Source organism: Cajanus cajan, chromosome 3 (genome assembly GCF_000230855.2).
Source record: "Cajanus cajan strain Asha chromosome 3, NIPB_CcT2T_4, whole genome shotgun sequence".
NCBI classification, from domain to species: Eukaryota; Viridiplantae; Streptophyta; class Magnoliopsida; order Fabales; family Fabaceae; genus Cajanus; species Cajanus cajan.
This window is the reverse complement of record NC_138519.1, coordinates 806250-878338: the sequence shown is the minus strand read 5'-3', so window position 1 is coordinate 878338 and position 72089 is coordinate 806250. Positions and strand designations below refer to the sequence as shown.

The following is a 72089-nucleotide window of genomic DNA, read 5'->3' as shown; positions in this document are numbered from 1 at the left end:
TTATACTTCATTTGAAATTCATTGGACCCCACAAAGCTATGAAAACAAAGGTGTAGCTAGGTCGATCTATTAGTCAAACACTCAAACGGCACTTTTATTTGGCAAATGAAGTTCTTTCTTAATGTATTGGTTGCTTTCATTCTGATGTAGCTAGCTTTGTGATCGATGTGTTAAGCTTAATATTATAGCACCCTTCTCCTATATTTTTTTTTAAATAAAATATCAATAATTCGTAAGTTATGTTAATAAAATTTGAATTCATTATTTTTTTTTTATCACTTCAGTTTTATGTTTTTTCCTGCACGCATCACCCAAATCACTATAACTCTTCCATTTTAAGGTTAATGTTCCATTATTTCAGCTCAACCACCCATACGACTCAATGCCACCAAAGCTAGTGAAAGCAAACAATCCCTCTATATCTATTGTATGTATACACACACGAGTAAAGATATAACTAGAAAGCAACCCTCACTTTATAAACCGGTTTTGTAGGGTTGAGTTAGGCTCAAATTTACTATTTTAAGATGGTATCAGAGCTATCTAGATTCATTTTAAGTGAGTCACCCACCATTAGTACATGCAACAAAAGTGTGAGGGGGTGTATTGAGAAAAAAAAAACAAGTCTCGCCAATCCTAGATTATTAAAAGGAGGTCACAAACCATTAATTTATTTACGTACCAAACCAAATAATATTGGACGTGAGGAGAGTGTATTGGAAAAAATTCAAGTGTCACATTAACTAGAGATTAAGCAATTAAATAGTATATAAGTGGAAAACAACCCTCACTTTATAAATCAGTTTAATTTGTAGGGTTGATTTAGACTTAAATCTACTATTTTAAAAAAAGAATTTTCCATAACAAAATTGATTGACGACTAAACCTTTATGATCCTCAAGCAATTAATATTGTTTTATTTCCCCTTTTTAAAGCTTCTTTTAAATGTAAATTTAGATGTATGTATTTATTCTTTTATTAAGTTGTTTGATAAAATAGCATTCACCAAGTTTATATCAAACTTGATCTAGTTTTCTCTCCCTAAAATAAATTCGTGTTCTAGTTTTCTAAATGATAATTATGGTTTTCGCATTAGACATACTGGATTGTGAAAAGAGAAAAGCCATATTTTCCTTGTACTAGTTTTCCCTTCTTTTTTTTTTCTTTCCCCATTATTCCTCTATCTAATTAATTGGAAGATTTTCACGAGTATGATTCTTTAATTTCAACTGTAGCTAGATAGAAGCTTACGCATTACAATGCAGCTATTTTTACTGTCATGTGTGTAAGATATCATTAAATGTGAAATAGACATATTTTAGCTTTAGGGGTCTAATATATCTCTTATATCTTTTAAAGTCAATGCAAAAGATATGAAGGTAATTGAAAAGAGGATCAAAATGAAACCCATGTCTAAACATGATGCGAGGCATAAATGACGAAAACATGTTTGAATTTAAGATTATATATATATTTATTTATTTTTAATTTTCATAATTTTATGAATTTATAATTTTAGTTTTTTTAAATAATTTATTGTAAATTTGATTTTTAGTTTTTAAAGTTTATTCATAATTCATACGTCATTCAATATTAAAAAAAATATATGGATGACTATCTACGAATGATACTACCTTCAAACATTAGTCGGTTAATTAAGAAAATAAAAGTATTAAATTTTTTTTAAATCATCTTAGTAAATTATAATTTTAATAAATAAAATGTTTGTAGTAAAAAGTAATGTTTTTTCTTATATGGAAACCAGTGTGATTAAATAATTGTCATGTAGTGTCATATTTTAATATTTTTTAAATTTTAAATGACATGTTAATAGGACTGAATGTTATTTAATTTCAATAAAATATACAATAAAATTTTTCAGAAAATCAAAATTGCACGTTTGCGGGAATAAAAGTGAATTTATAACCTCATATTATTACTCAACAAAAATGGTCCTCGTCCATTACTCAACTACCTAAATAATTAATTGAGCATGTATGCAGCTTATTAAATACCTCATTCGTAGTTCATTGAACATTATTTCAAAATGTTACATCCTAATAATCTTCCATTTATTTATAATATTTTTTCTTTATCACGTGTTGTACAGTAGGTATGTCATGTAATTTATAACGGTGTATTAAATGAACACTAAACACGAAATTCGAGATTCTTAATATATTCATTCCAACAAAATTTTATATTATCGATAATAATAAATTAATTGACTTTATTTTATTATCTAATATTAATAATTAATATATAATGATTATTAAAAATATATTTATATCAAGCTCATTGAAGAAGGACTATAAAAACTTGCCACGTATATATCTACGTGACATTCACGTTATCTACATTTGACACCGTTTATAAAATTTGAACCGAAAGTCCCACATTGACATTTTTTAAATTATTGAAGATCAAATTGAAACAAAAAATTATAGAAGGACGAAATTGAAACTATTAATTATTATTTATAAGGGACCAAATTAGGTGTTTTGCCAAAATTATATAAAAATACACGCTTGAAATAGTGGGGACATAACAATTAAAAAAAAATTGGGGAGAAGGACGCAGTATTTAAAAAGTACGAAGAAAAAACTGTAATTAATTAAGTTAATTATATAAAATATGAAAGAATTTGAACTTAATTAGACAAATTTAAAAAATTGAGATAAGGAAAACAAAATTACACATACACATACATAAATACATATAAATACAAGATCTTCGTGAATCAACTTAGTTTAAATATGAAATAACATAAAATTTGTACTAATCAATTTTGATTTTTTAATTTGGATCGAATTATTGATAACTTTTTACCAATTCAAACCAAATCAATTTAAGTAACAATGGATTGATTTGATTTAAATTAATTATTTGATTTCCTAAAAAAAATAAAAATTTCTATAATTTTAAACATAAAAAATACCTGACTTCATCTTGATCTTAAATATAAATATGCTAACTAAATAGTGTAAATGATATATTTGAGTGCAAGTAAAAAAAAAAAAAAAAAAAAGAAGGTAACAATATGTGTTAAAATAATGATATAAATTTGTTTGTCCCTCAAATTTAATGATTTTTTTTAAAAACCTTCAATCCAACCTGCTTAACTAAATGTTTATATATATATATAGAGACTTGTTTTTGTTAAGATGATCAAACCTTAAAAAAAAAAAAAAAAAAAGCAGATCAAACCTTAAATATAACTCTAACCGCGGCTTAGCTTATTTCCACTTCCAATAGTCATGTTTAACATCATATTCACAAATATTCGAATTTGAAAACTTGCAGAAAATAACGTTATTAGAGTAAATAAATAAAATAAATCAGGCAATAGTAAGAAAATAATACATAATGACAGATATTCTCCCAACCATCATTAATTTCATATTTTGAAAGGTTACATACCTTCCCAAAACGAGATTCACGTGGCAGCTTGCGATTCGCTGACCAGTAATAATAATAAAACAATGCATATTTAATGCTTTCGTATGGTTAAGAAAACCGCTTTGTTTAATCTGTCATACTTGTGACCATCATGGCGAAAGATCAATGGTTTCTAATTAATTGCATCTGTATGGAATGTGGCGTGCAGTGATTTGTTTAGTTGGCATTCTCAAAAAAGATAAGGTGGGTTTCGAATACCCTGTTTCTGATTATTAGACTTAAAAGCTTTCACCAATACTCTTACATTAATTAGAATGATATTGTACTTTGAAAAATTGTTTGATGTATACCCCATATTAATAAAGGTTGTCAAAACAGCCATGGCATGTAGATCTGCTTGATAGCAGTGTCAAAAATTAATAGGTTATGTTAGATATTTTATCCTGTTCAGTTTAATTTGTCAGGTTAAATCATGGGTTAGATGTATCTTTTTTAAATGTTTTTTCATTTAATATTTTATATAAAGATTTAATTAATTTACTTCAAATTTTTTTATATATGATTTATATTTTATTATACAACAAATTTATTGTGTATTTAATTTATTTTATTATATGTAAAATTAGACTTAATATAATTTATAAAATAAATTTGAGTTATATTTTGAGTCATTTTTATTTGTCTTATACTTTTACATATTTTTGAAAAAATTATATATTAATAATAAACTTTATAATAAATAATATATTTTTATAATATAATATTATTTATGATGATATTATTTATTTTAAAATATATTATAAAATATAATTTACTTTTATTTTTAAATTCTTTGATTCTATACATAATATTAATATTGATATATTATATTAGAAATTATGTTGACTTAATTTTATTTTATATATATTCTTGATCTAGTCGGAATAAAATTTAATTTGATCAAATTTTTAGACCAGAAAATAACAAAAATAAACCAGTTCTAACTCGTTCCTTTGATCATTAAAGATACTTTTGTATTTTTTATGATAATATTTATGGATTTAATATTTTTTAAAAAAATTTAATTAATTAATAGTGTAAAACTTAGTTCCATGAGGTATAAAAAAAATTCAGAATTGTATTTCATGGGTCCTGTTCATGTTAATTTATACGGACAAGCTTGGTTAAAGCACTCAAATCAACAGAGTTGTTAAATAAATATATAATTGGATCACCACCAAAATGACAAATTCATTGTAAAGCGTGGGTGTGAGTTCCTTGAATTATATTCATATATGTCATTTTCAGCTTTCGAAAATGACCTATGGGAAAATTACAAAAGCACCTATACATGCTGAAGATCCTTTTTCAAGTGACCCAATCAGATTGTAGGCAACAAGCAAGTTACTTTTGAAATAGAGTATTCAAAGAATAGGCCGTGAGTGAAAAGAAAGTCATTGTTTCATTGACGATTCATGTAAAGCAAAAAAACAAAACTTTGATTAATTTGGTTAGCTATATAAAAAAATAGAAAGATATCTGAAAAAAGGGAATGTACCTACATATAAGCCTAGTGACAAGAAAGCACGTACGCGCGACACAAAAAATATCTTTGTATATCAGTAACTTAATTTAGAGATTTTAATTGGAAAAAAAAATATTTTTATGAAAATATTATTCAACTCCTTTTATAATCAAGATAAGAATGGATGAGAGGGAAATATGAATTCAGATGATCATATAAAGACGAAAGATTAAAAAACCACGAGTTACAATAAAAAATGTGTAAAAATAATTCCCTTTTAGTTAAGAAGGGATACAGTTACTTATTGAATTATTTATTTGAAACATCCACCGATTACTTAGAATAGTTTTTTCTAAAGCTTTAATTATCTTTTTATCCCTATAATTTCATAAATTTTATCTTTTATTTCTTGTAATTTAAAACATTCTATTTTAGTCTTTATATATATTATTTTTAGTGTATTTTAGTCATTATTATATATTTTTATAAGGATTAAAAGATAAAGTTTATATAATTATATAAACTAGGTTAAACTGAATTCTATGAAATATATGTATAAAGTTCATGAAATATATGATCTAGATGGTAAAGGTTATACAACTATATATATAAATATTTAAAATTTTCTATATTAAACATATTACTTATAGAGATTATTAATTTAATCATAATACTTGATCGAATAATGAATAATTGTTATTGCAATTGGTCCGATGTAAATGACTTATATATGGACTAGGTTCATCACTTAGTATCCAATGAAGGGTTGAGACTTAATTATAAAACATCTGTAATAGTTTGATATGTATTATTGTTAAGAAAATAAAAACTAGCCATTAATTAGACATAAAGTAATTATCTCTTTTTCTTTTTCTTTTTTTAATGGGGTTAGGTAAAAATTGCATGTTAACATGAATTCAAGCTTGTCTATAGGTACATATTGTTCTATACTAGCTCAACGAGAATGGATTCTTAATTAGTTGCATATAGATAATTAAAGATGAAGGTATTTTTATTTTTTTGTTCTTTTATATATTCACCTCAATGGACGACTGCAGCAGTTCATCTACACAGACTCCAAACGTATATAAGTGAGAGTACGGGTCAAGAGATCACAAAATTTCACTAGTATAAAAAATGGCATTTTACAATGTCTTTCTACCTTAGTTTATTACACAAGTGATTTAGAAACCAATATCTTCAACGTTGCTCTTTAATATCACGATACTCTCTAACGGTATAGGGTTCCAAGACGACAAATATGAAAAGAGAGTATTATGATAAGAAAAATGATAATTATTTTATCACTACCCCTAATACTAAACTAAAAGATGTGAAATTCTTCATTGATATGGAGGGATACAATATATTTATAAAATAATATATGTGACACCCTTTACTTTAAAATTTTTAATATAATTATTAAAAAAATACATTTCTTTATAAAAGATTAAATAAAATAATTTTCATTGTTCGTATTGTAAAAGAGGTTACATGTATTAAAGTATTGAATAAAAATCCCAATATTAAATAAAGAAAATAAAACAAGATATAGGTTGATAAGTAGATGTACAAATTGGTGACATTTATAAATCATCAAAGAAAATGAAACAAAATTAATTATTATAAGGTCAACTCTAACTTTAAAAATGTGATTCACAGAAAATAAATAAATAAAATATAAATTATATCCACTAGTCTTGAAACACTCCTATTTTTTTGAAAATAAAAATAAAATAAAGTTTTTAAATAATATTTATAATATGTTTAATTATTTTATTTAATTGAGATTATAATATAAATAAGGATATTTTGAATTGGATGAATCTCGATGAATTGAGATTATAAGGATATTTATTGAGTGTGATTCGATTAATTGGACGACTAAATTGTATGTGTAAGTAGTTGTTGTATTGGTGTGGAATTTGGATGAGGCAAATCACAAATCTATAATGTAGTTTTTGTGACTGTGTCGAGCGTAAGAATGGCCATGTTGGGTGTGAGGCTACCAAAAAGATGCCAAACTTCTTAGCGTTGGGCGTGAAGTGTTGCACCCAATACAATTTGATGTTGATTTTGTAAGCAAGGTGACGTTAGGCATGACCTATACCACACTAGGCGAGACTAAGACAAAGAGGTCCCAGACCTCTCCAAGAGGGGCATAGGTGATTCCACATTGGACGGGAGTTTGGCAAAAAGGTCTCTGATCTCTCCATGTCATGTGTGAATCCATTCTTGTCAAGTGCCACACTTTTTTTCTATTCTGAGATGTTTTAATTACCTTATTGACTAAACATTAAATGAGGAACCATGAAGAAAGATTGATAATGTATATTAAGAGAAGGAATTATTGAGTATTGATATGTAAGTTTATGAAATCTATTGTGTTATACTTGTGATGATGTTATGATATTTATGATATGTGATGGATGAATGATGAGAATGCATGATAATGATGATGTGGGTATGAGAAAATATTGATGTATGGGAAATTATAATGATGCACGATGTGATGAATTAATATGAATGTTGATGAGGAGATATGATGAACAAGTCCAATGTTGCAAGCTAACACTCGAGGAGTTGAGTATACGTACTTTATTTTGAAGGATAGTGTGAGTCTATGCAGGTGGGATATCATAAGTCATCTACTTGTACCTCGAAGGGTGTTATGGTGGAGAAACCTTTAACAAGAATGAAAGGATATCATGACCAACTGCAACAATTCGAGAACATCCTAATAGACATCTCCTGGTTGAGGTGGTTTAGGGGAGGTCATTATTGATGAGTGATCCTTATACTATTCGATGGGGTGGTCCCACTCCAATATTAGTCTTAGGCTATTCTATATTCTCGATAACAATGATGAGATTGGTACCACAAACATATAGAGTTAAGAGCATGCATTATATGAATCTCAAATTGTAGTTATATTGTATTTTGTGATTGAATGTTATTGGATGATGGATGAAGATATATCAATTGTTATTATTATGGTATTGAGAATGACTAAAGGTAAGTGTGATTAATTGATATTTTAATGTGTGTGTCAACCATTATGTCTTGTATATGTTGTTTATGGATGAGATGTATTCTGTGTGTGCATGTTTGTGTTTGAGCTAAATGTCATTTATAAGATTAGAGCAAGTATAAGATGTGTTTGATGAAAGAGAGACATAAAGAAGGATTTGCTATGATAGTGACAGAGTTTTAATTATAGGGGTTGATGAACTGTTGAGCTTCTTTACAATTATGTTTTATTATTGAAATATTATTAATTAGAAGGTTATGTCTTATTTTGATACAAACAATATTTTCTTCTTTTAATTAAGCGATGAATATGGTCTTGTAAACCCTTTTACTAGTGTTGATGAGAAAAGTTCTATTATTAATTTTATTTTATTTTCAATAATTTTTATATTATATCTAATTATTTATTTAAGGGTAAAAAGTGTCACATTTAGTAATATCAGAGCGGGTTGATTCACCCAACTAGTGTGTTGCGTACTTATCATGCTATTTGTGCGTTCTAAATTGTTTAATGTTATGTTGATATTGTTGATTGAATTGTATGATTTTCTATGAATTAGAAGAGTATGACTAGGAGGAATATTGCACACTAGCTAATGGCTTTCAAGTGATAACTCATACTTTGGGAAATGTGAATGTCGTTGAGACCAATGAGTGAAAAAAAGGAGGTTTGGTTCTTCCAGAGTAAGTCATATTTACCATTTATGAGCCAATCTAGTGCTCGACCAGGAAGTCAACAATCTCAATCGAGGAGCCAACAACTAGTAGTGAGTCAGTTTGTGTGAGACAGTAGTGTGGGGTCCGCTCTTGTAAGACCACTAAAGTGTTACAAGTGTAATCATCCTAGTCATAAGTTGTATGATTGCCTAAAAAATGAGATAGCCTATTACAATTGTCAAGAGAAAAGGTACATTTCAAGGGATTGTCCCAACCCTAAGAAAGGGGGTGGCAAGCGTTTAGCTCCCAAGCCAATCGATCAAAGACTATTGGGAGAATCTTTGCTTTAAGTGATGTTGAAACCTCACAATCCAAAGACTTGATCTAAGATATGTGTCTCATGAATGGAATTCCTTTAATTATTCTACTTGACTATGGTGTGACTCATTCATCTATATCACATGCATGCTTATGTGTCAAAGTTAAAATTGCCCGTATCTGTTCTAAATTTTAAACTTGTAGTAGAGACACCAACTAGTGAGTTAGTTTCTACTTTTGATGTGGGTCTAAAGTGTCCTTTAAAATTTTTTGATACAGATTTTGTAGTTGACTTAATTTGTTCACCTCTTAGTCAACTAAAACTTATTTTAGGTATGGATTGATTATCTTCCAATCATGTCACATTGAATTGTTCCAATAAAACTATTGTCTTTGGTCAACCTGTCGAAGGAAAGAGTAGGACTTCTTGAATGTCAATCAAGTTAAGGTGTCTTTAAATGAGGATGCCCAAGTATAGATGATGATAATCTCTTTGAAGTTAGAAAGTAAAACTGAAGTGAATGAGATACCTATAGTTAAAGAGTTTCTTGAAGATATGACTAGTCTAATGCCTAAGTGCGAGATAGAGTTTGTCATAGATATTGTACCAAGAATCAAACTCATCTCAATAATACCTTATAGGATTTGTCCCTTAGAATTGTTTAAGCTTGAGAAACTATTGGAGGAGTTGTTAGATAAACAATTTGTGAGGTTTAGTATATTACCTTGGGGAGCACTCATAATTTTAGTGAAAAAGAATGATGAAAATATGAGGTTGTTTGTAGATTACCACTAATTGAACAAGATAACCATTAAGAACAAGTATCCCTTACCCAGGATAAATGACCTTATGGATCAATTAGTTGGGGCATGTGTGTTTAGTAAGATAGACCTTAAGTTGGGGTACCATCAAATTCATGTTAAGTTAGAGGTTGTTCCAAAAACTGTCTTTAGAACCCATTACAATCACTATGAATACTTAGTTATGTCTTTTAGTATGACTAATAGATTTGCAGTATTCATGGACTACATGAATAGGTTCTTGCACCCTTACTTAGACAGATTTGTAGTTGTCTTCATAGATGATATCTTAATATACTCTAAATCCTAAACCCCAAGATAAGAGAGGAACATGAGGAGCACTTAAGGATAGTATTGCAAACCCTTAAGGATAAGTAACTTTATGTTAAGTTATCTAAGTGCGAGTTTTGGCTCAAGGAGGTCAATTTCTTAGGACATGTCATATCTGGTAGGCGTATAATCCTTCCAGAGTAGAAGCAACTTTTAAGTGGGAAGCCTCAAACTCTATAAGTGAGATTAGGAGGTTTTTTTTTTCTGGGTTAGAAAAGGTATTTATTGTAGGTTCATAGAAGGTTTTTTTTTTTTTTTTTTTTTTTTTTTTTTTTTTTTTAAGTTAGCATTACTTTTGACCAAATTGACTAGGAGAGAGAAAGTTTTCCTTTAGAGTAATAAATGTGACAATAGTTTCTAAAGCCTTAAGGAGAAGTTGACTAATGCACCAATTTTGGTATTACTTGATCCTAGTAAACCCTTTATAGTTTATTGTGATTCATCTAAGTTAGGTTTTGGGGGAGTGTTAATGCAAGATGGAAAGGTAATGGCCTATGCTTCTAGACAATTGAAGAGCCATGAAAAAAACTACCCTATGCATGACATTGAGTTAGTAGCTGTAGTTTTTGTCCTTAAACTTTGGAGACGCTATCTTTATGGCTCTAGATTTGAAGTATTTAGTGATCACAAAGCCTTAAGTATTTATTTGATAAGAAGGAACTCAATATGAGATAGAGGAGGTGACTAGAGTTCCTTAAAGATTATGATTTCGAGTTGAGTTATCACCCTGATAAAGCTAATGTGGTAGTCGATGCCTTGAGTAGAAAATCCTTGCATTTGTCAATCTTATTAATAATTAGGGAGATGAACTTGATTGCAAAATTTAGATATTTGAGCCCAACATGTGAGATCACCCATAGTAGTGTGAGCTTGGCATGATGAGAGTGACTAAACCTATTAGCTAAGATCAAGAAGAGTTAGAATGTAGATCCATTTTTAGTAGCTAGGATAGAAACTATAAGACAAGGAAAGGATATTGAGTTTAACTTAAGAGATGATGGAATTTCGAGCTTTAAGGATAGGGTATTTGTAGCTAGTAACCCCAAACTCAAAATTTGATATTGGAAGAAGGACATAGGAGTAAGATTAGTTTTCATCGAGGAACCACTAAGATGTATTAGGACCTCAAGAATATGTTTTGGTGGCCTATAATAAAAAGAGCATAGTTGAGTTTGTAGGCGCTTTCCTAGTGTGTCAAAAAGCCAAAATAAAGCATCATAAACCTTTAGGTTTATTGCAACCTTTAAGTGTGCTTGGGCGAAAAGTAGGATAATATTTCTATGGACTTCGTGGTAGAATTGCATAGGACTGCAAGAAGGTTAGATTCCATTTGGGTTATAGTGGATAGATTGACTAAGTTTGTTCATACTATTAATATCGGGTATTCCCTAGAGAAGTTAGTCAATGTCTACATTAATGAAATTGTTAGATTACATGGTGTACCTTTTAACATTGTTTTTGATAGGGATCCTAGATTTACCTTGGTATTTTGGGGGAGCTTACCAAGCCTTTGGAACCAAGCTTAGGTTAAGTTTAACTCATCACCCACAAATTGAGAGGACCATTCAATCGTTAGAGGGTCTGCTTAGAGCTCTTGTTTTAGAACAAAGGAGTAGCTGAGATAGAATTTCATGCCTTTAATAGAATTTACCTACACTAATAGCTACTTTTCTAGTATTGGGATGACACCCTATGAAGCTTTGTATGGGAGGAGGTGTAGGAAACCCCTTGTGTTGGTGTGAACTTGGTGAGAACCTTGTGTTAGGGACTGTTGAAGTGCAACAAACTACGGATAAGATTAAGATGATACATGATAGGATGAGAGTAGCACAAAGTAGGCAAATAAGTTATGCTGATAGAAAGAAGAAGGACTTAGAGTTTCAAGAAGGCGATCATGTATCCTTGAAAGTCACTCTATGGACTGGGGTTGGTAGAGCCTTGAAGTCTAAAGAGCTTACCCCTCATTTCATTAGTTTGTATCAAATCCTTAAAAGATTCGGTGAGATAACGTATCAAGTTACTTTACCTTCATATATGTCCAATCTTCATAATGTGTTCCATGTGTCTCGACTTCATAAATATGTTCATGGTCTATCATATATGATTGAGTCAGATCATCTTAAGGTTAAAGAAAACTTTAGAATGGAGACTATATAAGTGAGGGTTGAGGACCAAATGGTTAAACAACTTTATGGCATGGATATTCTTTTGGTCAAGGTTATTTGGGGAGGAGCTTCTTCTAAGAGTATTACTTGGGAGTTGGAAAGTAAAATGAGGGAAGCATATCCATAGTTATTGATGAATTTTCTTATAGGGGAAAAAAGTTGTAACATCCTATATTTTTTTAAATAAATAATAAATAAGTTAGAACAATTAGAAAATAAAAAGAGGAATATTTTTTATTAATAAAAATAAATGGGGATAGCTCATTAGAAAAAATTAGGCTAGACTTCAGATCCAACCTAGAGACTAATTCAAAAGAGGAAAATAAAGAGAGGTTCTTATGCTCATTCTAAAAAAGCTAGAGCACGTGTAGGAGGAAACTTAGAGGAGATCATCACGGGAGGCACAAATTAACAACAAGAACTACCTAAGTGTATCGTTCCACGAGATCGTTACTCTAGGTAGGGGGACTGATATTTTCAAATTCATAGATAAATATGAGGGATAAGGGTAAAGAGATGATCCCTAAGCCTCATATATGTTGACTGTTTGATGGGAATTCATGTGTATAAGATTGATTAAAATGTATTCTTGTCTTATTGTGTGATTGAATTATCTATTTTGAATTAAGCTATTCGAATGATGAATTTGTGTCTTTGAAAGTTAGGGTTGTCGATGCATCAATTGAGAATTTGAGTTGAATTGGATGAATCTTGATAAATTGAGGTTATAATGATGTTTATTGAGTGTTACGATTAATTGACCAATTAAATTGTATGTATAAGTAATTGTTGTATTGGTGTGGGATTTGGATGTGGCAAATCGTAAATCTATGATGTGTAGTTTTTGCGACTATTTCAAGCATAAGAATGATCATGTCGAGCGCGAAGCTGCTAGAGAGGTCGCAAACTTCTCGACATTAGATATGAAGTGTTGCACTTGATGCCATTTGACGTCCATTTAGTGAGCATGGTGACACCAGACGTGGCCCAAACCACATTAGACGAGACTGAGATAGAGTGGTCCCAAACCTCTTCACATCGGGCACGGGTGATCTCATACTAGGCGTGAGTTTGATAGAAAGGTCCCTAACCTGTCAATACTGGCCATGAATCCATTCTCGTCGAACGCCACGCATTTTTTGATCCTAAGATGTTTTCCCTTACTAATTAATTATTAAATGAGGAACCACGAGGAATGATCGATAATTATACTAAGAGAAGGAATTATTGAGTATTGATATGTAAGTTTATAAAATTTGTTGTGCTGCAACTATGATGGTTTTATGATATTGATGATATGTGGTGAATGAATGATGAATAAATGATGAGAATGCATAATAAAGAAAGTTATTTATTATTTTTTATGAATACGATCCATGCGATGTCCTAGAGCTGACAACCAAAGACTATATGTGATGTATCTGTGTTAATATATAATACGAATACTCTCATTTCTTTATTATATTTTAACATTTTCTCCTACTAACTACCTCTAGTTTCAATTATAAAGAATATAAGATAGATTATCACAACTAAAAAAGTAATTAATATAATTATTTTTTAATTAATTATAATAAATTCACATTTTATTCTAAATATATCATTTACTTTAAGTGATTATTATATTTAATATTAGTTATAAATAGATACGTAAAAAATAGAGTTAATAATATATACTATATTTATGTATATATGAATGTGTATATGTATGGATATGAGATAAGATGTATACTGCAACAAACATAGCTTCTTTTTTCATCATTAAATTTTGCATTTAAAAATCTCGCCCAAGTTTCATTTTCTTAAGTGAGCGTTAATCCTATCACTTATGATATATTTTTGCCACTATTTGTAACGACCATGTGAGGTGTTTTCATAATAAAAAACTAAAACTTTAATGATAATTATTAAATTACAGTTTCTTTAAAAAGAAACTAACGAACTGAAATTAAACTTAATTATATATAAATAAATCTTATAAGATTATTATTATAAAAACTGATCAGATTACCATTATTTATATTTTTATTATTATTTTCATTGTTATTAACAATAATAATAATTATTATTATATCATTATCATTATCACTACTTCAACAATATCACTATCCCATTACTTAATATATCATTAATATTATTATCATACATTTACAATATTGTTAATTATAAGAAGAGAAATTAATAATAACTATAATAATGACTGTATTAATAGTAACATATCAAGTGTTTACAATTGAGTTTCAACAATTTCAAAATATATTTCCTTCTATACAATATGGATTCAGATGAAAGAGAAAAAAAAATCTTTTCAATAAAATATATGGTATAATTAATGCATTTATTAATTGAAAATATAATAATATAAAATTGTCATTCTTATAACTTATTAAAAAAATTGTCCATTTTACACACACAAGGGGGAATTTTTTAATAAAATAAAATAATATATATATATATATATACGTCTTAAAAATGCATAAGTGTATAAAAGAAAATAAAGTCAATTCTTAACAGTTTGAGACCAGTGTCTAGACCATTCTGCCCAACTTGCATGCACCTTTCCTTCCTCCCTCTTTAAATCCTCCACCAGCTATCTTCCTTTTTCTCCCCTAACTCTCTCTCACAGATCCAAACCCAAAAAAGGAGAGAGAGAGAGAGAGAATTATGGTGGGTTTGCTTCCCTCTACCTTTTGCACTGTTCTCTTCTCACCCACCTCTCCTTCTCCTTAATTAATTTATTTCACATGGTGCTTCTGCTTCATCTATAGTTTAATTCAATTCACTCTTTCTTTCAAATTCTCTTGTGTAGGAATTAGAACGAAACCAGATAACCACATGGGAAGGCTATGTGAATTGGAGGAACAAACCAGCTCTCAGAGGTCGCCATGGTGGCATGCTTGCAGCTTCCTTTGTTTTAGGTCTGTCCCAAATAGAAATTCCCCTCTCTATAAGACTCAATAGTTTAATATATTTATACATGTATATGTATTTATTTATGTATCTATTATGAGCTTGATGGTTCAATTGGGAGTATTTGGATTGGGGTTAATTAAAACCAGTCCAAGCGGTTGTTTACTTCATATTTATGTGATGAATGATGATAGATATGAATCATATGTGGCACTAATTTCAAAGTGTTTGTGCAGTGGTGGAGATATTGGAGAATCTAGCATATCTAGCCAATGCAAGCAATTTGGTGCTGTATTTGAGCCAGTACATGCACATGTCTCCTTCTAAATCAGCCAACAACGTTACAAATTTCATGGGAACGGCCTTCTTCCTTGGCATCCTGGGAGGTTTTCTATCTGATGCTCTTTTCACCACTTATCACATCTTCCTCATAAGTGCGGTTGTTGAACTCCTGGTATGCACCCTCCACCTCTCTCTCTTTGTCATCACTTGTGAATATATATATGACTTTATATTAATTTTTCTCACAATAATCTGCTGTTCTGCAATTATTATTGATACCTTTATTTTGCATTTGTTATTTCCCTTTCCCATTGTGCTTTAAATATTGATCAGGAAGATTTTGGGAAAAGGGGGGGGGGGGGGTGTGGGGGCAGAAGAGATTGAATTTTGATTAGTATAGGGTTCCTTAAAGAGCAAGCGTCTTTAAAAACCATGATTTGTCTTAACCAGAATCTGAGTCAATTGCAAGTTGCAAAGTGCAAACACAAGTTGCAAGATGGGGCTGCATCAAATGATGCAACCAAACCGCTATAATAGAATTGAAAAGATAATGATTTTAAAACAATTAATTAAAAAAACTGTCTTTTCTGTCCCTTTGATTCGCTTTCTTTTTGCTGCATTCGTTCGCGCACTTGGTCACAGAAAGCCTCATGAATTGCATGAGCGAACGCCCACTAAGATACTAGTCTAAGTCAAGAATCATATTTTAAGGCCCCAAATTAGAAAGGAAAAGAGAAAAAAAAAAGGAAAGAGAGAAGAAAAGAAAAGCATATAGGTAGCTTTATATCTCTTCACATTGGTACAACGCTAACCTTGAACTCCTAGATGTGTAAGAGATCTACTGCTAGTGGTGGCTAGGAAAGACAAACAGTAACACAGAAAAAAAGTGGCGTGTGACGGATGAGACAAAATAACAATAATGTTGGTGGGGGAGTTCTTTTTTTTTTTTTTGAAAGGTTTTTTCTCCTTCTATTCTATATTTTATATATATTATTATTAATTGGTGTCGTAAGAAAAAAAAAAGTCAGAAGGAAATGAATTTAATTTATATGACGGAGGGGGACCCCTCTATTTATATATATTCATCATCCATGCAACGTATATTTAATTTCTTTAAGAATGCCTAGGACCCTATATTTTTGTGCCACTGCCACATGTTGGATAAATAGAGATTTTGTTCAGTCAAGTTTGAACATGGAAAGTAACATCTGTTGTCGTTTTGGCTTTCTCAAAAATACATGCCCTTCTCTGTACGCCATCATCAGCTGCTATTGCTACAGACCTAAAGGACGCTTCTTTTTTACCGATTTGTTTCTCTAATAAGCATTTTTTTTCTTTTCACAACACCTATAATTTACCCAAAATGAACACGATTAAAATCTTTAATTGAATTATATACATATCCACAGTTGTGCTTATTTAAATTTGATAGGTCAAGGAAAAATAGTACATGATTAATAATTTATTGAAATTCGTGCAAGCAAAACTTGATCGGTGCCAAAATTAACCTGTGCTCAAACCATTATCTAATCTCAATGATCTAGCTTGAGTTTATTTTGTAGCATTATTTGAACGAATTTCGTTTCGATCACGTCACTTTTAATTTATACTTTCTTACATTTCATATAAAATATCACATCACTTAATAGAGAGAGAGAGAGAAAGAATAGGTTGTTTTAATATAAAATGAAGTGTAATAAAATTTGATGTTGAAAATTCAGTACTTTATTTGAATAGATATTGTTGTTTTTTCTTAATTATTTATTGCTTAGTTTATCGTGGGTATGCCACATGTCAAGGCTTATCTAACTTTCGTAAAAGTCAAATCCCCTGTAATTTCAAAAGAAACTGTTTGTGTATTTATAGCTCCAACGTAAGTTCATTTAATACCTCAATATTTATAATGTATAAATTTACGCGTTAATTAATATCTAAGACTTGTCGGTGAAGGGAAAAATATTTCTTTTATCCGGGTTGGAACATTGTTTAGAGCATATTTATGAAAAGAAAAGGATAAAAATATATTTTTTTTCTTATATTATTTATTCGTGTCAATTTAGTCTCATTTTAATTAATTAAATTACTTTAATCTCATATTCTAAAATATATTCTAATATTTGATTTTTTGCTTTTTTCATTTAAATATTTAACGGATTTGATATATATCATATTATCATGACACGTGTCATGCTGTCATGCCACATGTTATATTATCATGTTACGTGTCATATCATATATCATGATGTTTAGTCATGTGACATGTCAGTACGTATAACACGTGTCATATTCGTTAAGTATTTAAACAGAAAAGACGAAAGATTAATCATTGAGATACATTTTAAAGATGTGAGATTAAATTAATTTAATTAATTAAAATAAAACTAAATTAAATCTAAAAAATAATATAAAGGGATGAAAAATATATTTTTACTAAAAGAAAAGTGTTTAATTTGAACAAGTTGTCTGAGTACATAAACTCTGATACACGTTTGAATTCCATAAATAATAATAAAAAGAAAACAATTTTAACCCGGGCAAGCTCAGCTATTAGCACACCTAGAAGTTTCATGAAATTAAGTGCGAGGATGTCATTGTTATAATCACATTGTGAGAAAGCTTGCTAGGACTGTATATGCATGAATCAAGGCTTGTAGTTGATAGTTTAATGCAAGAAGTCGTTGTCTGTGCTATAGTCCAGGGGCTGAAGTGGGGATGAGCACACATGGCCTAGGCCCACATACGTGGCCATTTTTTAACAACAGATGTTGACATTTCGTTTTTTGGTCCCATTTTAGAAATGGTACACGTTGTACTCTTGAATGTGTAAGGAATTTCACTGGCTGTGGTTGACTTCCATGATTTCATGTTTAAACGTGCATGGACAACTCGAACAATGATGAGTTATATTATTCATGCAATAAATTTACAAAATGCTTTGTACAGGAATTTTTTTTTTCTTTTCATCTCTTTTAATCTTATCCTCATGTTATTTTCTCTTCCTATTTTTCAATTTTATATACTATATTAAAAATGTAGATTAAAAATGTAGATTAAAACGTATAACTCGATCTTATAAAATTAATTTATTAAGTGAATATTATTTCTCACTTATATATCTTATTATACTCGGATCACTGGTTGAGATGTGCAAGTCATTGTCATTGTCATTTGAATTGATTGGCAGCCTAGATGATATGTTGTTAAGGTTTTTTCTATTGTACTCGGATATACCTTATGATTGGCAGCCTAAATTGGCCCGCAAGGGTTATAACTTTATTAGAAATTGAAATAATAAACTAATTGAAAAGAATGTACGTCATTCTACTTTATTATTTTGCATAACTTTACGTGGCTAAGGGAACAGGAACTTGTGTGTGCAGGGATTGATTGTGCTCACTGTACAAGCTCGTTCGCCTTCACTAAAGCCACCAGCATGTGACTCAGCCACCACTCTATGCCATGAAGTTAGTGGTGGGAGAGCTGCAATGCTATATGCAGGACTTTATCTGGTGGCTCTTGGAGTTGGAGGAATTAAGGGGTCATTGCCAACACATGGTGCTGAGCAATTTGATGAGAACACCCCATCTGGAAGGAAGCAACGATCAACCTTCTTCAACTACTTTGTCTTTTGCTTGTCTTGTGGTGCCCTTATTGCAGTTACATTTGTGGTGTGGGTTGAAGACAACAAAGGCTGGGAATGGGGTTTTGGAATCTCTACCATAAGCATATTTTTATCTATACCAGTCTTCTTGGCAGGCTCTGCTACTTATAGGAGCAAGGTCCCTTCTGGAAGTCCACTTACAACCATTTTCAAGGTAATAATTATTATGTGTTGTTGTTGCCAGTTATGTACTTAGATCTAAGTATTTGCCCTCATTTTTTGGGTATACTTTTTTTCTTAGAAGGTGGACCAAACAACTTTAAAAGGAAAGTTTTTGAAAATAAGGTTGCTTCTTCAATTTTTCCAAGAAAAAACCAAAATAAATAGATTTTAAGTAAACTATTTAAGCTTGTTTTTATAAAATTTTCAAGTATTGATAGCAATTTTCTCATTCAACTTCTCCTACAGTTAATTTAACTGATGATATTTTTTATTTATTTCCTTCTTTTGAAAGTTATTGAGAAGTTTACACAAGTAAAGTCATAGAAGAGTTTACTAAAAAAAAAGTTAGATTAGACACTAAAAATAGCTTGCTTTTCCCAACTAAATGCTACATAATTATCTTCACTCTTTGACTTATGTATGCTTCCTTTCTTTTGACCAAGCAGGTACTGGTTGTTGCTTCACTTAACGGCTGCTTCTACAGAAATTCTAGCCGTAGTGCTGTGAAGAATATGACTTCCAGCCCTTCTAATCCACACTCAAGTAGAAAAGCAGGAGGCAAAGAAACCGAAGCCCCAACAAACTCACTCAAATTTCTCAATAGAGCAATTGAGAAAAACCCAATGTGTTCATCAATAGATTGCACTGTGGAGCAAGTAGAAGATGTGAAGATAGTATTGAAAGTATTACCCATATTTGCTTGCACCATTATGCTAAACTGTTGCCTAGCTCAGCTATCCACTTTCTCTGTTGAGCAAGCGGCAACTATGAACACCAAACTTGGTTCCATGAAGGTGCCACCAGCCTCCTTGCCAATTTTCCCAGTGCTCTTTATCATAATCCTGGCACCAATCTATGACCATATCATCATCCCATTTGCAAGGAAAGTGACCAAAACAGAGATGGGAATCACGCACCTCCAAAGAATTGGAATTGGATTACTCCTCTCCATAATCGCAATGGCAGTGGCAGCAATTGTTGAAGTAAAGAGGAAAAGGGTGGCCACTCACTCAGGCCTCTTAGATGATGCAACCAAACCACTACCTATCACATTCTTTTGGATTGCTTTTCAGTACTTGTTCCTTGGTTCTGCTGATCTTTTCACCTTGGCAGGGTTGTTGGAATTTTTCTTCTCAGAAGCACCAAGTAGAATGAGATCTTTGGCCACATCATTCTCTTGGGTCTCTTTGGCTGTGGGGTATTACCTTAGTTCAGCAATTGTATCAATAGTAAATAGTGTCACAGGTAATGCCTCACACAGACCGTGGCTATCTGGGGCCAACCTTAACCACTATCACCTTGAGAGGTTTTACTGGCTTATGTGTGTGCTTAGTACATTGAATTTCTTACATTACCTGTTTTGGGCTATCAGATACAAATATAGAGGAACAGGAACTACAACCGAATGAGGAAAACAAAGGAAAAGTTTTCAAATGGTATATATATAAGGCCTGAAGTTTTCAAGGTCATTGATGATAAAAATCTTTTCGAGCCATTTCTATTTTATAGCTTTGTATACATGCACTAGCATGCATGCAACCCATTAGATCAACAATTGGTAGCTAGAAATAGAAATATAATAGAGAGAGCAAGAGAGAATCTCTATAATAGTTGTAAAAAGAAAAAGAGTCATAAAAAACGAAGAGGGTACATCGCGTGTGTAATCAAATGTGCTTTCATTAAGGTTTAGGTGAGAGCAAATGAACATGCGGATGCCCCTGCTCAAGTTGTTTGTTAACTTGGTTTTAGTGGGATAATAGATGGTTTTGCTGCTTTTTACACATTGCAGTGAAGTTTGGCCCGTGCTTAGTGAAAAAGCTAGCAAAGGTATTTATTTATCTATTTATTTATTTTTACTAAATTACATTTCTTTCACTGAGAGATATTTAAATTATATGGAAGTGTATATTTAAAAGAGAGAGAGAAAATGAGAGTGTAATTTAAACATCTTTCAAAGGATAGAAATTTAATTTATTTTTCCTTTATGATAAAAAATTTAGAGTGAAAGTTCGTAAATAACAGATAATTTTGACATAAATATATAATAAGATTATGAGTATGTTAACGAATATTCTATAAGCGCTATTGGTTAATTAAAGAGCACCAAATTAAAAACATTTTAATAAATATTTGTAATTACCTAAAAATATAAAACATTAAATAATAATAAATACTTTAAATGGAATTTTTTATTTTTGTTTGCAGTTATATAATCTTTCAATTTTTTACGTATTTGATTTTGTGTTCAAACTAATGTTATTTAAATTAATTTTACAGTTTTACAGTTATTTTTTGTGTTTGTTGCATATTTTCTTTGTATCCATTCTCTATAACACTGCAAATGATAACGATCGATCGATCAAAAGTTGGTATATTATAAGGTTCAAATTACAAAGATTTTATATTTGAAATTACATCTTTGAATTAAGAAGTGCAATCATTCAGGATATGTAATTTGAAGTGTTTTTAAGTATGTCATATATAGGTTTTTTTTTCCTATAAAAAGATGGTTTATTGTTGTGTTGAGAGAGATGGTGTTTTGAGAGTAGATTACGAACCTCTAAGTAGACTTATTTTTATTTTATTTTTTTATGTTCTGTTAACTTTTATTTTATAATTTAATAGTTTTATGCATTTAATTTAGGTGAAATTGCCGAAGTGAATGTATATCATAGAAACAGAACTCGCACAGTTCATGGGGGAACCACGTGAATCAATTCGTTAGTTGGAGTTTACGGTACTTTGAGTATCCCAATTTAACTAAAAGTTACATACACCTCGACGAATATTAAGATAAATAATTGTAAATATCAAAATGAGCACAATTCCGTTAAAGAAAATATGCACCAAAAATTGTAAAGAAAAAAATTAACTAAATTATAATGCACTAATAGAAATATAATGCTTAAAATATAACTCCAAATATATTTTACATCGATAGAAATATGGACACGTAGGTAATGCACTAATATTTAGATTTCTATTTTAAGGGTTACAATTGTAAAAAAAAAAAAAAAAAGTGTAGTATTGCTAAGAACAATAGAAACATAAGTAAAAAAGATATTGATAAATTTTTTTTATAGTTTTATAATATTACACTATAATTATTTCAATGAAAATAAGAGAAAAATAATGATAACTATCTTATTTAGTGTAATCTATAATATCTATAACATATTAACATAACATTAAATAAAAGGGGTACAAAAAAATCATAATTTTCATTTGATCTTTACTTTTATTATGACTATTTTACCCTCAAATTATAATTTTTTTAATAATTAATTTGTTTTCCTCTACTATTTTTGGTACCTTTTTCTTTCACTTCTACTTACATTTTTTTATTATTGACAGTTATCTATACTATATCTACTACTGTTGTGTCACTTTTCTTTTATTCATCTTTCATTTTCTTTATCCTTCTTTTTCATTATTTATTCAACCTCACCCTCAATTACACTCCCTGTGTGTTTTGGAAAAACTCCTTCACATTCACATTCATCATTGTGCAGTTTATACTCCGCATCATTATTACTTTGTTTGAAATTTCACATTTGTTGCATTGCTTTATGCAACATGTGTACTATATTTTATGATAGGATTATGTGGTTGATTGCTACCAGAGTGTTCAACAGATTTACCTTACGACCCAATATTATTAAGGAATGTGTTTTTAATTTTCAGGCTTTGAATTTGGAATGAGTTTATTTCGGTTAACCCCCTACATTGTAACTTGTGTATTACTGAATTTGGTTAAGTGAATGCTTCAATCTCCTAATACTCTCCTTAATTGCATTGTTTCTACTATTTTTATTATATGCATGTTTTGTCGAATTTTTTGGGTGATTCTTTTTCATTGTTGTCAGTTTTTGTCCTTAAAATATAAAAATGAACATGTCATGAGTTGGCACTTACACAAGTTGTAGTGGATTTTTTTTTAATTTAATTAAAATGGATTTAAAAGGACAAAATTCAATTTAAATATTTTTTAAAATATAAAAATATTCCTACACAACATTGAACTCTAAAAAGATTTTAAAAGATATATATTTTTTCAAATGAAGTAAGTTTAATAAACTTTTTTCAAGTTATGTCTATTTATTATTTTAAATTTTATTTTTTAAAATTTTCTTTTAATCTTTAAAAGGAGGAAAATTTAATTTAAATATTTTCTTAAAATATAAAAATGAACGCACCATGAGTTGACTGTTATACAAGTTATAGTGAATTTTTTTTAATTCAAGTAAAATAGATTTTTTAGAAAATAATTTAAATATTTTCTTAAAATATAAAAATGCATTTCTTTAATTTAATTAAAACAAATTTAAAGTAACAAAATTCATTTTAAATATTTTCTTAAAATATAAAAATGAATGTAACATAAGTTGGCAATTACACAAGTTGTGTGCATTATTTTAATTTAATTAAGATAGATTTAAAGGAATAAAATTTAATTTAAATATTTTTTAAAATATAAAATAAAACTTACCATTGTTGTTGGTAGTTATACAAGTTGTAGTGCGTGGTACACTTTTTTTAATTTGATTAAAATAAATTTATTGAAATATTTTTTTAAAATATAAAACTGAAGGTATCATGAGGTAGTGGTTACACAAGTTGCAGCACATTTTTTAAAATTAATTAAAATAGATTTAAAGGAACAAAATTCAGTTTAAATATTTTCTTAAGATATAAAAATGAGTATGTGATCACTACAACAAAATGATTTTTTTGTGACATTTAATATGATTTTTTAGTAGTAATAAAAATTGTTACAAAATCTTTTATCGACATTTTCACATTAATCATTATATGCAGTGTCGATAAAATATTTAACGACAATTATTCTATATGCTGGTAAAAAATTTTATAATGATCGGCAAAAATGTAAAACTTTTAGTGACATTTTTTACTGGTATTTAATATTTTTTGTTATTGTCACTAAAAGTTTAAGAAATGATTCATAATATTCTTTAATTATCTTATTTTTAGTTTATGTGAGACTTGTAAGATGAATACAAATACTCTTTAATTACCTTATCTCTAGTCGATGTGAGACTTGTAAGATGAAGGTTGTCTTCTACTTATATATTCTTTAATTTTCTTATTTTTTTCTTTAATTACCTTATTTCTAGTTAAATAATTGTCAGTAATAATAAATTTTGTTGTAGGATTATAAGACATGACCTTTAAGATAAACATTATTTTAACACAGACAAAAATTAAATTTGAGAGTATAGATTAACTATTATGTCTTAGAATAGGTCTTACAATTACTGAACCAAGATACTTAGTTGAAGAAGAAGGATTTTAGAGAAATATATAAACAAATAATTAATAAAATATTATAGATAAATTTAAATTAGATAATGTACATTATATAAAAATTATGTCGTGCACATTATATTAGTGGGTTGAGGGGAAAAATAAATGGTTGGGATAGAAACAAAAGGATCTAATTAAGTTTGAAATTCTGTGTAATCTTTCTTACGGATAAAAAAAATATCAAATTTTAAATTTAAGCATAATTAGGGGGATTACGAAAAGGGATTTGGGTGAGAAATTTTGCACTTCTCCTTTTATTTTATAATAATATAATTAAAGATAAAAAATAAAGATATGATATAAATATGCTTCTGAGAAAAAAAAAATTTAAAATGAGAAACAAAAAGTCTACATTTTCAAACTAAAATTATGCTTTTATTATATAAATATGACACCTCACAGGCAACTCAATTTTGTAGTCATAATGTAAAGATGAATATTTTATTCTCATGTGAGGGTCATAATATTGTTAAATAAAAATAAAATAAAAGGAAAAGTATGAGTGATACAACTGTTTGAATTGAAGGATATAGAAAGGATCCAGAAGAAATATATGGACAAATAATTAATAAAATAATAAGGTTAAAATTAAAATTTAATAATATAAGTCTGATTTTCAAATCCTATTACAAAACTCAATATTCAAGAATCCCAAAATTAAATAGGATGACAATGACTATTCAACTTTTTTCGTTATATTTACTTACTGTAATCTTTTCGAAATTATCTCGTGCAAATTATATCAGTTAAAATTAAGCGTAATTATGAAAAAAGATTCGAAAGAGATTCCGGCGAAAAAAATCGTACTTGTCCATTTATTATCAAAATAATGATAAGGAAAATGTGTATCTTCCGAAAATGGAAGCCAAAAATTTGTCCAAATGATTAAAAAATTATTATTATTTTAATAAATTTATTATAAAATAATGATTTTATAATAAATTTATTAAAAAACAATAATTTTTTAATCATTCAAATGAATTTTTAGCTTTCGAATTGAATTTTTAGCTTTCGTTTTCGGATGCTGTAGCAAAGCTTTAATGATAATGATAAAGATAAAATATAAATATGCTTTTGAAATTTTTTTTAAAAATGATAAAAAAAAATGAATGTTTTCAAACTAAAATCATGCTTTTATTATATAAATATGATACCTCATAAAGACATTTGAATTTTGTATTAGGGGTCTAAGAGATTACATTTGTGAACTTAAAATGATCAAAAACTGATCATTGACCTAGAATTGATTTTTTTTTCTTTTTAGTATTTAGGTTAGAATCAATCCATTTAATTTGAATCGAATTTTTTTATTGTTTGAATTAAACTCAATTTAATTTAACCAAAACTCAATATTATACAGGTTGGATAATAAATTTTATGTTTTTTTTATCCGTAATATAACTAGACTCGATAATAATAATAATAATAATAATAATAATAATAATAATAATAATAATAATAATAATAATAATAATAATAATAATAATAATAATAAGTTAGTATAATCAGTTGCTCATAATAATACTCTTTGTCACTCTTATTTAATAATGGGTATTGTATTTTTTTTTTAAAACATCGTAATAATACAATATATTTATTTTAATTTTTTTTTAGTATAAATATTGATTGTTTGAGTTGATATCAATTTAATAAATTAATGAATTTATTTTAAAATTTTAATTTATATCATAATTTATTTTATCGGTTGATAATATTTAGTAAAAAAATATAAATTATAATAACTTATTTTTAATATATCTTTCATAAATAATTTAATTATTTATGTTAATTTTTAATTTTCAATATCTTTATTTTTATAGTTTATATTATAATAATTTGATACTTTTCTATTCGTGTAAACTTATTATTATTAATAGATATTATTATATTTTATTAAAATATAAATATAAATATTATATTATATTATATATAGTTCAAAATTATATATATATAGAGACAGACAGAGAAATTTAAACAACATCGGTGTAACTTTTATTAAGTATTACATCGCTATATGATTTTATATTAAATGTGAATTTTATAAATTCAACTATTAGATTGAAAATTCTTTACTTTTAGATCTTAGAGCAACTCCAATGAGAGTTGCTTGTCTCATAAAACAACTCAAGCCCCTGTTTCTTACCATTGGAGGACTCTAATGTGACAACATGAGTTGCTTGAAGAAGAAAGAGAGTTGCTTCCTCAAGCAACCGTTCCTTACCAGATTTCAAGCAAATCTTATTGAACATATTTGGAAACGTTTCAGAAATAATAATGATGAAAATTAATTTCGTATAATGTCTATGTATTTATTATTATTTTATTTTATTTTTAATATCTACTTATTATGTATTTTTTCTCGTAATTTATTTTCTCGTAATTTATATATAGACGAGGGTTCAAACGACACCGGTGTAACTTTTACTAAGTGTTACACCGCTCAATAACTTTATATTAAATGTGAATTTTAAAAATTCAACCGTTAGATTAAAAGTTCATATCTCTTAGATCATATATATCAAATTTTATATTAATTTAAGGTGATTTGATACTTCATTCTTATAAAAGAAAATTGACGTAATATATACGTTTTAAAATATACTAAAATATGAACACTTTGATTACCTTCAAGTTGTTGTTCAATTTTAACAAAATTTGACATATATGATCTATGAGATATGAACTTTCAATCTAACGGTTGAATTTTCAAAATTCACATTTAATATAAAGTTATTGAGCGGTGTAACACTTAGTAAAAGTTACACCGGTGTCGTTTGAACCCTCCTCATATATATATATATATATATATATATATATATATATGTTAGCTTTATTTCAAAAATGGGTAAAGATAAATTTAATAAGAGTGAACAATATTAAATGCGATTTTATTTTCTAATCTTTTTAGAATTTAATTTTTAGTTTTAGTAATTTTTTTTTTGTCAATTTTTAATCTTTCATCCATTTTTTATCATATAAATTACTTTCTAGGGATTAAGTTTTCTTGATAATGTGTGTTAATAAATGAGGAGTCATTAGAATATACATATTTGCATAGCTGTGAATTAAATGTCAAATCATATGAAATGTATCATTTTTTTATTTGCTCTAGTAATTGCTACTATTAGACAATTATGTGGACAAATGATTTGGTAGTCCTGTGGGTATATGAGTGATGAGAAGAAATTATATGTACTATATGTAGGGATGATAAAATGAGTCTCAACCTTTGGTCAGTCCATTGACCCGCTATAAATTGAAGATTGAATTAAATATCTTAGTATGTGTACCTATCCTTCGCCATATGATTTGACATCTACTAAGAAGTCACTTAAATATTAGTAGTATAATCAATCATCACTTATTACCATACATCATTATAAAATTAAGAAGACTTAATTCTGATGACTAATATATATAGTGAAAAATTAATAAAAGATTAAAAATTATTTACTAGTTTTGTTGATGACTAATGTTTATTAAAGAACTTCACTAACCACCTTTAGTAGATATTTAATAATAGTTATTTACTTTTAAAAAAATCAATTTTATACATGTAGCTCCTAATCATGTTTTGTTATATGTAATAATTATTACTCTTTTTCAAAAGAATATAAGTTCAACTAATTAATATTGTTAATAAATTGCATGTGGAATGGAAAATTTCACTCCCTTCATCAACGTCATCTTAAATTATTTTTACACATATAAAGAAAATAATAAAATGATGAAAAAGAAAAATGATTTTACATAATTTATCCTATGATTAACCTCTTTGTTAGAAACGATAGAACACAACAACCACTTTTCAAAAAATATTATTATGAGTATAGATAAAATAAAAAAGATGATTAATACTACATTGAAAAGATAATTTAACACGTATTGTGAAGCTTATTTTTTTGTTTTGACATAACACTTATTTATGGTACGGAGGAAGTGGTAATATAAAAATTTTGTCTTATAAAATGACATATTTCTTTCTATACATAGCGACATGTATATTTGTCACTAAAAATTATTTTTACATACACTATAATATAATAGATGTTGATATATTGTTAAAAAGTATAAATATTAATTATAATGACATATAATATATATTGTTGAATTTCATTTAAAATCATCAACACTAAAATTTATGTAATTAATTATATATCAAATAGATTTATAATTACATATATCATATTTATATTAATATTTTTTATATATCATTATATATAACATTTTCTAATATAATATGTATAATAATTAATAATCATCACTCTTTTCAAAAGGAACTTAACTAATTAATATTGTTAATAATTAAATAATTAACTAGATGGAGAATTCTAGTATGTATTTTTTTTTTCATTTATATGTGAGAATCATCAAAATCTGTATTTTTATTTCATTTATATGTGAGAATCAAATACAAGCAAGTTAAAATAATTCATGCATCTTGACCAATCGAATTAAATTTATCTTTTAATAAGTTTTGGTATGTATAATAATCATTACTCTTTTTATTTTATAATAAGAATTGTCCTAAATTGTTTTATACAAATAAAAAAATAATAAATAAATAAAATAATAATAATATACAAAATTAACATTTTAAATACGATAATAATTTTTAAAAAATATTACAAAAAATATACATAAAAATAAAATAATTAATTTTAGATTAAAAAGTTAACTATTGTGAGTCATTGCTATTGTGGAATTTCGTGTGATTAACGATCACATGCATCACAATTGCAGGAACATTACCGTTGAAAAAAAAAAAAAAAAAAAACATCACAATTTAGAACATTGGTTAGTCCATTTTGCCCAAGTTGCACCTATGCTTCACTCTCTTTAAATACTCACCAACCATCTCTCTTTTTCTTGCCTAACTATCTCACAATTCCAAACCCGAAAAGACGAGAGAATTATGGTGAGTTCGATTTCCTCTTCCCTTGCTCTCTTCTCTTGTCTTCTACTTCCCTTTCTTCTCGTTAATTAACTTTTACCACTCTGTACTTCATTTATCGTTTAATTTAATTCACACTTTCTTTCTAATTCTCTTGTATAGGAATTAGAACGAAACCAGATAACCACATGGGAAGGATATGTTAATTGGAGGAACAAGCCAGCTCTCAGAAGCAGTCATGGTGGCATGTTTGCTGCTTCCTTCGTTTTAGGTCTGTCCCAAATCCTACATTCATTCTATCTATATATATATATATAAATATATCACACTATTGAGTTATATATATATATCTCAATAGTATGATATATTTATATACACATACATATACTTAAATAATTATTTATGTAAATGTATTATGAGCTTGTGGTAAGATCTATGATGGGTTTAGAATTAATTTAAAAAGTCTAAGATAACCAACATTAAAAGTCACGTCTACGGTAGTGATCCGGAGAATTTGAATCGGAGTTAAAACCAGTGCAAGTGGTTGTTTACTTCATATATGTATATGAGATTGACGATAGTTATGAATCATAGGTAGCACTAATTTGAAATTGTGTTTGTGAAGTGGCGGAAATATTTGAGAATCTGGCATATATAGCCAATGCAAGCAATTTGGTGTTGTATTTGAACCAGCACATGCACATGTCCCTTTCCAAATCAGCCAACAGTGTCACAAATTTCATGGGAACGGCGTTCTTCCTTGGTCTGCTTGGAGGTTTCTTATCTGATGCTCTTTTCACCACTTATCACATCTACCTCATAAGTGCAGTGATTGAACTCCTGGTATGCACCCTAGCTCCACCACCGTATCTATGTCTGAGATCACTTGTGAATTAATATATGACTTTAATTTCTCTCACACACTTCCAAATCGGCTGTTACGTAATTATTATTGATTATTGATGCCTTTTTATTTCCCTTGCCCATTGTTCTATGATTCTCGGTTGAGAGGGGGAGAAGAGGTTGAAATTTGATTAGTATTATATTAAGTTCCTTTGAGAGCAAGCGTCTTTCAAAAACTGCATAGAAAACTGAAATACAGTAATTAATGGCATGTTTCATAAGCGATCGGAGTTCATGTATATAGATGGATGGGAAAACTGCATACGTTTCCTTCCTTTCTATTGTAAAGTACTGTATCAGAATAGAAGAAATATGCCATAAAAATTACAATTTCTCAAAATATAGGGAGAAAGAAATAAGGAAATAAGATAACTTTTATATATATATATATATATATAGTTCATGTATATAGATGGATGGGCAAACTGCATACGTTTCCTTCCTTCTATTGAAAAGTACTGTATTAGAATAGAAGAAATATACCATAAAAATTACAATCTCTCAAAATACAGGAGAAAGAAATAAAGAAATAAGATAACTTTTATATATATATACACGATTTTTGTTTTGTTTTACTATATTAAAAAAAAATCTTTCCTTACATATTCTTTTTCTTACTAAATAACACACAAATGCAAATCGCAAGGACGAATCTACTTGTAATGCAGGGGTGGCCTTGGCCCCCAAAATTTATATACACACATTAGTTGAAATCATACTAAGAAAAAAAACATTCAAACAATAAATAAATAAATATATATATATATATATATATAATTATTTGATACACTTCTATTTTTATAATTTAATTCTGCATAAATTTTCCTTTTATCTCTCCCTTTTTCATTCAAGAAAAAAAAAATTAGTCTGGAAGAAATTTTTTTTATGCCCTGGAATAATAGTTCCTGAAAATAAAAAATCTTGGGAATCAATATGTTGGAAATGATTAAATCTAATTGGTTGATTATATATTTTTGTGAATGTTCATAAATATTAATTGAAAATCAAAGATTTTTACAATTATGCAAATTAAAGCAACATAATATTTTTAGGATTTATAGCTTTTACTTCATTAATGTAACATTTTTACTGTAATAAAACATCCAATTTTTCCAGAATGTTAGATCTTATTTACTCCATGGGAACAATTTATTGGAAAAGTTGTATAAAAAGTATTTCAAGAAATCATGTTTCTTATGAATGGTATTTTTTCTATAATAAATCAAATGTGAGAAACTAATATTTTTATTATAATTTTATAATAATTTTAATTATTTAAAAAATTCTATAAATGTTTCGTTGAAATTTTAAATTTTAAAAATGTCATAAATGTTTTCTAGAAATAGGAAATAGGTGGGGTTAATGAAATAATTAAATTTTAATTTACAAAACTGAATTATTTAAAACTATTGTAAATGTTTTCTTAAAATTTCAAACTTCTAAAAGTTATAAATTCTTAAAATTTCTCTTAGTACGGTTATGAAAATCACGTACTAATTTTTTTATTATTAAGTATTATTATTTTACGAATAAAAACTAAAATTAATGACTAATTTATAGGATTAAGGAGAATTTGTAGTAATTGATGAGTGTATTCTTCTTTGTCTTTTATGGCATATGTATCTTATAAAAATAAAGTACAGAATTATTTAAAAATTTATATATATTAGTTAATATATTAAAATATATTATTTTTTTTGAATAATTTATAACTTCATTATTAAGATGCTAATGTTAATATTTCCTTTTTAAATCTATTTCTCTTTCAAAATAATAGAAAATGTTTGTTGTATACATAATTTATTCATGTATCACAACAGATTAAATTTAACACAAATGAATGTGGTAATTGGTATAGATTATACTATCATCCATTGTTTAAATTAATATGCGTTCTTCAATTAATAATATCTCTTTCATTCGCTAATAACTTATTTTGTTTCTAATACCTTTTATAAAATGATAAATTAACAAATTAAAAAATCATTTTAATCAAATGATATATGAAATATTTTAGTTAAAATAAAGTAAGTGCATTTAGTTATTTTTTTTATTAATGAATAAGCTTATATTAATTACTATAATATTTTTAATAATATATATTAATTTTTTATTACAAAAATAAAAAAGGAATCGATAATACATAGTTATTGAAACATACAAATAAAATGCTTCCTTCATGGTTCATCTTTTCATCGCACCGATCATGCTCTAATTTCATACAAATCATCATCTCACTTAAAAGAGAGAGCAAAACAGGTTGTTTTCTAGTGAATATATAAAATGAAGTGTTACAATTACAAAAATTGATGTCCAAAAGTCGGTACTTATTTGTCTTATATGTGCATTGTCATTTTAATTCGTTGATAACCCAGATAATATTTTGTTGCAGTTAACACTATAAATTAAAATAAACAAATGAAAAGAATGTACAATATTCTTATTATACTTAATTATTTTGCACAATTGTACAAAATGACTAAGGGAATGGGAACTTGTGTTGCAGGGATTAGTTGTGCTCACTATACAAGCTCGTTCACCTTCACTGCAGCCACCAAAATGTGACTCAGCCACCACCCTATGCCATGAAGTTAGTGGTGGAAAAGCAGCAATTTTGTATGCAGGACTTTATTTGGTGGCTCTTGGAATTGGAGGGTGTAAGGGGTCATTACCATCACATGGTGCTCAACAATTAGATGAGAACACCCCATCTGGAAGGAAGCAACGATCAACCTTCTTCAACTACTTTGTGTTTTGCTTGTCAACTGGTGGCCTTATTGCAGTTACATTTGTGGTGTGGGTTGAAGATAACAAAGGGTGGGAATGGGGTTTTATAATCTCTACTATAAGCATATCTGTATCTTTCCTAATATTTTTGGCAGGCTCAACTACCTACAGAAGCAAGATCCCTTCTAGAAGTCCACTTACAACTATTTTGAAGGTAATAACTATGAAGTTTTGTTTGTTTTCAGTTTTGTGCTTAGTTATAAGGTGGACTAAATAACTTTTGAAAAAAAGTCTTTTTAAAGTAAAGTAGCTTTTATCGTGAAAATTCTTAAAGAAAGACTTTCTATATTTGGATAAGATTTTTTTTAATAAAGTAACATTTAGTAGAAAATAAGAAGGCAAAATTTCTTAATTAAGTTAAAATCAACTAATGCAATTCTAGCAAATATGCTTCTTTTTTTTACAAGCAGGTACTAGTTGCTGCTACACTTAACGGTTGCTTCAGGAGAAATTCTAGTAATATTATGGTGGAAGAATATGCCGTAGAAAACAAGGGGACTGAAGCTCCAACCAATACCTTAAAATTTCTCAATAAAGCAATTGAAAACAACACACAGTGTTTAGCAATGAAATGCACTGTGGAGGAAGTAGAAGATGTGAAGATAGTGTTAAAAGGACTACCCATATTTGTTTGCACCATTATGCTAAATTGCTGCGTGGCTCAGCTATCCACTTTCTCTATTGAACAGGCTGCAACAATGAACACCAAACTTGGTTCCTTCACGGTGCCACCAGCCTCCTTATCAGTTTTCCCATTGGTCTTTATCTTGATTTTGGCACCAATTTATGACCACATCATCATCCCATTTGTAAGAAAAGTAACCAAAACAGAAATGGGCATCACTCATCTCCAACGAATTGGAATTGGATTAGTCCTCTCTATAATTTCTATGATAGTGGCAGCAATTGTTGAAGTAAAGAGGAAACAGGTAGCCATTCACTCCGGCCTCATAGATACAACCAAACCATTACCCATCACATTTTTTTGGATTGCTCTCCAGTTCTTGTTCCTTGGTTCTGCTGATCTTTTCACCCTTGCTGGGATGTTGGAATTTTTCTTCACAGAGGCACCAACTAGGATGAGATCCTTGGCTTCATCACTTTCTTGGGTCTCTGTGGCTTTTGGGTACTACCTAAGTTCAGCAATTGTATCAATAGTGAATAGAGTCACTGGTAATGCCTCTCATAAACCGTGGCTATCTGGGGCCAACCTTAACCACTATCACTTAGAGAGGTTTTACTGGCTTATGTGTGTGCTTAGTGTGTTGAATTTCTTACACTACCTGTTTTGGGCTATTAGATACAAATATAGAGGAAAAGGAACTACAACTGAATGAAAAAATTGAAAGGGAAGTCTTCAAGTGGTTTAAATTTAATGTCTTAAGTATAAAAGGTCATTGATATGGTCAAAATATTTTCAACCCATTCTTCAGTTGTAACTTTATATACTTATATTTTCAACCCATTCTTGTTGTAACTTTATATACTTGCACTAACATACAACTGACCGGATCAACAATGCCTTGCAATAAAAATGTCACTGCAACATTTTTGAATTTAGGCTAAAAGAAAAATTGTGGTTAGACGTTGGGTTAAAGTTTAAGCCACAAAATTATCACGATTTTTTAAATACGCTCTAAGTAGTCGTGATTTTTGTTTTCAGTCACGGAAACAAAATAATCATGGGTTTAAATATTGAGATACACCACACTTTTTTTTGTGTGTTTATATTTTTAGGATCACAAAATATTTGATTGTGGCCAAATATAATAAGCAACAACCATAGTATTTTATAGTATACCTCTTTAAGTGTTGTCTAATCGTTTAGGCCATGATTTTCTAAATGTTATCATGCATGTTATATGCTTAGACCACATTTTATAAAAAATGTGGACCTTTGCAGTTTTTCCAACAAAGAATTATTGTACTCTAAATGTTTAGGCCATGATTTTTTAAGTGTTTAGACCACAAGTTTTTAGTAGTTATATTATCACATTTAATTATTTCAAAAATAGTATATATAGTAAATTGTTGTTTGAGCCATAATCATATAATTATTTATCATTTATTAATGACAATACTTAATCATTTAAGTTTATAATAAAATAAAACAATATACAAAAAATATTTAACTAATAAAATATTTAAATTAATAATAATACAAACTAAAACATAAACCATGTCTATATATATATATATATATATATATATATATATATATATATATATATATATATATATATGAGAAGGTTTCAAATGACATTGATGTAACTTTTACTAAGTGTTACACCGTTTAATAACTTTATATTAAATGTAAATTTTGAAAATCCAATCGTTAGATTGAAAGTTCATATCACTCAGATCATATATATCAAATTTTATATTAATCTAAGATGATTTGATACTTCATTCTCATAAAATATAATTGACGTAATATATACATTTCAAAATATACTAAAATATGAACACTTTGATTACCTTCAAGTTGTTGTTCAATTTTAACAAAATTTGATATATATGATCTAAGTGATATGAACTTTCAATCTAATGGTTGGATTTTTTAAAAATCACATTTAATATAAATTTATTGAGCGATGTAACACTTAGTAAAAGTTACACCGGTGTCGTTTGAACCCTCCTATATATATATATATATATATATATATATATATATATATATATATGTATGTATGTTTATGGGAATGATACTCCTACCTATTTTTTAGTGGGAGTATATTAGCAACCTACATCAAAATTTTATGTCAAAAAAATCACTCATTTCTTTTGATTTGTTTAATTTGTATAAAGGATATTATAGTAATTTAATTTAATTTTAAATAAAAATAAAATATTTTCTCTCTCTTATTAATTTCATTCTCTAAGTCATTTATCTCTTCTATTAAATTCTTTCTCCAACTCATTTCTTTTTCCTATTAAATTCTTTCTCCAACTCATTTCTTTTTCCTATTAAATTCTTTCTCTAACTTATTACCTCTCTCCTATTAAATTCCTTCTTTAACTCATTTCTCTCTCATCTCTCATGATATCTCCCCCCTCTTTCACTGAATAAATAAAAATTAATTAATAGAAAAAATAAATGAATTAGAGAATGAAATTAATAAGAGATAAAAAATATTTTATTTTCATTTAAAATTAAATTAAATTACTGTAATATCCTTTGTACGAATTAACCAAATCAAAAGAAATGAGTGATTTTTTTGTCCTAAAATTTTGGTGTAGGTTGCTAATATACTCCTACTAAAAAATAGCTGGGAGTATATTACCATTCCCCATATATATATATATATATATATATATAACCATATAACACCAACCAAAACCAAGACAACCAGAGCAAATCCAAAGCTTAGAACCAACATATCAATCAATATAACCTGACAACCACCTACTCCATCAAAATTGGAATAGAAACCACAACAAGAGAGAAATTGTTGTAAAACATTGTATTACAATTTAAACAGGAGTAGTTACACTTTGGATATCAAGTAACAAAATTAGAAAAGTTCAATTATATATGAATAAGGACTTGCAACATCACTTTTAATTTCTAAATCCTTAAAGTATGAAACATTAGCATAAAGAAAGAGTATCAAAGACACAAGGGTTCTTTCAAGATTCAAGAATGTGTTCACTGTAGATCGTGAAGGAAGACGTAACGATTGCTTTGTTGTTGAAAAACAAGATTGATGTAACTATAACGTTGTTCGCAACCAACTTTATTAACGCAGAGACTTGGCAGAAAGACATTAATTTATAGATACTTACAGGGTTTTATGGGTGTTTAGAACGTCGTCAAAGAAATTATTCACAAGACTTGTTACGTTAGCTAGGAGGCTTTTCTAATTTCACATTATGTGTAATTGGGGACTTAATGATCTTTTATCATCGTTTGAGTATGTAAATTGAACACATGATATAGTATTGTGTCTGTGTGACATGTATCATATGCACGTAAATTGGTAAATCAGTAAATTGATACATATATAGATTGTATATATATTGTGATTTGCACCATATGCATGCAAATCTTAGTTTGTGTCCATTGTATCTTGTGTGTGAATGGATTTTATATTGAGTGATTGGGATGAATAAATATAGTTATGAATGATTTATTAATACCTTATTATGAATATTTAATTGCATATGTATGCATTTTAAGGATGTATCTGTTATGTTTTGTGTATTTGACTATCCGACCTTATTTCATGTTGTGAGTCAAAGTGAGATGTTTCTCACTCTGTTTTGTTTCTATGTTGTTCTTCATATATGTTGTTATAGGTGATGATGCTAGTAATGAGACTTAGTCCTTATTTTGGGAAGTGTTCTAATAGGATATGCAACATTGGATCGTAGATTTGGATTGTTTCTTGTTAAAGTTATATATTTTCTAGGACATGATGTTCGACTACTAGCTATGTTTTACTTTGAAGTTTTATTTATGTATTAATAGGAGGAGTTTGTTATGTGGTATCCTTTACCAACCTTGATTTTTCTCAATTGATTTTTATGCATGAATCTAGTTTAAGTCAGTAAGCCATTTACATTGAATATCGTTACATGTGGGGTAGATGGTGTCACATAAGGGGTTTTATGGATGCTCGAAACATCATTGAAATTATTTTCATGACTTGTTATGTCATCTAGCATCATTTTCTAATCTCTCATGGCATGTTCTTGTGGACTTTAATGACTTATCATTAGCGAGTGAGAAGGGAGGGTGTTTATCGCACCCACAAGCACTTATAACATGTTGCCTTAGATTATGTTTTTAGAGGACCTTCAATTAGAGGGTTATCAACATACGTGGTCGAGAGGTAGATTATTGGAGGACATGATAGAGGAGTGTTTCGATCATGCTATGGTTACATCAAGTTGGAGACCCCTCTTCTTAGACTGTATCTTATCTAATAGTATCATATATGACTTCGTGATATCATAATCTTATTTGGCTTAAAATTATGGAAAACATTCCAAATACTTGGAACCATTCCTTTCACTTTGAGAACACTTGGCTTGAGGAACCAAAAATTGATGGTAATTAAGGTTACCAATGGTTGGAGGCCCTAAGTAGCTTGGGGAGTTGATGGACGAGTCAGTAGATCTGGACAACATCTGAAGAGGTAGACAAACACTAAGGAATACATGTAAGGAAATAAAGTGGACCAAACATGAGATGAACATCATTAGAAACCAAGGTGATTCTCGGGGATGTGATCATTATGTGGTACTTCAAAATTGTCTTAGCTCCGATTTATTCTGCAATGAATTATACAAGAAATATTAGACAAATCAATTTTGGGTTAGGAATAAGATGCAAATACTAAGTGTTTCCATTGATAAATATATACAAGGTGTAATCATAATATTGCATTGATGCATTACAAGACTGTTTACTAATTCATTTTACTATATCCCTAGGGTTCTCACAAGAATCACAAGTACTCATAGATTCATGATTTCATGCAATTATAAAATATTAAACACAAAACTACTTATCAATTACTACAAATAAGGCATATAAGAAGAACATAGAACACAAAATTATAGGTTGCAATCACAATTTGGGATTTTTCCCTCATACAACATACACAACCGAAAAGAGATTGGGAATCAATCTCATTACCCTAAAGATATGTCATACCTAGAGTGAGACTATTCACTCCCCCTTACCTTCATGAATGCTAAAAAGTAGGGTGCAAATCTCTATATATAATGATCTTCAAAATTATCTTAGCTCCGATTTATTCTGCAATGAATTATACAAGAAATAGTAGATAGATCAATTTTGGGTTAGGGATAGGATGCAAATACTAAGTTTGTCCATCGATAAATATAAGGTATAATCATAATTGCATTGATGCATTACAAGACTCCTTACTAATTCATTTTACTATATCCCTAGAGTTCTCACAAGAATCAAAAATACTCATAGATTCATGATTTCATGCAATTATAAAATATTAAACACAACTACTTATTGATTACTACAAATAAGGCATATAAGAAGAACATAGAACAAAAAATTATAGGTTACAATCACACAATTTGGGATTTTTCCCTCATACAACATTCACAACCGAAAAGTGATTGAGAGTCAATTAATCTCACTACCCTAAAGATATGTCATACCTAGAGAGAGACTATTCACTCCCCCTTACTTTCACTACAAGGAAAATGATGAATTGCGACGGTTATGCTGAAACCGTCGTCTCTTTGATATTGCGACCCTTCATACGACAGTTTCTACCAACCGTCGCAAAATTTTCAAAATTGCGACAGTTCCTCCTAACCGTCGCAATTTACAAGACAAAAATTGAAATAAAAATTCACACAAAGTCATGCACACTCCAAAATTATATAATTTTACTTTCAATAAAAAATAAAAAATAAAATAATAATGACATGTAATTACATTTAGAAATGTTAAAAAGGAAAAAATATTTTAATATACTATATTAATTTTGTTTCTCTATCTTTTAAATTATTTTAGAATAAAAAAGTGTTATGTTAATCCTAGGAAGCTAAAAATTAAAAAAAAAATATATGTTACATTTTTTTTATGTGCTAGTGAAATTAATAATACATCTTAATTGTGTATTAAATCGAGAATATTGAAAAATAATAAATAATTTATGAAATTTATTATTTTAATATTTAATTAAATATGAGATATTTGATAAATTAATTATCTTTTCACAAATAATAACTTAAAAATCACTTCTAGGTTTGAATATAATACACACACACACAACATATATATAACCCCTATTTAATTAGAATTTAAAAGTTATTTTTGGTACAAACTAAATATTATTTTTTTCAAAAATCACGGTGAAATTTGATAAAGTTTAGGATTAAAAATACATTTAATAGTAGATTAGACCAAAAATAATATTTCTTTTGGAAGTATTATATTATCTTAATAAACTTATATTTTATTAACAATTTTATATATATTTTGTTTAATATAAGATACACAATTATCATAAAAAAATTATATATATATATATATATAGAGAGAGAGAGAGAGAGAGAAAGAGAGAGAGAGAGGAGGAGAAATCAAATGACTCACAAAGTAACTCTTAATAAAGTTACTCTGCTCAATAACTCATGGTATAAGTTAAATTTTATCGATCCAATTATTAAATTAAAGTTATTAAATTTTACTAATAATTAATATAGAAAAATTGATTAGAAAATAAAACAAGGATAAATACACTTTTTAAATTTTATATCTTAGATTTAAGATCAATAAATAAATTAAGTTAATTAATAATTTATTTAAATGTTAAAATTTAATTTATAAAAATAATATTTTAAAAGAGAAAGGTTATAATAACACCAGTGTAACTTTTACTTACACCGCTCAATAACTTTATATTAAATGTGAATTTTATAAATTCAATCGTTAGATTGAAAGTTCTTTACTCTTAGATCATATATACAAAATTTTATATTAATTCAAGATAATTTGATACTTCATTCTTGAGAAAAAAAATGACCTAATATATATATTTCAAAATATACTAAAATATGAACACTTTGATTACCTTCAAGTTGTTTAATTTTAACAAAATTTGATATAAACATATAAAGTGATATGAACTTTCAATCCAACGGTTGGATTTACAAAATTCACATTTAGTATAAGATTATTAAGCGGTGTAATACTTAGTAAAAGTTACACCAGTGTTATTATAACCTTTCTCATTTTAAAATATATAAATTATTATTTAAACTTTTAAATTTATAATAAATAATTTAAATTATATCATAATATTAATTTTAAATAGAAATAAGTAGATTGTTAATTATAAAAGTAAGTATATATATAAATAAAGATTAATTAAATATAATATAATTATTATTAGTAATATAATTATTATATATTTATAACGATTTGGACACACCGGAATGAGAGGGGTCCAAAGATAGTATAAGTATGAGATTGTATAGTTGAGAATGACTTAAATGATGAATTAATTTGTACTACTTATACTGACAACATGTATATGCTTTTCTGTAGCTTATCTCATCAGAACTCCACAGTTAAGTGTGTTTGACTTGGAGTAATACAGGGATGGGTGACCTTCTGGAAAGTTTCCCAGAAACTGTGTAAGTAAGGACAAAACATGCTAAAAAATGAAGTATTGTGAAATAGAATCCTTGAGAAGAATAACAACCGAATTTGAGACGTCTAAAAAATTTAATAAAATAAAAAATAAATATTTAGCGACTGATTTAGAGGTAGTTGGTGCGACAGGTGTTGTAAGGGTCGCAATTCCAATTTTGCGACGGTTTGTACAACGGTTTCAGTAACCGTCGCAAAATTCCCTCGTGACGGACATTTTTGCGACGGTTGGTGAACCGTCACAATTGTGTCTTTACGGCAATTTTAACCGTTGCATTATAGGTCATATAACTATCGCAAAATCATCATTTTCTTGTAGTACTTCATGAATGCTAAAAAGTAGGGTGCAAATCTCTATATATAATGATTTTCAACATTATATATAAAAACCTAATTTCACTTTAACCCCTTATAAAACCTCCTCACATGCGTTTTAATCCATTAGTGAAATAACTAATCACAATTACTCTCTATTCTTTAATTATTTAAAACATATAGATAAATACAATAGATAAACATATCTCTTCAAATATAATAATTTCAAAATTTTTATATTTCATTTCTAAAAATATTTTTATCTATAAAATCTCTTAATTAATTAAAACTATTATTAATTTATTTAGAAAATTTTGGAGTGTTACAATAAGACTCCATAAGAAATAAATTCAACTAATTAATATTGTTAATAATTTCATAGCTACATACTAGACAGAGAATTCTAGCACTTTTTTTTTCGTATGTGAGAATCAAACACAAAATCAAGACGAATTGTAAAAATTCATGCATCTTGATCAATCAATTGAGTTAAAATTTTCTTTTAGAACTTTAGTGTGCATAATAATCATTAACTCCATCCCATAATAAGTGATGTTTTAAGTTGTTTTATATAGACAAAAAAAATAATAAATAGTTGAAAAAGATACTAGTAATTTTATAAAATTAACATTGTAATTAGTTTTGTTTACTAAAAATGATTGAATACAATAAAATTTTCTATAGAATATTGTGAGAATTATACATGAAAATAAGGTAATTAATATTCCATTCGAAACGTAGCATGACACTTATTTTTGTTTAGAGAAAGTACTCTTTCTTAAAAAGAAATAAAGTCAACTAATCACTCTCTTCTTCCATACAGTATAGTGTAAGAAATAAAAAATATGTCTTAGAATAAATGTCATTTTATATTGAAAATAATTTTATTAAATTATTATTGCCACTTTCATTTATTTATTATTATTTTTTGGTGAATATGAAAAACTATAAATTGACAATTATTATAAGACATAAAGAATAACATTTTTAATAATTGTATAGGAAAAATGATATTTTTACAACAATTTCATACAACAACATTTTTTATTTCTATCATGATCTATAACTTCATTTATTATATTTATTTATAGTAGGGAGATAGAGACAAAAAAATTAATATAGTAAAAATTGGTGAATAAATTATTATTCATGTATGATTATTCATTGCATAAAAGTCTTATCGTTCTAGATTGCAATTACAGCCACCGTAGTTATGGCTATTCAAGTTGCTACAAAGAAAATTATGGTAAAAAATTATTATATATTTGCATGAAACACAAACAAATAATTCTATATTACAAAAATATAATTAAATAGTACTTTCACAAATTTTTATTTCACACCTCTTTTAACCTTTTCTAAAATGCATTATGTATTATCCTAACACTCTAATCAATCATTAGTTTCCTCCTTCTCTCTTAACATCCCAAGTGATCACATTTATTAGATTAAAAAATTAAAACTTGAAACAATTTTGTTTTTAGGAGAAACAAGTGAAATAAAATAGTTATGGATCAATTGTGATTATGTTGTAGTTGCGTTATTGTTACATTATGAAATTTCGTCTAATTTAAAACTATTTCACCATTACGGGGTGTTACTATTGCTAAAAACATCACAACAATAATATTGTTGTCCTAACACGTGTCTGCGGATCACAATTTAGAGCCCTCGCTATAACATTTATCCCAAGTTACACCTAAGCTTCCACTCTCTTTAAATACTCACCAACCACCGTTGTTTTTCTTGGCTAACTATATCAAAGTTTCAGACAAAGAGAGAGAGGGTTATGGTGGGTTTGCTTTCCTCAACCCATGGCTCTCGTCACCCAGTTCCCTTTCTTCTTGCTAATTAATTTTTCTCACTCAATGCTCCATCTATAGTTTAATTTAACTCACACTTTCTTTGTAATTCTCTTGTGTAGGAATCAGAACGAAACCAGATAACCACATGGGAAGGATACGTTAATTGGAGGAACAAGCCAGCTCTCAGAGGCCGCCATGGTGGCATGCTTGCAGCTTCCCTCATTTTAGGTCTGTATCCTGAGTCCCCCCTCAATATGTATGACTCAATAGTTTAAAATATCTATATACATACACATAAACTTAAATAATTACTTTTGTCTATGCATGTATTATGAGCTTGTTCATGTATTTATGACAGATTTAGAACCAACTTATTAAAAAGTCCAAAATAACCAACATTAAATGTCACGTCTACAGTAGTGATCCGGAGAATTTGAATCATAGTTAAAACCAATCCAAGTGGTTGTTTGCTTCATATATGTACATGATGAATGATGATAGCTAGATATGAATTATACGTGGCACTAATTTCAAATTGTGTTTGTGCAGTGGCGGAGATATTTGAGAATCTGGCATACATAGCCAATTCAAGCAATTTGGTGTTGTATTTGAACGAGCACATGCACATGTCTCTTTCCAAATCAGCCAACAATGTCACAACTTTCATGGGAACGGCCTTCTTCCTTGGCCTGCTTGGAGGTTTCTTATCTGATGCTCTTTTCACCACTTATCACATCTACCTCATAAGTGCACTTATTGAATTCCTGGTATGCACCCTCCACAAAAATTTAAAAAGAAATTGATAACACATATTTGCTTAAACATACAAATAAAATACTTCCTTCATGGTTCATCTCTTCATAGCACCGATCATGGTCTAATTTCATATAAAATATCACCTCCCTTAAAAGAGAGAGCAGAACAGGTTGTTTTCTAGTGAATATATAAACTGAAGTGTAATAAACATTAATGTCGAAAAGTCAGTACTTAATTTGTCTTATGTGCGTTGCAATTTGAATTCATCCATAACCGAGATAATATTTTGTTGCAGTTTCTTATGCCCCATTTTAACACAATAGAAATTAAAATAAACAAATGAAAAGAATGTACAATATTCTCAGTCAACTAAATTATTTTGCACAAATGTACAATATGACTAGGGAATGGGAACTTGTGTTGCAGGGATTGGTTGTGCTCACAATACAAGCTCGATCACCTTCACTGCAGCCACCAAAATGTGACTCAGCCACCACCCTATGCCATGAAGTTAGTGGTGGAAATGCAGCAATGTTGTTTTTAGGACTTTATTTGGTGGCTCTTGGAGTTGGAGGGTGTAAGGGGTCATTGCCACCACATGGTGCTCAACAATTAGATGGGAACACCCCATCTGGAAGGCAGCAACGATCAACCTTCTTCAACTACTTTGTCTTTTGCTTGTCAAGTGGTGCCCTTGTTGCAGTTACATTTGTGGTGTGGGTTGAAGACAATAAAGGATGGGAATGGGGTCTCGTAATCTCTACTATAAGCATATCTGTGTCGTTTCTAATCATCTTGGGAGGCTCTATTACCTACAGAAGCAAGATCCCTTCCGGAAGTCCGCTTACAACCATTTTTAAGGTAATAATAACTATGATTTGTTGTTTCCATTACGTGCTTAGTTGTAAAGTGGACCAAATAACTTTGAAAAAAACTGTGTTAAAATTAAAGTAGCTTTTATCAAGAAAAATTTAAAAGAAACACTTTCTATGTTTGGATAAGTTTTTTTTTAATAAGAGGATAAAATTTCTTGCTAACTTAAAATAAAGTTTTGTAATATAATTTTTTATATAAGCTATCTAATTTAATTTATCCAACAGTTATATATATACATATATATATATATGTTTAACATATATATTTTATTTATTTGGATAAATTTCTCCGAAAGTAACTATAGCATAAAAAAAGGAAGAAAATTCTAAAATTAGTATATTTAATAATAAATTAAAACTAGCTTATACTTAGTTAAATATAATATTTTGAAGAAATTAATAAAAGAAGAATTCTATAAAATTAAACTGATTTTAGTTTATGAAAAAGTTTATTTCATTTTCTATTTTTCTATTTTTCTTTTTAAAACTATTTATGAGGAATTTTACTCAAACAGACTGATAAACTAGTTTAAACTAATTGGAGAAACTTCATTTTATAATTTTCTTCTGCTATAAATACTTATTAAAGGGTTTCTATTACTTTTAATAATTGAAGCTAGAAAGATGTTGAATTAGATATCCACGTAACTATCCTCACTCAGACGCCTGTATGCTTCCTTTATCTATCAACAGGTACTAGTTTCTGCTATGCTTAACATCAACCTCAAGAAAAATTCTAGCAATGTTGTAGTAGAAGAAAATGCCGTAGAAAGTAGGGTCATTGAAGCCCCAACCAATACCCTAAAATTTCTCAATAAAGCAATTGAGAGCAACCCGAAATATTCATCAATGAAATGCACTGTCGAGCAAGTAGAAGATGTGAAGATACTGTTGAAAGGACTACCCATATTTGCTTGCACCATTATGCTAAATTGTTGCGTGGCTCAGCTATCCACTTTCTCTATTGAACAAGCTGCAACAATGAACACCAAAATCGGTTCCTTCACGGTGCCACCAGCCTCCTTATCAGTTTTTCCACTGGTCTTTATCTTGATTTTGGCACCAATTTATGACCACGTCATTATTCCATTTGCAAGAAAATTAACAAAAACAGAAATGGGCATCACTCATCTCCAACGAATTGGAATTGGATTAGTCCTCTCTATAATTTCCATGGCAGTGGCAGCAATTGTTGAAGAAAAGAGGAAAAGGGTGGCCATTCACTCCGGCCTTAGAGATGATGCAACTAAGCCACTACCCATCACATTTTTTTGGATTGCTCTCCAATTCTTATTCCTTGGTTCTTCTGATCTTTTCACGCTAGCTGGGGTGATGGAATTTTTCTTCACAGAGGCACCAACTAGGATGAGATCTTTGGCTTCATCATTTTCTTGGGTCTCTGTGGCTTTTGGGTACTACCTAAGTTCGGCAATTGTATCAATAGTAAATTGGGTAACTAGTATTGCCTCCCATAAACCGTGGCTATCTGGGACCAACCTTAACCACTATCGCCTAGAGAGATTTTACTGGCTTATGTGTGTGCTTAGTGTGTTGAATTTCCTACATTACTTGTTTTGGGCTATCAGATACAAATATAGAGGAAAAGGAGCTACAACTGAATGAAGAAAACAAAGAGAAAGTTTTTAAGTGGTTTATGTACACCTTAAGTATACAAGGCCATCGATCGATGATCAAAATCTTTTCGAGCCATTCTTCGGTTGTAACTTTATATACTTTCACTAACATATGAACAAAATCTTTTATGTCAAATCATTGTTGAGTATGTGGAGTCTAAAGGGTTTATTGAGCTTGACCCATTTGTTTGTGTTTTTTTTGTAAATACTCATGTAATTGCAAACTTAATTATGAAATAGAAAATATCATCTAATGCAGTCGTGGACGTAGATTATTTTGACCGAACCACGTAAATTTCTATGTCTTGAAAGTTTACTTTTTCTCTTGTAGTTGTACGTGTGAGTGCGTTTGTGATCCTTAACAATCATCATAAAAAAATATCAACACTTGATATTTAAATTTATAGATTATTTTGAGGAAGAAACGATTTAAATTCTTTGATCCTCTAGTTTTTTATGTATAATTCATCTAAATCATAACCTTTTTCTAAAATGAGATGTTAAAAATGAATAATAAAGTCCATGTCTCATGACCAAAACCTTTTCATAATAGTCAAATCTCTCTTCATGATTAATAGTATTTTTAGAACCTTATGTTCATTCATTAAGATCGTTCAACTCTTATTTATTTCTTATTTTTGTTTTATCCATCAAAATAATAGAAATATGAGCTTAGTTAACTACACATCATATATATTCATCACACCATATTAAATGTTTGTCTCATATACCTTTTCATAATAGTCAAGTGTGTCTTCATGATTGACGGTGTCTTTAGAACATTATGACTATTCATTTAGAGTTACATCTATTCTTTATTTCTTATTTTTGTTTTACCCATTAAAAGAATATAAATATGACTTTGTTAATTACACATCATATACAGACCATACCATATTAAATATTATAAAATCTAACAAATTTATCCTTATAATAACTTTTTAATAAACTTGGGGACCAATCCTTGGGGATAGCTTAGTTTGAAAGTCTCAGTCGTGTATGGAATGTATCTTGTACGGTTCAGTTATCCCGATCAAACTCTAGTAATATGTCCTCCTAGTGGGAGTGCACAGAAGATGTGACCTGACATGTACTATTAGGATACTTTACGTGTATTGTTAGGCAATGTACAAGTGTTATATGTGACTTTTTACTAGCGCCACATGCATGATAACATGTAGTCTATATCTATTGCATAGTGCATCTTAATGTTATGTGGTATTTAATTATTATGTCATGAAAGGATGAAATGAGTTATTGTTACCAATCTGTCTATGTTGTGCATATTTATATGTGTGTGTGTGACTACCCAACTATATCTTAGGCTGTGAGTTAGAGTGAGATATTTTTCATTTCTCTTATTTTGTGTTTGTCTCTATTGTATGTTCTTACAGGTGATTACATCATGAGGTTGAGGATATTGTTGGTGAGGCTCTAATAAGATGTGACTTCGGAACTTAGTTAGGAACTATCTTCTTTTGTCATGTTTTCAGATAATTATTAGTTTTCTTGTAATAAATTTTAGTTGGCTTTGTTTTGTTGAAAATGTGATACCTTCTATGTTGAACACGTTGGATTATATTTATGAAAGACTTTTCTATTCAATTTTGATGATTTGTGTGTTATGGTATGCGAGGTAGAGGGATATATCTTAGGGATATATCATGACGTTGACTAAATAAATATATTGAGATGCTCTTGAAAGACTGGGATGAATGTTATGATGAGATAATTTTGGAGAATTTAATGATGAGATACGATGTATAAATTCAGTTGTGACACCCTCTACATCACATACCATAATACATGAATAAATAAAAATGAATAGAAAACTTTATTATAAATAAATCTCTAATGTTCAACATAGAAGGTATCACATTTTCACTTAAACAAAATTCAATTGAAATCCCAATAAAGTCTATTACGATAAAACTAACAATTGTCTCAAAACATAACAAAAGAAGATAATCTCTAACTAAGTTTTGATGTCACATTCTATCAAAGCATAACGATTTTATAAGGACTAAGCATTGTCACTAACATCCTTGACATCATGCTAAAGATCACCTACAACAACATACAAGAAGAGCAACACAAAACAAGGAGAGTGAGAAGCATCTTACTTTGGCTCATGACATAAGATGTAGTCGAGTAGCCAAACACAAATAAGAATTATATTAACATAACATAAGCATATTGATCATATAACATATTCCATGCATTCACAATGTAACAACTAAATGCCACATAACATTAAGATGCATTAAAAATATCACATGTCACACATATGCATTATCACTAGAAATACACATAGAGTAGCTTAGGAGTACATGTCAGGTCACACCTTCAATGCACTTTCCTTAAAAGGATATGGTGTATCACATAGAGTAGCTTAAGAGTACATGTCGAGATAGCTAAGTCAAGCAAGATACATCTCATGCTCACAAGGGCAGAGTTGGGACTTCCAAATCGAGTTATCCCTAAAATTGATTCCCAAGTTTTTAAGGGACCTTTCCTAATGGTGTATTTCATATTATATCCTTAAAAATACTTTTATGCATATGATGTATGTCAAATAAACTCTATGCATAGCAACTCATATGATCTCACTAATTCACATATCACATGTTCTATCATATCACATTAATACATCATTTCATTGTCAACTGATCTCAATATAGTAATTAACAATTCAACTATATTAATTAAATATTATCAATCAATGGCATAAGGGATCATGTCACTAAAACTTATACATAGCTCGCAATCATAGAACTAGTATACTCGTATATCACAACTAATTATCAATATTAATTAGTACATGATTACACATGTTTGCGATTTAAACATAATAATTACATAGCATCATAACACCTCAAGATAAAATCATAGTGAGATTGTCTAATTATATGTTAACACCTTGACCATAGTAACTAAGTATTCAAATCAATAGTTTAACTAGTCTAACAACCATACCAATATCACACATTAAGTCCACAGACATCGTTATCATCAAAATACTTCAAGTCATTAACCATCAAATTACATCATAACTTATTAACAATTGTTTTCTATCATAATTCATCCTTCGTAAAAATTAATATAAGTACCCTCAAACAATTCATACGATCAAACACTTAAAGGGTAAAGATATTCATCATCCTCATTTACAAATTACATTTCTACAACTTAATCTTCTAAGACATCATGTGATCTAAACACACTATCTAAATATATATATATATATATATATATATACACACACACACACACACACACACACACATATATATATATATATGATATCAATTTGATATTAATTTTATTATAAATCTAAGACAATTATCTCCAACTTCTATGTTGACCTCAAGATCTAATTATGTCATCTATTATTTATAAAAATACAAAACCACAACATTTTGGTCTAAATATGACAGTCTGATATTTGCTTACTAACTTAATCATAACTTGAGTTTTAGACCTTATTTTTAAGTAATTCTAACGAAATTTGAAAGCTAACATTCAGGGCTACAACTTTTTTGAATATTACAAAATTGAATTCTTCCATTTGAGTCTACTCGAAAGGCTTACAACATACACATGTTATATTTCATGCATAAAATATAAGGTTCACCTTTTAACTCATATAACTCAATCATTCCTTAACATTTTTATGTGATTCTTGAGTCTAAACTATAGCTACAAATGTCTAAAACTCAATAATAAAAACTCAATTTTATTAATCACACACATAGAAATCAAATAAATATCAAGGTATATTCGTACCATAATTTTTAGAATCTAACACAACTCACATCCAAACTCTCTTCTCCCAATCTAATTGATAAAAATCACGATTAAAGCTTAATAATACTCTATTATATCATCAATTACTCAAATCCAACATCAATTTAATATTCTAATTACATACTCTTATTAATTACTTGCACTATTTAAGGTTTTGACAAGAACCTACAGACAATCTAAACCTCACAAGTACATGTCCAATCACAAAATTGAAGACATATATACACAACATCAAATAGAATAATAAATAATCATATATAAGATTAAAAAAACACACATAATGCAATTAATTAGGGAAACCCCCTTCATACAATACAAGCAACAGAGGAAGGATTGGAATCAATCTCACTACCCAATATACATCCCACAAGTGAGACTACTTACTTCCTCTTATGTCAATGATCACCAAACTTTAGATGCGGATCTCTGAGGTCGTCTCTATCTACCTTTGGTTTTCTCTCCTCTTCTTTTAGAGCACGAGATGCACATGTTAATAATAATGTGAAGTGAGACAACCCTAACTCTATTATCACATTTATAAAGACGTTAACCCTAACACACACATGACCCATCGACAAAAGCTCAATTAATTATTTCTCGCAATTATCAAAAACAATTCAATCAAGAATATATCTTTGAAATAATAGATAAATAAACTATTATCTTAAAAATATCTTTCAAATGTATTATTACCCTAATTAATTATCTCTCACTATTTTGAAAATAAGTAAATAATAACTACTATTATTTCAAAATATTTCTCTGAATATAATACTAACCCAATCAATCAATTCAAATTCTTATATATAAATACAAAGATAATATCTCTTCAAATAAATAATTTTGAAATCTTTATTCCTCTAAATACATAAGATAATATCTCTTTGAATAATATAATTTTGAAATATTTATTTAGCTTTAAAAATTCTTATCTATAAACCTATAAAATAATCAGACATAATATCTAATCAAAATACGTTAAATAAAATATGATTATATCTCTAACAATAACAAATAATTTCATTAATCTTTCTTTAATTAACAAAAATAATCATAGTCATTTTTAAAAAAATCTTTAATATAATTATAAAATTTATTTATTTAATTAAAATTTACTTTTGATAATTTTAGAAAATTTGGAGTTTTACACTAGTATTGCAATTTGATACTCGAGGAGTTGAGAATGCATTTATGTGGTTGAATTGTTTGAGTCCATGCATTTCATGCTTTATTTTGTGGGATAGTGTGAATTTATGTAAGTGGGATATATATCATAGGTCGTCTATCTATGTCTCAAGGGTATCATGAAGGGGAAAACTCTATTGAGAATGAGAGGCTATCATGATTCATGACTAGTTGTAATACTTTGACAAGACCCTAATAGACATCTACTAGTTAAGGTGTAGTTTAGGGAAGATCACTATTGAATGGCGGTCCTTACACTAAATGATGGGGTGGCCCCTTTCCATTACTCCTAGCTTATTTTGTACACTCGATGTAGATGAAGAAATTGGTAGTACATACATGTAGAATTAAGAGCATACATCTCAGAAGTCTTAATTTATGAATACGTTGTGTTGTGATTGATGAAATGTTGGTCATCGATGGAATGAAATATATTAAACTATTATTATTGTTGTACGTAAGAATTAACAAAGGTGTGAGATATAATTGTTATTTTGACTTATGTATTTGTCTATCCTTATAACTTGTATATACTACTATGAATGAGATATATTTTTACTCTCTATGTTTGTATGTTTGTATTTGGGTTGAACACCATTTACATAAATAGCGCAAGTACAGGATAATGGGCTTGAAGAAAGAGAACCATAAAAGGGGTCTTGCTCTAATAGTGTGATATCGATAGTGAATTTTAGGATTATTAATTCTTCTAAGTTGAATTTCTATTTAATTTTGTTTTATGAATTCAAAAGGTTGTTCTTAGTTTTGATTAAAACAATGTCAGATATACTATCTATGATTTGAGTAATAGATACATGTGTGAATCTTTTGACAAGGTTTATGATAGAGAGTTATTATAATATGTTTTATTTTTTAGGAATTTATTATATTCTAATTATTAAATCTTTTAAGATAGAAGGACGTCACAAAAGGAAGTTGATTTTTGGAGACTTTATGGGTTTCATGAAATTCTTCGGAGAAAGGATTCATGGGACTTGTTACGTCAACTAGCATCCTTGTCTGATCTCTCGTGGTATTTTATTTGGGATTTTAATGTCCAAGTTTCAGCGGGTGAGAAGGGTGGGTGTTTACCGCATGCACAAGCTCTAATCTCAGGCTTCAGATAGGCTGCCCTAGATTGTGGATTAGAGGACCTTCGGTTGGAGGGTTATCAACACACGTGGTCGAGTGGTAGATTATCAGAGGACATGGTAGAGGAGCGTCTTGATCGTGCTATGGTTACATCAAGTTGGAGACACCTCTTCCCAGACTTTCTCCTATCCATTGTAGTCGCAACTATGTTAGAGTCAGACAACAGTCCAATCAGCCTTAAATTCGTAGCAAACATTCAGAATCCTCGAAACCATTCCTTTCTCTTTGAATACGCTTGGCTTGAGGAGGTTGATATTAATCGGGTGGTTACCAATTAATGTTTGGGGTGCTTGAGGAGTTGAAGGGAGAATCAATAGATGTGGACAACATCTAAAGATTTGGAGTAGGCGAAAACTAAGGAATGCACGTAAGGAAATAATAAAGCGAATCAAACATGAGATGAACATCAGCAGAAACCAAGGTGATGCTTAGGTTAGGGATGAACTATACTGGCAATCGCAGGCAAAGCTATTTTAGGTTAGGGATGGTGATGCAAATACTAAGTTTTTCCATGCAAATCGAAATCGTAACCTCATCAGTGCATTAGAAGACTCTACAGGAAATAAAGTCAACTAGTTAATATTGTTAATAATTGCATGGTTACATACCACATGGAGAATTCTGATCTGCATTTTGTTTTTATATGTGAGAATCAAACAAGATATCAAGATTAATTATAATAATTCATGCATCTTAATAAACTATCAAGAAAAAATTATCATTTAATAATTTTGGTATGTATAATAATAGTACTTCTTCCGACCCATAAAAAGTGTTATCATACCGAAATTAAAAAAGTAATAAATAGATAAAAATAAAATGATTTTATAAAATTATCTTTGTAATTAATCTTCTTTGTTATAAATGAATCAATATATATAATAACTATTTTCAAAAGAATGTTATGAGGAGTATACATGAAAATGAGGTAATTAATATTATATTAAAAAGTTAATGTGACACTTATTTTAGACTTTTTTCTCAAACACGATACATATTTTGAAATTAGAAGAGTACTATTTTTTAAAAGGAAATAATGTTAAGTAATTACTCACTTTGTTTCATAAAGTATAGTGAAAAAAATTAACTCCTAAAATAAGTCATTTTAGTATTCCAATGTAACATTAATTAATTTTTTTTCATTTAAACCCTAAATAATATTTAGTAAAAATTTGTTATTATATTACATTGTCTCAAAAAAAAATCAGATTAATTTTATAAAATTATTATATTCACTTTCATTAATCTATTAACTTTTCTTAATCGAAATGAAAAAATATAAGATGACAATTATCATGAAACGTAAAGAATAAAATTGTTAATAATTGTATAGGAACAATGATATTTGTACAACAATTTTATACACTGTTTTTTATTCCTATCACTCCTTATCACTTTATTCATTATATTCATTAATAATGAAGAGATAGAAATAAAATATAATATAGTAAAAATTGTTGAATGAATTATTATTCATGTATGATTACTTATTGCATACTAGTGTCTTGATTCTAAATTTTAGTTGTGGTTGTAATCATTGTAGTTGCAGCTGTTGTGATATAAATTGTGGTGTGAAATTGTGATATATTTGTACTAATAAAGATAAAGAAATAATTTTATATTAATAAAATTTAATTAAACATCTTTTTCATAATTTTTTATTTTGCGCTCCTTGATCCGTTTTTTAAAATACATCATGTACTATCTTAAAACTCCAACCAATCATTAGTTGTCTTTTTCCCTCTCTTAACTTCTTATGTGACCACATTCATTAGATTATGAGATTAAAACTTGAATTAATGTTGATTTTTAAACAAAAAAGTGGAATAAAATGGTTGCAAATCTATTATGATTGTGATACGGTTGCGTTATAGTTATATTATGAAATTTCGTATGATTTAAAATCACATTGTAATTACTAGTTATTGTTGCAAGAAACACCCCACAACAATAATATTGCGGTCCCAACACGTGTTTTGCAAACTATAATTTAGAACCATAATTAGACCATTTTGTCCGATTAGCACCTTTGCTTCCACTCTCTTTAAATACTCACGAACCATCTTTCTATCTCTTGCCTACCTATCTCACAGTTCCAAACCCTAAAAGAAGAAAGAGAGAGAAAGAGGGTTATGGTGAGTTTGCTTTCCTTATCTTGTCATCCACTTCCCTTTCTTCTCGTTAATTAATTTTTATCACTCTGTGTTTCATCTATAGTTTAATTTAAGTCACTTTCTAATTCTTTTGTATAGGAATCAGAACGAAACCAGACAACCTCATGGGTAGGATATGTGAATTGGAGGAACAAGACAGCTCTCAGAGGCCGCCATGGTGGCATGCTTGCAGCTTACTTCGTTTTAGGTCTGTCCCAAATCCCCCTCTCTATATATATGACCCCATAGTTTAATATATTTATATACATATCTATAAACTTAAATAACTTTTTATGTATGTATGTGTTATGGGTTTAGAATCGACTCCAAAATTACCAACATTAAATGTCACGTCTGCAGTAGTGACTCAGAGAATTTATATAGGACTTAAATATATGTATATGATGAATGAAGATAGATATGAAATTATGAATCATACGTGGCACTAATTTCAAATTGTGTGTGTTTGCGCAGTGGCGGAGATATTGGAGAGTTTGGCATTTCTAGCGAATGCATGCAATTTGGTTGTGTATTTGACCCAGGAAATGCACATGTCCCTTTCCAAATCAGCCACCAATGTCACAACTTTCATGGGAACGGCCTTCTTCCTTGGCCTGCTTGGAGGTTTCTTATCTGATGCTCTTTTCACCACTTATCACATCTACCTCATAAGTGCAGTGATTGAACTCCTGGTATGCACCCTCCACCACCATATCTATGTCTGAGATCACTTGTGAATTAATATGACTTTAATTTCTCTCACACACTTCCAAATCGGCTGTTACGTAATTACTATTGATTATTGATGCCTTTTTATTTCCCTTGCCCATTGTTCTATGATTCTCGGTTGAGAGGGGGAGAAGTGGTTGAAATTTGATTAGTATTATATTAGGTTTCTTTGAGGGCAAGCGTCATTCAGAAACTGCATAGAAAACTGAAATACAGCAGTAATTAATGGCATGTTTCATAAGCGATCGGAGTTCATGTATATATACATGGACGGGAAAACTGCATACGTTTATATGCCATAAAAATTACAATTTTCGTGAGTATCAAAGATTTTTATTGTATTGTATTAACTATGTAAGTAAACTAACATAATATTTTTATTGTAAAAAAATATTTATTATTTTAATATAAAAATGTTAAACTCTCATCTATCTTATAAAAATAAATTGGTGGTAAAATTGTATAAAAAAATATTTACGAGGAATCATATTTATATGAATGTTATTTTTTTTATAATCATATAAACAAATTTGGTAATTGATATAGATTATACCTGATGTTTAAATGTGTTCTTCAATTCATAATATTTCATTCATTCACGTACACTTGATTTTGATTCTAATACCTTTTATTGAATGGTAAATTATCAAATTTTTTTACAAAAAACTAATCAAATAATATATGAAATATTTTAGTTAAAATAATTTTTTTAATAACTTAATACTTCTCTAAAAAATTCTTTAAGTTCAGGTATCTAATCATTGTAAATTAGACTTTATAATTATATTATAAAGTAAGTGCATTTAGTTATTTTTCATTAATGAATAATTTTATATTGATTAATATATTGTTTTCGTAATAATACATATTAAGTTTTTTATTACAAAAATTAAATAATACATATTTTTTTTAAAACATATACAAATAAAATACTTCCTTCTTGGTTCATCTTTTCATCGCACCGAGCAAGCCCTAATTTCATATAAAATATCACCTCACTTAAACGAGAGAGCAAAATAGGTTGTTTTCTAGTGAATACATAAAATGAAGTGTAATAAAAATTGATGTTAAAAAGTCAGTTCTTAATTTCTCTTATATGTGCATTGCCATTTGAATTCATCTGTAACCCAGATAGTATTTTGTTGCAGTTTCTTACGCGGCATTTTAACACAATAGAAATTAAAATAAACAAATTAATGAAAAGAATGTACAGTATTCTTATTCTACTTAATTATTTTGCACAACTGTACTATAGGACTAAGAGAATGGGAACTTGTGTTGCAGGGATTGGTTGTGCTCACTGTACAAGCTCGTTCACCTTCATTGCAGCCACCAGCATGTGACCCAGCCACTACCCTATGCCATGAAGTTAGTGGTGGAAAAGCAGCAATGTTGTATGTGGGTCTTTATCTGGTGGCTCTTGGAGTTGGAGGATGTAAGGGTTCATTGTCATCACATGGTGCTGAACAATTAGATGAGAACACCCCATCTGGAAGGCAGCAACGATCAACCTTCTTCAACTACTTTGTCTTTTGCTTGTCAACTGGTGGCCTTATTGCAGTTACATTTGTGGCGTGGGTTGAAGACAACAAAGGGTGGGAATGGGGTTTTATAATCTCTACTGTAAGCATAGCTGTATCTATCCTAATCTTCTTAGCCGGCTCTGCTACCTATAGAAACAAGATCCCTTCTGGAAGTCCACTTTCAACCATTATCAAGGTAATAACTATTCAGTTCAGTTTTGCTGTTCCCAATTATGTGCTTAGTTATAAGGTGGACCAAATAACATTGAAAAAAGACTTTTAAAAGTAAAGTAGATTTTTTATCATGAATAAATAAATAAAAAGGCTTTTTATGTTTGGATAATGTTTTTTTTCAATAAAATAACATTTGCAAGAATATAAGAGGATAAAACTTCTTCCGTATGTTAAAATCAACATATGTAATTCAATTTTTCATTAGCTATCTGATTTAACTTCTTCAAAAGTTATGTTTAACTTATATATTTTACTTGTTTGAATAAACTTTTTAAAAAAGTAACTATAGGAGAAAAAAAAAGGAAAGAAGATCAAAATTAGTTTATTTATGTATAAGTTAAAACATTGTTTATACATAAGTTAAATACAAGATTTTGAAGATGCTAATAGGAAAACATTTCTACAAAGTAGTTTATTCATAAACTAATTTTAATTTATGGAAAAGTTTATTTTATTTTATTTTTCTTTCTAAAATTATTTATTAGGGAATTTCACTCAACAGACCGATAAACTAATTAGAGAAACTTAATTTTATAATTTTCTTATGCTATAAATACTAGTTAAAGTGTTTCTACTTTTAAGAATTGAAGCTTAAAAGATGTTGCATCAGATATACACATAACTTTCTTTTCCCCACTTAATGCTCCATAATTATCTTGACTCGGACTCATGTATGCTTCCTTTATTACATTAGGTAATAGTTGCTGCTACACTTAATAATTGTTTAAAGAGAAATTCTAGCAATACTACGGTGGAAGAATGTGCTGTAGAAAACACAGGAACTGAAGCCCCAACCAATACCCTACAATTTCTCAATAGAGCAATTGAAAATAACACAAAGTTTTCAACAATGAAATGCACTGTGGAGCAAGTAGAAGATGTGAAGATAATGTTGAAAGGACTACCCATATTTGCTTGCACCATTATGCTAAATTGTTGTGTGGCTCAGCTATCCACTTTCTCTATTGAACAAGCTGCAACTATGAACACCAAACTCGGTTCCTTCACAGTGCCACCAGCCTCCTTACCATTTTTCCCATTGGTCTTTATCTTGATTTTAGCACCAATTTATGACCATGTCATCATCCCATTTGCAAGAAAAGTAACAAAATCAGAAATGGGCATCACTCACCTCCAACGAATTGGAATTGGATTAGTTCTCTCTATAGTTTCCATGTTAGTGGCAGCACTTGTTGAAGTAAAAAGGAAAAGGGTGGCCATTCACTCCGGCCTTATAGATGATGCAACCAAGCCACTACCCATCACATTTTTATGGATCGCTCTCCAGTACGTGTTCCTTGGTTCTTGTGATCTTTTCACCCTTGCTGGGATGTTAGAATTTTTCTTCACAGAGGCACCAACTAGTATGAGATCTTTGGCTTCATCACTTTCTTGGGTATCATTGGCTTTGGGGTACTACCTAAGTTCAGCAATTGTATCAATAGTAAATTGGGTCACTAGTATTGGCTCCCATAAATCGTGGCTATCTGGGGCCAATCTTAACCATTATCGCCTAGAGAGGTTTTATTGGCTTATGTGTGTACTTACTGTGTTGAATTTCATACATTACTTGTTTTGGGCTATGCGATACAAATATAGAGAAAAAGGAACTACAACTGAATGAAGAAAACAAAAGGAAAGTTTTCAAGTGGGTTATATATAAAGCCTGAAGAACATACAAGGTCATTGATGATCAAAATCTTTTTGATCCATTCTTCAATTGGAACTTTATATACTTGCACTAACGTACAACTGAGTGGATCGACAACTCCAACTCCTAACAGCAGAAATATAATAGAGCTAGAGAGAGTGAGAGAGAGAAAGAGATATATAGAGATTTTATACTAAAAAAAAAAGAAAAAGAAAAGCAGTTATAAGATATGGCTCTTTTATTAGGTGCAAGAAAAAAAATGTATTTTTAAGTTTTTTTTGTTAGAAAATAGAAGATGAAGAAAAATAAAAACTACATGATTAATTACATGTTAAACCATCACAAATAAAATATCAAGACTATGAAGTGTATTTATATTTATAGATTATTTTTGAGAAAGAAACAATTTAAATTATACGACCTTTCAATTTTTTATGCTCAATTCATCTATATCTTTTCTAATTGTGGTATGCTGGAAAAGAAAAATGATGTCTATGACTCGAAGACCATAATCTTTTTAATAATAGTCTAGTGTTTCTGCAAGTTTACTACTGTCTTTAGAACTTATGATCATATATTTAGAGTTACAACTATATTTTTTTTTATCAAACAATTTGTTTATCAATTGTCCTTATTTTAATAGTTGATTAACTTGATTAACACAAATTTTAAGAAAAGAAATATAATTTAACATACAAAACTGAATTAATTAGATTTTATGGAATTTAATTATGGTCTATAAACGATGTGGATCCTTGCGAAATAGTTCAGCAAACTTTTGTTGTACGTCCTCCTTCACTCTAAGGACTTTATCTCCTGAATCTCTTAGCTCACTCCTACAAGAATTGCTGATGGAGATAGGCAGGAAAAAGTGATAACTAAACTATAGCAGCCGCAAATTATAAAAAAAAAAAATAATAATAATAATAATATATAAATATTTATAATTATTTATTTTCAAAATTATTTTTATTTATTTTAAAATTTTAAAGTTTAATTTATAAATAATTATGATGAATAAAATTAAATTATATATGAAATTTAAAGAATTCTTAAAAACTCTGATAAAAGAAAAGTTTCTATTATAAGGGAATGTTTCCTTATTAAAAATTGATTCCCAAAAACATGAACATGGAAATGTAATTCTCAAAAATTGTGTATTCTCGAAAATGTATTTTATATAAGAATAATGGAAGTTATATCTTAATGCACTTATAACTTCTTTTTTTAATTATTTTTTATTTAAATTATTTTAAAATTTGAAAAATATTCCAATAAAATATAATCAAATACATTTTCTAAAGATACTTGGGAATAATATTATAATCAATTCTAATCAAAATATTCCTAAAAATATAATTTTTAATAATGTATATGATATCTCAAAACAAACATCTTCTAAATATTATTGTACAAAATAATTGTTCGTATTTTATATATAAAAGTTGATTTATAAAAAAAAAAAAAAAAAAAAACTAAACTTTATCGTCCCATTTTCTCTTATTTTAAATGCGTCCATAACTTGAACTAAAGCTCAAACCAAACGTAAATGAGATAAATAATAGTAATAAAAAAATAAACAATGATTAAAAGCTTTTGATTAATATATCATCAATGGGGATGTAGCTCAGATGGTAGAGCGCTCGCTTAGCATGCGAGAGGTACGGGGATCGATACCCCGCATCTCCATGTTTTTCTTTATTAAAACTTTATTAAGTGGTCTTATTTGTTACCTTAATCTTATCAAATGGAAGAAAAACAAATTACTTATAGAACTTATTTAGCTCTTTATTTTATATTAATTAAATTAAAAAAATAGAGTATCAAATTATTCAGATTTAATCTATATATTAAAAAAATTTAATTCAATAATTGGATTGTTAAAATTTAATATATAACATGAATTATTAACTATAAAATTATTTAATAATAAATAATTTTGAAACAAATTAAAAAAAAATTAAAATAAATTTACTCAATACAACTTGATAACTGAACTCTAAAATATTATCTTTATTTGAAACTAAAAAATATTTATATTATATCGTCATTATCTTTATGTAATTTTGCTATAATTAAAAATATAATTTACTTTCATATTTAATTTAATCTTATATTATGTTGAACATTTTTATATTTGAAATATAAAAAAAAAATTATTAATACATGTTTTAAAATTATGATGTTGTTTGTCGTGTTATTTATTTTTATATTATGAAGACAAATTCTAGACATTGTTGAACTAGATATGTATGTAATTAGTAAATATTGTTCTATTATGGTTTGAAGATTTTTTTTTACTCAAGATATACATTATGTTGAGATAATAAAAACAACTACTTTCAATAAGTTCTTAATTAGTAATTTAGTACATTCTCTTATCATGAAATGAATATATAATATATAATATTCAAGACATGTAACAACTCATTACAAAATTTTAGAAGATATATATTGTTTATTTGCGGGTAAAGTAATAATTTATTTTAAGTAATTTTGATTTTCATATGGCATCACAGGATAAGAAATTAGATCTTCATATATGTTACTACACATGAAAATTGAATTCAAACACATGGATAAATTTGAGATTTTCATACATGATACTATCTTCCTTCTTATTTATGAAGATTACTTTAAAATAATTATTTTTTATATAAAATTTAATTTATATTATCTTATATATTAATTATTTTTAGATTAAAATACGCGTAATTAAAGTGTAATATCTTAGTTTAGTGAAATGTGTTGATTATAATCTCTTTTAAAATAATGGGTTTTTAGTCTTTTCATTATAGTTGAGTTTCCTCTTAATTACTATATTTTCCAAATTTTAAGTGTTGTCATATCTAAGTGTTGAGGACGAATTTGCTCCTTGAAAAAAAATGCATGATATGGCTATTGGAAAAGTTGATGCCATTACCTATTCTCTATAATTATGCTAAGAAAAGTATTAAATGATTGTTACAGAAGTCTCCTAAAGATTCTAATTTTATACTATTTTTCTAATGAGTTTTTAGGTCAGATATACTCGCTTAGAGTGAACTTGTTTGATCCTCCAGAGGTACTCTCTAACTTGACTCACTCAAAGCGCTCATGTGGTTGCTTTGAGCAAATTTCACTCGCTCAAAGCGAGCAGCCTTCTCGTTTTAAGTGAGTTAACTCCATCTCTAGGAGATCCTCTCTATCTTGGCTCACTCAAAGTGAGTTGTGGGGCACTTTAAGCAAATTTGTCTCACTCAAAATGCATTTATATAGCTTGGAATGATGATTTTCTTTTGCGATTTGTAACTTTCAAATTATTTTCTCCCTATATCACATTTGAACAATGAAAACATTAAAAATATCTATTTTGTAAATAATTAAATCCTAAAATAAAATTAACTTTTGATTAAGTATTTTGTGACAAAAAAAATGATTTTGAATTAAAAAATATATTAATAATTGTCTAAGTTGAATAAAAATTATATGCATATTTAGCAATTATCAACATACATTAAACTTAAAATCTTGTTTGTCCTTAAGCAAATCATAAACCAAACACAATCTTACTTAAGACGCATTAGGAACACTTAATATGAATTTTTTTTATTATTCAACAATTCTTTTCCAAATTATTCAAGCAATCACATTGTCTATTATAGTAATGACATTAGATCCACACAAGAAATGTATGAAGAAATTTCTAAGAGACTAGCCTTATGATACTCGCAATTTATGTAATATAATATATTTGCTTTCTCTATCATTGCAATTTCAAGTATAATTATGTGGTTAGCATCTCATTCTATTCACTCATTTCAACACCATCCAATTTAGTTTTGTTTTTCATCTTTCCTTTTCAAAACAATTGTGTAAAAATCATAACTGTGCAAAGATCACTAAGGACTTTCTTTTGGCTTGTAATGTTGCTAGACTACCAAGGAATTCATTGTTTTTTCTGGGAATCAAAAATACTTAAGGCTAAAGAGAACACTTAGTTGTATTATTTTTTATTATTAATTTAATTCCTTTGGGATTTCTCAAAATCACTTTTTTCAATTTCAAATTTCTACACCTTTCTTCTATTGTCAAATATCTTATTTTTATTTGTACATTATTTTTTTTTCAATTTTCTTATTAGAAGGGTACTTACTACTTTTTGTTAGTGCTTAGGTCATCATCAACCTTCCAGATATTTTTGTAGGTGTAATATACCCAAACCAAACATAGAATCCTTACTTATGAGGTGGGCTATCTCACTTTCTTTTTCTACTACCTCAACATTTTTTTCCTTTTGCCACCACCTCATATTCCTTAACACTTTTTGTTACTATGGCATTACAGTTCTCTTTAGGATTAGGTTGTGTGTGAGCAACAAATTTTGCCAGAAAAATTCTCTTCCATTTAGGTAGATAGTTACCCCATTTTAATCTCAAAATCTCGAAGTGCAACCTGTGATTTTTCTAGTTAATAGTGAAGGTTAGTATATATTGATTGAGGGTGTCCTCTAACCTTGTTTAACAATTATATAGATTAAGCTTAGGTGTTGGAAGAAGTGCATTGGAAGTCCCTTTCCTCTATTGAAATTTTCACCTTGATGGCCTCTATATCTTCCTTAATTGCTCATGTAGTTAACCTCTTGTTGAGGTTCCTCTACCATTGCTCCACATTGTCCATGAAAATGTGTGCCCCCACAAATCTTACACCCACTAATATAGTTTGCAGAATCAGATGCAAGTGCTTGAGATTGTAGTTATTGGATTTGTTGTCATAGCTTTTCCACTATCTTGTTTAGTATCTCAATTTTTTGTGCTAGAAGTTTGTTTTGGGCAAATATAGCATCATTGAAACCTAAATCTCGTTCTATGGAATCCATTATGACTACTAGAAATGTTGTCTATAATGATGACTATTTCTTTTGGTGTCTTGTAATTAATATTTTCTTTAGTTGAGGCATCCAAAATAAGCTTAGTATCATATAGCAATCTGTCTAGAAAGGTGCACATCTGGTTAATATCATCCAATTTATGGTTTGGGCACTTCCTCAATAGATTTCTATATGTATCTCATGCTTCTAATAGTGACTCATCTGCCTCTTATTGAAAGTTATTGATGACCATTTTCCATTGCTTGATTTTTTCGGAGGAAAGTACTTCTCCATAAACTTATTAGCCAAATAATCCCATGTAGTGAAACTATTGGGTGAGAATGATTGCAACCAATAACTTGCTCTCCCAGATAGTGAAAAAGGGAACACTATTAATTTGATGGTGTCATCTAGAACACCTTATACAAGAAAATGACGATTTTGCGACGTTTATATGGCCTACATTGCGACGGTTAGAACTGCCGCAAAGACAACATTGCGACAGTTTGGGAACCTTCGCAGAATTGTCCGTCACAAGGCAATTTTGCGATGGTTATCAGAATCGTTGCATAAACCGTCGCAAAATTGGAATTGCGACCCCTGAAGCACCCGACGCACTAACTGCCTCTATATTTAACATTGCGACCCTTTCATCAACTGTCGCATCAACTGCCTCTAAATTAATATTACGTCCCTTTTTTTACTCCGTCAGAATTTTTTTTTTTTAATTTTAATAAATTTATTAATGTAACAATCCTCATATTTGGCCTCTCAAAGGTTTTATTTCACGATATTTGACTGTTTAGTGTGTTTTATCCTTACTTGTGCAATTTTTGAGAAAATTCCCAGAAGGTCACCCATCCCTGTACTACTCTAGGTCAAACACGCTTAACTGTAAAGTTCTTATGAGTAAGCTACCGAAATGTATATGTATGTTGTTAGTATAACTTGTACAAATTAATTCATTTAAGTCATCCTCAAATATACAATCTCATATTTGTACTATAATAATAATATATAATAATTTTATATTACAAATAATAATAATAATAATAATAATAATAATAATATATTTAGTTATTCTTTATTTATATGTATTTACTTTTATAATTAACATCTACTTATTTCTATTTAAAATTATAATTTAAATTATTTAATTTTATAATTTATAATGATAATATAATTTATAAAATTATAAATATTTATTTATTACATACTTATAAATTAAATTTTAATATTTTAAATAAATTATTAATTAATTTAATATATTTATTTACCTTAAATCAAACATATAAAATTCAAAAAAATGTATTTATCCTTATTTTATTTTCTAATTATCAACTATTAATAAAATACTAACTTAAAATTTTATCTAATTATATATAATATTCTCATATCAAATTTAAAACTAGATATTAGTTATACAAAAATATTAAGATCATATAGTAAATTGTCAATAAGATTTTAGTTAAATAATTTAAAATAATTAATGTTTCAATTATATTGTTAATTAGCAAATAATTTATTCCAAAACTAATTAATTTTTTATATTAATTATTAGTAAAATTTAATAACTTTTAAATTAACAATTAATTGGATCGTTGAAATTCAACACACACCATGAGTTATTGAGCGGAATAACTTTACCAAGAGTTATTTTATAAGTTGTCTTAAATCAAACATATAAAATTCAAAAAATGTATTTATCCTTGTTTTATTTTATAATTATCAACCATTAATAAAATATTAACTTAAAATCTTATCTAATTATATCATAATATTTTCATATCAAATTTAAAATCAGTTCTTACATTTTCGACAAATATAAATTTTTCTGAAATATTCTATCAATAATATATCTTTTCTTACAAAATTTTTTTTATCGAAAATATAAATTTTCCGACAGATTTAATTTTGTTTTATAAGAAATCATCTTCGATTAATATAACATTTTGTATATATGATTTAAGAGTAAAAAAATTTCAATTTAACGGTTGAATTTACAAAATTCACATTTAATATAAAGTTATTGAGCGGTGTAAGACTTAGTAAAAGTTACACCGGTGTCATTTGAACCCTCCTCATATATATATATATATATATATATATATATATATATATATATATATATATATATTTATTTATGAGAATGAAGTATCAAATCATCTTAGATTAATACAAAATTTAACATATATGATCTAAGAGATATGAGCTTTTAATCTTACGGTTGGATTTTCAAAATTCACATTTAATATAAAGTTATTGAGCGGTGTAACACTTAGTAAAAGTTACATCGGTGTCGTTTGAACCCTCATATATATATATATATATATATATATATATATATATATATTAAATGTGACTTTTACTAAGTATTACCCTGGTCAATAACTTTATATTAAATCTGAATTTGGTAAATCTAACTGTTAGATTGAAAGTTCATATCTCTCATAGATTATATATACAAAACTTTATATTAATCCAAGATGATTTGATGCTTCATTTTTATAAAACAAAATTGATGTAAAATATTCATTTCAAAATACACTAAAATATAAACACTTTGATTACCTTCAGTTGTTATTCAATTTTAACAAAATTTGATATACACTTATAAAGTGATATGAACTTTCAATTTAACAGTTAGATTTACAAAATTCACATTTAATATAAAGTTATTGAGCGGCATAATACTTAGTAAAAGTTATATCGGTATAATTATAACCCCCTATATTATATATATATATATATATATATATATATAGGGACAGATGGACGTTTGGAATAGTGGGGCACTTGCCCCCACTACTATTTGACATATACATAATTTTTTATCTAAAAAAATAATATATTTTGAAAAATAAAAATTATATTCTAATAAAATAAAAATATAGATTCAGAAAAAATGTTTATTATTTTGATATCTGTCAAATTTTTGAAAAAAAAATAATTCTCATGTGATAAAAAAAATTTCTTAATAATTAATTAATTTTTTAAAAAAGTTTAATTATAATATATATATATATATATGTATATATATATATATATATACATGTCTTAATATTCACATATATAATGTAATATATTAAAATAAATAATTTTTTGATAAAGTAAAATTTGTACCATGCATGTTTATCTTTTGTGTTTTTTATTTATTGTATACGTTGATTGAAAAAATAAAAATAGTAAAATTGTATATATTGATTAAAAGAATCAAAATAAGAAAATCAGAAGATTTATGTTCCATTTAGAATTGTTATTATAAGAAATATTTTAAAATAAATTATCATCTAAAAATATATATTAGATATTAAAAACATATTTATATCATAAATAAATTAAACTGGATTTTTATAAAATTTAACATATTTATTTTAATATTTTTAATAGTGTTAAAAAGATGGACATTTAAAATAAAATTTATAAAATTTAACATTGTAAATTATTCAATAATATATGATTTGATAACTCAAAAATTAAGTTATAAAATGATAATTATATTTATTTATATACTCTAACACATCTTACATACAAGATAAATTCATAAGTTTGTTGAAAGATAAATTTATATTCTAGTTACGATTTTGAAATTATATAAAGAAAAAAAAAATGGTGTACCTCATGTTAAAGGAAGTATATATAAAATTGTTAATAAAATATAAGTTCATTAAGATAATATACATAATACTTAAAAAAAACTTTTAAATTCTAATAAATTGTCTTGTAGATTGCGACGGTTTATAGTAAACCGTCGCAATGCTGAAAAGTTTGCGACGGTTTATGACTAACTGTCACAATGTTAAAAAAAATTTGCGACGGTTTATGATTAATTGACACAATGTTGAACAATTTTGTGATGATTTTGAAAAACTGTCGTATGAAGGGTCGCAATATCAAAACGACGACGGTTTCTAAATAACCGTCACAATTTGTCCGTCGCAATTTATCATTTTCCTTGTAGTGTTAATATTGCATGGTGTTTCAAATCATGATGAACTCAAACAAATGTGTGTGAGGGTCTTCATTGATAACTCAAGAGAATTGTTTATCCTTTATCATATTTAATAATGTTGGCTTAATCTCAAATTGGGTTGCGATAATAGTAGGCCATGAAACGTTGTTGAACTCCTTAAGACCACGGTATGTCATGTGATCAACCATCATCTTATTCCTTTTTGGTTGTGGATTAGAAGGAAGAAGAGGAGGAGGAACAAGATTGAGACTAGGATTTGCTCCTTTATTTGCCATTAGCTCAAATGTTGAAGTGTTTTGACTTGTTAGAAGTCATTTTTTTCACTAAGTGTTATTTCTTCTGTAAATCCTTTCAATTTTCGAATTGTAGTACAACTCTACAATCGAAGTTTCACCTCGCATAAACAAGATCCAAGCTAGGAAAAAATGTGAGATCTTATTAAAAAAATAAAAAATAAAATAAAATTTATTAAAATAATAATAATTAATGAATTTAAAACAAAATTAAAAACATAATCTAGCACCTTATCATACAATTATAAGATGCAAGTCCTTGACAATGATACCATTTACTTGATATGCATTTGACAAGTATACCAATTATCATAAGTAGTAAATTGGATAGAAATTCAAGTTATTGAATTCATAGGAACTTGAGTTATAATTATTTAATATAATTTTAGTACTAAATAAAAGATTTAGTAAAAATTTAGATTTATTTGACAAAAATTATTAAATTTAATAAAAATAAAATAAAACAATAAACTGTGAGAAGTTTAAATTTAAAAGTTAGATACTAATCATCACAATTTTATAATTCACGAAAAATTCCACCTTTACAAATTTCTTTTCTCTTTCTTATACTCGTTTTATTTATGGCTGAAATCATAAACCAATCATTCAAAATCTTGGCCAAATAGGTATCATTATATTTGTTTCTTCATTCTCATTTAATATCATTACTTTCATATTGTTCAGTCCCTCTTTGTTTATGCATTTATTTATTCGAATACCAAATGCAGGGAAAATTATGTCATATTTTTGGTTCTCTGATGACTTCTTTTATAAAATTAAGGAAATAAAATTAGAAGATCCTTTAAAAAATGTATGTTTTAGTAAAGAAGAAAAAAAGTTATTGTTTACTTATTTAATTGAGCATAATTTTATTAATTTATGCACTATAAAAATTAATATAATTTATATATATAATAACTATCATGATAAAAATGTTTAAATTTTGATATTTATAATAATCATTTGTCTTAATTATAAGAAAATAAAGTCAACTAATTAATTACTCACTTCGTCCCATAATAAGTATTTCTCTAAACGTATATATAAAAGAAATGTTTAAATTTTTTAAATTTAAATATACATAAATTTTAATCAAATCAACATTTTTTAATATTTTTAATTTAATTCAAAATTTAATATTTATAAAGTAATAAATGAGATCACTATCTATAATAAATATAATTAAAAATATTTTAGTAAATATAATATATTTTATATAAAATTGTAAAAATTAAATACATTCAACTATATTCATTAATTTGTGTAGAATTGGTCTTTTTTTGTTTATATATATATATATATATATATATATAAATAAAGAAAGAAAGTATAGTGTCAAAAATTATAAATTAGTGTGATTTTAACTTTTAAATGAAACATTAATTGTGTTTTTTCATTTATACACCAAATAATTAATAATTATTAAAGAATTATTATTATATTACATTATTTTTAATAAAAAAATTTAATAATGAGATTAATTTTATTAAATTATTATAGTCACTTTCATTTATTTATTATTAATTTTTCTTAGTTTGTATAAAAAAAAAATCATAAAACGACACATGTTAAAGAACATAGATAGTAGTATTGTTAATAATTATATAGAAAACGTATATCCGTAAAATGTCATTTTTATTTCCATATCTCTCTTTTTTTTTCATTTTTTCTAAATTTCTCTATCACTTTATTTATTATATTTATTAACAATGGAGAGATAAAAAAAGAAAAAATATACTAAATTTCTATTTTTTTTTTTTTTAAATTTCGTTCATTACTAGAAAAATGTCATTTTCCTACGAATTTTCCTGCAAAAAAATATTCGCAGAATTTTTTTGTGAATTTTTTTGCAAAAAAAAATATTCGCAGAATTTTTTTGCAAATTTATTTGCGAAAAATAATTTACAGATTTTCTTATAAATTTTTCTACAATTTTAATGATCATAGAAAATTTTTCCATGGTAAAAATTTGCAGAAAATATTGTAAGAATTTTATTTTGTTTCTTGCATATTTTCTTGCAAAAATAAATTCGCAAGTAATATTTACTAAATGGTAGAAAAATTTTGCAGGAAAATCCGCAGGAAAAATAAAATAAAAAATATCTAAATTTATAAGTTTAATATTTTAAAAAAACTTCAAGTTCCACATCGATTGAAAATAAAATAATTAAAGAGTATATAAGTTGAGGCAACACTTACCTTACAAGTTAATTTGTATGGTTGAGGGTTAGACTTATAATCTATAATCTTAGAATTTAAAAGATTATGTATCACATGTTGGAGGCATGGAAACAAATGTTTCAGATGAATTCATTGTGAGCATTTGAAAGTTGAAGAATTATTGATAAAATTTATAGTAATTTCTTTATGGTATGTTTGGATGAGGAATTTAAATGGAGTAATTCATTTATTTGAAGAATTTCAAATTCTTTGAGATGAAATACCTTATTTGGATGGAGAATTTATAAAGAATTTGAAATTCAAGCATTTGTAAAATTGCTTAAAATAGTAGAATTTCAAACTCTCTCAAAAAAGTAAGAATTTGAAATTTCTCATTTTTTTTCTTCTTATTTCACTTATATATTTTATCTTATCTCTTATCTCTTCATGTTTTAAATTATTGAATATTCAAAAATATTTTTAAAATTATTAAATATTATCTAATATTAATTTTTAAAATTATTAAATATTTAAAAATTAGCTAGTATTTATTTTTTTATAAAATTTAATTTAAAAATATCAATATATATAAATATTTTTAAAATCAATTTAACCATGGTGGAATCAAACTATTATTATATCCAACTCAGCAATTTAAAATTTGAGAAATTTGAATTAACTTATCCAAACAAAATATCTTAAGAATGATAGAAATTGAAATTAAAGTAATTCAAATACCAAGAATTTAAAGTTCCTTGTATTTGTAAAATTCCTCATCTAAACACATCATAAATTCATATAATTCAGAGTACTTTCCTTAATAGTGTGTTTAGATGGAGAATTTAAATTAAGTAATTCATTTATTTGAAGAATTTCAAATTTTTTGGAGTGAAATACCTTGTTTGGATGGAGAATTTATAAGGAATTTGAAATTTAAGTATTTGTGAAATTACTTAAAATAGTAGAATTTCAAATTCTCCCAAAAAATTAAGAATTTGAAATTCCTCATATTTGTTTTTCTTATTTCAATTATATATTTTATCTTATCTCTTATCTCTTCATTCTTTTAATTATTGAATATTCAAAAATATTTTTAAAATTATTAAATATTACCTAATATTAATTTTTAAAATTATTAAATATTTAAAAATTAGCTATTATTTACTTTTAAAAAATTTAATTTAAAAATATCAACATATAAATATATTTTTAAAATCAATTTTATCATGGTAGAATCAAATTACCATATCTAACCCAATAATTTAAAATTTGAGAAATTTGAATTGACTTATCCAAACAAAATATTTTAAGAATGATAGAAATTGAAATCAAGGTAATTCAAATACCAAGAATTTTAAATTCCTTGAATTTGTAAAATTGCTCATCTAAACACACCATTAATTTTTTTCGTAAAAAAATATTCCTGCAGAATTTCTTGCAAAAAAAATTCGCAGGAAATTTTTTTTTTAAGGAAACTTTCCTGCGAATTTTTTTCGCAGGAAAATTTCCTGCAAATTTTAAAATTTGTAAAAATATATTATCCACAAAGATATTACCCACAGATAAAATTTCACAAAAAAATGTGTAGGAACAACGTTTCCTGCGAGAAAAGTCGCATGTAATAAAAAAAATTATAGTTTTGATTATTTATTTATCTAAGTAAGACATAATATTTCATATATGATAACATTATTTATGCACTATTAAGAGAGAGA

At 27.7% G+C, this 72089-nt stretch overlaps 4 protein-coding genes and 1 non-coding gene across 5 annotated transcripts; all 5 read left to right on the top strand.

Annotated features, from left to right (window-relative positions):
- Positions 1-14713: 14713 nt before the first annotated feature.
- LOC109806739 (protein NRT1/ PTR FAMILY 4.6) lies at positions 14714-21002 on the top strand. Its single transcript, XM_020369242.3, has 5 exons — positions 14714-14871; positions 15014-15122; positions 15351-15568; positions 18777-19211; positions 19666-21002. The coding sequence occupies exons 1-5, from the start codon at positions 14869-14871 to the stop codon at positions 20626-20628; spliced, it is 1728 nt and encodes a 575-aa protein (XP_020224831.2). The 5' UTR covers positions 14714-14868; the 3' UTR covers positions 20629-21002.
- Positions 21003-29172: 8170 nt separating this feature from the next.
- LOC109806493 (protein NRT1/ PTR FAMILY 4.6) lies at positions 29173-34827 on the top strand. The gene is made up of 5 exons (XM_020368916.3): positions 29173-29462; positions 29601-29709; positions 30064-30281; positions 32848-33282; positions 33539-34827. The coding sequence occupies exons 1-5, from the start codon at positions 29460-29462 to the stop codon at positions 34463-34465; spliced, it is 1692 nt and encodes a 563-aa protein (XP_020224505.1). The 5' UTR covers positions 29173-29459; the 3' UTR covers positions 34466-34827.
- Positions 34828-43588: 8761 nt separating this feature from the next.
- LOC109806235 (protein NRT1/ PTR FAMILY 4.6-like) lies at positions 43589-46834 on the top strand. Its single transcript, XM_020368608.2, has 4 exons — positions 43589-43628; positions 43950-44167; positions 44583-45017; positions 45725-46834. The coding sequence occupies exons 1-4, from the start codon at positions 43604-43606 to the stop codon at positions 46652-46654; spliced, it is 1608 nt and encodes a 535-aa protein (XP_020224197.1). The 5' UTR covers positions 43589-43603; the 3' UTR covers positions 46655-46834.
- Positions 46835-56880: 10046 nt separating this feature from the next.
- On the top strand, positions 56881-59471 carry LOC109806236 (protein NRT1/ PTR FAMILY 4.6-like). Its single transcript, XM_020368609.2, has 2 exons — positions 56881-57410; positions 58143-59471. The coding sequence occupies exons 1-2, from the start codon at positions 57081-57083 to the stop codon at positions 59070-59072; spliced, it is 1260 nt and encodes a 419-aa protein (XP_020224198.2). The 5' UTR covers positions 56881-57080; the 3' UTR covers positions 59073-59471.
- A 1244-nt stretch (positions 59472-60715) lies between these two features.
- Positions 60716-60788, top strand: TRNAA-AGC (transfer RNA alanine (anticodon AGC)). Its single transcript has one exon. It is a non-coding gene; the product is annotated as a tRNA-Ala (tRNA).
- The last annotated feature ends 11301 nt before the right edge of the window (positions 60789-72089 follow it).

What these genes read in the sequence shown, in the direction of transcription:
- LOC109806236 (XM_020368609.2), top strand. Translation starts at nt 57,081, where the DNA reads ATGTTGTATGTGGGTCTTTATCTGGTGGCTCTTGGAGTTGGAGGATGT. An exon ending in CACTTTCAACCATTATCAAG is followed by an intron (nt 57,411 to 58,142) that starts GTAATAACTATT and finishes TTATTACATTAG; the next exon opens with GTAATAGTTGCTGCTACACT.
- LOC109806493 (XM_020368916.3), top strand. An exon ending in GTGCAGTGATTGAACTCCTG is followed by an intron (nt 30,282 to 32,847) that starts GTATGCACCCTA and finishes CTTGTGTTGCAG; the next exon opens with GGATTAGTTGTGCTCACTAT. An exon ending in CACTTACAACTATTTTGAAG is followed by an intron (nt 33,283 to 33,538) that starts GTAATAACTATG and finishes TTTTACAAGCAG; the next exon opens with GTACTAGTTGCTGCTACACT.
- LOC109806739 (XM_020369242.3), top strand. An exon ending in GTGCGGTTGTTGAACTCCTG is followed by an intron (nt 15,569 to 18,776) that starts GTATGCACCCTC and finishes TTGTGTGTGCAG; the next exon opens with GGATTGATTGTGCTCACTGT. An exon ending in CACTTACAACCATTTTCAAG is followed by an intron (nt 19,212 to 19,665) that starts GTAATAATTATT and finishes TTGACCAAGCAG; the next exon opens with GTACTGGTTGTTGCTTCACT.
- LOC109806235 (XM_020368608.2), top strand. Translation starts at nt 43,604, where the DNA reads ATGCTTGCAGCTTCCCTCATTTTAG. An exon ending in TGCAGCTTCCCTCATTTTAG is followed by an intron (nt 43,629 to 43,949) that starts GTCTGTATCCTG and finishes GTGTTTGTGCAG; the next exon opens with TGGCGGAGATATTTGAGAAT. An exon ending in CGCTTACAACCATTTTTAAG is followed by an intron (nt 45,018 to 45,724) that starts GTAATAATAACT and finishes ATCTATCAACAG; the next exon opens with GTACTAGTTTCTGCTATGCT.